The sequence below is a fragment of the Rhipicephalus microplus genome, chromosome 8 (assembly GCF_043290135.1).
Source record: "Rhipicephalus microplus isolate Deutch F79 chromosome 8, USDA_Rmic, whole genome shotgun sequence".
In the NCBI taxonomy this organism is placed as follows: domain Eukaryota; kingdom Metazoa; phylum Arthropoda; class Arachnida; order Ixodida; family Ixodidae; genus Rhipicephalus; species Rhipicephalus microplus.
The window spans coordinates 66,387,734-66,459,822 of NC_134707.1; the positions used below are offsets into that span (position 1 = coordinate 66,387,734).

Consider the following 72,089-nt stretch of genomic DNA (forward strand, 5'->3'; position numbering starts at 1 on the left):
AGAGTCAATTAGACAAGTCAATTTTAAAAGTCGAATTCCTACCAATAAGGATCCCAGGGTGTTGTGGGAGCTGCTATCGGTAAGACAGTAAAAAGCACCTATTTTTTAGAGCATGTAACTCATTGAACTGGACGAGAATGTGGAGAACTGTAAGGGGTTCTCCACATCTCTCACACACTGATGGATTACCGGCAGACAGAAGATATTCATGTGTAGAATATGTACGTCCTGTCATTAGCCTTTTGAGTGGTACTTCTGAGTGTCCTGATTGTGATAGTGGCAGCAGATGACATGGTTGTGGCTTAATAAAATCTAGTTTATTACTTGTGTGTCTATTCCACGTTTTTTTGCCAAAAACCTCTGAACTTTTGTTTTAGAAAAGGTTTCATGTGAAGTGCAGGAGTTGGTATTGATGCATTAGCGGCATCGTTGATGGCGGATGCAGCCAGCTGGTCTGTCTAAACGTTTCCCTGCATATATAGTCATGCAACCTGGCAATATTACAGTAATGGAACAAGTGAAGGAGATGCAATACTAAGGTCAATGAACGAGTAAGTTTTGTTGGCAAGGTAAAAATATGTTGACTCTTTCCTATTCAACAGACAAGCACCTGAGGAAAAGATGGACTTTTCAATAAGACAACCTCGTGCATCACATCGGCAGTCAACCGACAAACTGCTGTGCGCAATCAGGTCCCCTGGAACCAGATACGTTTCTGGTAGCTCATCTATTAAAGACAGGAATTTACGTTTTTCCAGGCGGTGTTGCGGTGGTATGTATAGAGAGCAAATGGTGACGAGCTTATTCAAGAGAACTGCTCGAAGAGCCACTGCCTCCAGGGATGTTAGCAGCGGTAAATGAGTACATGCTACTCCTCGAATAGCAATAATGGCAACACCGTCAGATGATGCTACAGCATCATCTCTGTCCATTCGAAGTATAGCAAATTGGTGTAGAAAGTTCATGGTTTTGTATCCTAAATGTACTTTTTGTACACACAGCACTGTTGGTGAATGTTCGTGTAATAGTTCCAGGATATCATCGAGATTTCTGAGCAGTCCTCTGATGTGTTATTGGGGAATTTGTGTCTCCTGGATGTGTGTAGAGTAGTGCTGTGTGTAATGGAAGGACTTAAGTCAGGGAGTCCTTGTTAGACCCCGTTACGGGAGTTTTCATACTTCTGGCCCACTTCAGTCAGCTGCGCCTACCCTTCGGCGTCTTGGACGCCGTTGAAATAGCCGCTACGTTCAATGCATCGGTAGAGGCGCTGGATGTCTGCTCGCGGGTTTCGCGCGCGGTTGTCTGTCTTTTCGGGCTTTCTGTTGCAATAGAAGGCCCTGGGGCAACAGGTCTCAACGGCTGCATGCCCTTTGGAGGTGGAGCTGCACTGGCTAATGCTTCCGCTAATGGGGTGGATGGTTCTGCCACCCGTCTACTGTGCGTGGTACGATTGGGTACGGCGAACCGCTGTGGCACTGCCTCCGTGCGTGCCACGTCCGCAAATGAAGGACCTTGAACAAAAGTCAAACACTCCGTGCCTTCCTATATAAAGTTTTTTGGGTTACTTTCAGTGTTACTATTTTTTTCTTTTTTTCATGCTGGATATGTGCGAGAGTAGACTTGGTGTTCCCTTTGCAGTTTGCACACTGGGGAGTTTCATTGCAGCTCTCTGCAAAGTGGTCATGCGAACTGTACTTAGCACAGGTTTTGCGGCAACGACAGCTGTGAGAGCCGTGAACGAAACGCTTGCACTTGATGCAGCACCGTGGGTTGGGAAAATACAGTCGGACATTCGACTTCAAGTAACACGTATCTACATATTCTGGAAGTGTGCTGGTACCAAGTGTAAGGAATAGGTGTTTTGTGTATTTTTTCTGTTATCGCGCCTGGTTTTGATTCGTTGTACGTTCACGACATTCTGTTCGTTCTAGCATTCGAGAATTTCACTCTCTGACAAGTCGAGAGTGTTTTGGTCAAATACCACTCCTCGCGAGCTGCTAAGAAAGTGGTGTGGGGTGACTGAAACAGGTGCATTTCCGATCAAAGAAAGTTTAGACAGTTTTGCAGATTGTGCTTTGTTGTAGACTTCGAGGAGAATATTTCTGCAAGCCATTCTTGTTGTCATTTAACCCCAGCCTAGTGTTTCGGTAAGACTTTATTTACTACAAAGGGTGAGATTTACCAAGAATTTATGTTGACTGTTTATCAGTGAATCACACGGAATTGTGGGAAAGTTTCTTGCGGCTTCATGAGAAAAATACTTTCAGTCGATTCGGTGCACCCCCTCTTTGAGTGAGGACGATCGTTAAGTAGGATAAAGGAGGTAGAAGCCATACAATAGGAGTTCGTTCGGCGGCCATGCCTGCCACCCGCCAACGAGCCCAACATGGGGACGCGACAGCTCTTGTGTTTATAGTAAGGCATGCCAATGTTAGCTGCACTTGGCTACTATAGCCATATAAATTGTACCCAAGAGAGGACACACACACAAGGTTAACCCTTCCCACCAGGAAACGTAGAAGTAAATGGAAGAAAGAAGAAGACAGGATTGATTTAAAGAGGAGAAAACACTGAAATATATAGAAGAAGAGAGAAATAGGAAAAGGTGACTGCCGACTTCAACTAGGTGGGTCAGCCCAGGGCTGCGTCAACGTGAAGCCAGTGCTAAAAAGGTGTGTTGCCTCTTCTGGATCTCTAAATGTCCAATCACCTAGTGTCGGCTCAACCCCCAAGATCCCGTTTTTCCCAGACATGGCAAAGCCACGCACGGCTAGGCTTGGGAGAGAGTCGAAACCCCCCCGTTAGCTCGGGTCCGTCTTGTCGCTACACACCAAATGCCTGCTTGCACTGACGCCCCTTCGGGTTGTGCTTTTCACTTAGCCGTGTTAGAAACCACTTAATGATTGAGGTCATATTCTACAATATCGGTGACGGAAAAATACCGGCCCACAGAACGCCTATTACACTGGAATGTTGGAAGACATGGCTTTATTACAATACTGTTTACTAGAGTAGCCCGTTTTTTCCGAAAGAAAATTTTGTACCTCGTACATCCTAAGTTGGGTCAATTTATTAACTTACCTAAATAATGGAATTGACAGTTTTTCATTTTGATTTTAAATGATAATGACTGAATATTTTCTCTTGTGATGTACCCAAATGCGTGTTTTCTTTGTTTGTAGAAGTAGCCAGCAAGAGGTATCTCAGATTTTCGAGCACGGAGCAGGCCGGAGTCGAACGTGTGTTTTATTAGCTAACGATGTATGAAAAAAATTATCTCGACGTTTACTACAAAACAAGTTCATTAAAGAACAGCTCTGGTGAGAGTTCTTTGTTAGCGGTGACTCAGCTTTCAGTTGAGTGTCCAAAAACGATTTGATTTCCCTATACTCTGTGCCACAGCTGTCTACTAAACTTCGCATCGTGTCACAGTCATCAACCCATAAATAACGAAAATAAATCACCTAGAGCTAAAGTGGTATCTGTAGTCATCTATGCAGTGGCAAATGGTGTACTCCTTCAAGAGTGATCTCATTTCATTCGGAAACCTATCGAAGAAACAGAGAGGTGTAATACTTCCACAGAAACTTGAAGTATTTCTCCTTGGAGAGAATATACGACATAAATGTGGATCAGTGACACACTCTCAGAATATGTCTGCTCATTAGCTGGAATGTTTGATTTGAAAGTAATGACATACGGAAAATAAAGGCAATATACAATTACACTGACATGCATCATTGCTTATTACCTTGGCTAGGAGTGCCACAAGCATCGTTCGTGTGCCTGGCAGGTGCCAAGATATATATAACTTCAGTAGGTAATCCAGGTTAAAAAGGAATGTCTTGAAATACTTTCAGTATTTTGAAATACTCTCGTAAACTATATTCAGTCTAACGTTGAAACGTATCCGTCGTGCATATTTTGCTAGAGAATTTTTTTCATTCGGTATGCTGATTTACAACATCTGCGCACTTAGCTCCAACACAAAATATTCTGTCTGTTTGGGAAAGGTATCTACCAGTATTTTTATACGCAATTATAAACCATTGCTGACTCCAAAGCGAAGGGAAGTCAAAGAAACACTAACACAGTGGCTGTGCTTCCAAGTGATATTAAGTGCATACGGATGTTAAATATCGGCATGCTTGTACTGAATGACGAATTCACCCAATCAGCTTTGTGCAAATCACATGCTGTAAACCTTCATACCAAGTTAAACACACATCTAGTAGCATACGCATAATGAGTGGATGTGACACGTTAGGCTTGAATATAATTTTTATTTTCTTGATATGACAGCTGCAACAAACAGCCACCACGTAGTGTTGACTTCACGAAGTCCACTTCCAATAATAATCACGACGCAAAAAGCAGGTGCAACACATCACCCTTCAGGGGACCTTCATTAGGGGTAGGTGAGCATGACGAAGATACAAGAATGGTATCTGCGTTTGCCATTTTAAAATATTTATTTCTAATGCTCACAAATTTTAGTTTGGAGCTTCTTGCCCCGCCGCGGTGGTCTAGTGGCTAAGGTACTCGGCTGCTGACCCGCAGCTCGCGGGTTCGATTCCCGGCTGCGGCGGCTGCATTTCCGATGGAGGCGGAAATGTTGTAGGCCCGTGTGCTCAGATTTGGGTGCACGTTAAAGAACCCCATGTGGTCGAAATTTCCGGAGCCCTCCACTACGGCGTCTCTCATAATCATATAGTGGTTTTGGGACGTTAAACCCCACAAATCAATCAATTAGTTTGGAGCTTCTTAGGGTCTAGGCAGGTCTGCTGCGCATTGTTCGTTAGTCGGTGGAGCTCACGCAAGGTGCCAACAATAGACCAAGGCGATGGCAATGACCCATAAGTGCATTACAGACCACACATTCTTTTTCTAATAAATGAGATTGATCTTGAAAAGCTTTCACCCCTGTAAGGTGAAGCGAGAACACCAGCAACAACTTGCTACTTGGAAGGCAGAGCACAATTTGGGGGTTCAATATATGCTTTAAAGAGCTAACAAGCCTGGAGTCGAGAGCTCAAGAAGCAGTGGTAAAACAGCAGTGCGGAATACACTGCACCCTACCCTAGACTTCTGGTCACGTGACGCTGCAATAGCACATTGTATATACTTTACTGGAGAAATGCTCAAAATACACCTAACCACTAAATATTTCATTCATAAAATGCAAGAAGGCATTTTATTCGTTGGAGATATCAGGAGTCATGAAAAAGCCGAGGAAGCAGGGCGTCAATAAACATATATAAGCATCCTGAAAGAAATCTGCAGTTGTCACCATAGTGCTAATGAAATATTCTAATAAAATATTCAAACTTTCCATAAAGAAGAATACAAGAAGGATGATGTACAGGGCCAAGCATTCTAAGGGCAGTAGGTGTCGCAGACCTATAAGCTATTACCCCATCGTGTAGGTGTGTGTTTATGAGACTTGTATACAAATTGATCAGGTACTTCACATAGTGCATCGCAACACATTTGGAACATTCATGGCTTTTATGCACTTGTTTTTACATTCTTGTGTGGTATGAAGTTTAGCTTGGCGTCTAAAATTAAGCCTAAGCATTTGTGTTCAGTAGTAACAAAAAGACGTTGCCCGTGCAGTTGGATATCGGTTTAGAATGGATGCCTCTCTTCCAGGAAAACAAAAGACACTTCTTTTTCTGTGCATGCAGTTGTAACCCGTTTTCCTCTGCCCGAATGGAGACTTTCTTCAAAGCAAGCTGAACCTGTCGCTCACAGATGGGCAGATTACAAGACCTAAATCCAAGCTGGACGTCATCGACGTAAGTGCAGTAAAACATATTGTGAGGAATGAACAGGTGCTAAGAATTTTATTTCAAAATAAAAAGTGGGCAGCTCAGTACACAACATTGCAGTACTTCTGTTTCCTGGGCAAATGCTTGCGAAAAAAGAATGCCCATTCGGACATGAACAGTCACCTTAACAAGAAACTTTCGATTATGGTAAACATTCTGTCTAGCACGCCAATGTGTGACTGGTCTGTTTTTATGCCAAAGCGCCGTGTTGTATCATAAGCCTTCTCAATATCGAGAAACATAGATAAAAAAGATAGGAAATGTTATTTGTGAACGAAAGCGTCTCTGATAAGTGCTTTGAAGTGAAGAATAGGGTGACTGTTGGTCTACCCTCTCTAAATTCGCAATAAAATGGGTCGAGCAAATTGTTCGCTTCAAGGAAATCTACAAGTTGGCAGTTTATCATTTTTGTCAAAACATTTGCACAAGGAGCTTGTAAATGCAATAGGCCTATAACACAAAACTGAGGAAAGATTGTCGCCCTCTTTAAAAATGAGAATAACCATAGCCTTTTTTCAGGAAGTAGTGATAGTGCCAGAAAACGAGGTAGCATTGTACAAGCAACGTAGGGTGCTGTGCGTTAAGATTGGGAGGTTTTTCAACTTTTCGTGCACGACACAAATAAAACCTTGGGCAGAATTACTGCAGGAATTTAGTGATGTTTGAAGCTTAGCTAAGCGGAAAGCTTGGTTGCATGCTTCGTGTTTTGTACATTTGTGTTCTAATCTCTGCTTCTTAATTCTTTTTTTATATCTCTTGGAAAGATTCAGCATAAGTGACGAGCTGGACACTTGTTCGAAGTGCTCGCTGAGGTAGTTTTCTTGATTTTCCCAGCTGTCACTTTGTGTGTTTACGAGAAGAAGTGAATGTACTTGTCTTCCTGCTATTTTCCTAACCATGTTCCAGGCTTTCACCTTCTGTGTATGTGAATTGATGCCTGATATAAACCAATGCCAACTTTTCCTTCTCGCCAGCCGGTGCGTCGTGCTGCCTTGATACTTCATGTTTTTAAATGTTTTAAGATTCATTGCTGTCAGAGAGTCTCCAAGCAGCCTCCATGCTTTAATTGGCTTAATACGTTAACTCCGACAATCACTGTTCTTACAAGGGACCTGCCACCTGGTGGACTGTTCAGTTTGTTGGATTCGCTTTGTTGCAGCATCAATAAAAAGTGCTGTCAAAAAGTTCCAGCTGCATACATACTTAATTGGCGTAAGGGCTACCAACTTAAGCGAGTGGCTTTTCTGAAATTTTATCAGTCCGCTATGTCTGTCTGACATCTTGGAAATTGTGGAAACAATTCTGTATTGGTGTACTTACAATGATTGAAAAGTGGTCATTTCCAAAAAGACTGCTGATCACTTTCAATTGAAGCAGGGGTACAAGAGATGGGGACACATTGCTAAGATCTATACATGAGTAGGTTTTTGTGGCGAGGCTCAAGTCTCTTGGTTCTTTCCTATTCAACACACACTCGCCCGAAGAAAAGGGGAACTGTTCGATTAGATGACCTCGTGCATCGCAGCGAGAGTCGTCCCATAGACAAATAGGTACGCTCAAGTCCCCAAGGGTCACATAAGCTTTTATTTGGTTCATCAATCAGTGACAGCAATTTGCATTTTTCCAGACAGTACTGTAGAGGTATGAAAAGAGAGTAGATAGTAACAAGTTTGTTTAAAAGACTGCTCAAACAGCCACTGCCTCAAGGTACGTTTGTAGCGGTAGTTTTGTAAATGCTACGCCCTGAGCATCTCTAATGACCACACCATGAGACGACTCTTCAGCGTCGTTGCGGTCCTCTCTGAATATTACACATTGGCGTAGAAATTAGGTATTCCTGGAATTTAGGTGTGTTTCTATTACACACGACACTTTTAGGGAATGTTTTTGTAAGAGTTCTTAGATATTGTCGAGGTTTCTGGAGAGATTTCTGGCGTTCCATTGTAATGATTGTGTATCCACTACGGTTGTATATAAGTGCTGTGCGTACTAAAATATTGTGTTAAGTCAGAAGACATTGTCAGGCTCCGTGATGATGGTTTATGACTTTCAGGCGTCCTCCAAAGAGCCGCACTTGTCTTTCGGCACCGATGACACCGGAGGACTCGCTTTTGTGCCTATTACCTTGGACGAGGTGCTTGATGTCCACTCGTGGCTCACGCGTGCGGGCATGGAAGTTTTATGGCTATATCTGTCGAGAGAGATCACACTGGAACTTCAGGTCCGGAAGCCTGCAAGCCTTTTGGTGGTGGAAGTACCTGTGCTACTTCCGCTGAGGGGTGATTGGTGTTTTCGCCGGTCCACTCTGTGTGGTACGTGCGGGTACCGCAGATTTGGGTGACACGGCTCCCTTTTGTGCCACCTCTGCAAATGAAGGATGCCGCAAAGGCAGACACCTTCCTAAATGAGTGTTTTTATTTACTTTGAGCATAAGTATTGCTTATTCGTGTTTTTACGTAGCACATGTGCGAAAGTAAGCGGGGTGTCCAACGTTGCAGTTTGCGCAGCAAGAGTTCCTTCTTCATAGTTGCCCTTGGCGTGTTCGCGCAAACTACCGTTTGCACAGGTTTGAAGGCCGGGGCAGCTCTGAGAGCTGTGGCCGAAACGCTGGCACCTAAACCAACATAAGGGGTTGGTGTTGTAGGGTCAGACTTTCAATTTCAAGTAGTCTATTTGGAAGTATTCTGGAAGTGTGCTTGTGCAGAAAGTAAGGACGCGGTGCTTTGTCGGTATTTATGTTGTGACGGCTGATCCTAATTATTTGAACATGCGTTACGTGTAGTTCGTTCCAGCCCTCAAGGAGATCACACTCTGTCAGGACGATTAGGTCTTGATAAGACAGTACGCCTCGGGAAATGATCAGGGAACGGTGCGGTGTAACAAATACAGGCGCGATCCCGAAAAAGGTGTGTTTTGAGAGACTATTGTACTGAACCTTGTTTTGTACTTCGGGAACAAGGTCGCCACTAGCTATTCGTGTAGCCTGATAAACGGTGCGAAGGGCAATGGTGAAGCATTTTGATAGGACAAGGAAGAGATTGTTCTTGCTTTCTTTTGCGTTTCACAGTGAATCACATAGGAAGTGCGGGAAGATTTGTTTGGGTTTAGGAAGATACTCAGAACACCTTCAGGGCACCCAATCTTAGACGGAGGTTTATCAGACAGTTAGAGAAGTAGAAAAAAGGCCCTAAATATATGTAAAATCGGCAACCATGCTAGCCGCTCACCACGGAGCCCAACATGAGGACGCCGCAACATAAATAAAAAGGCATCAGAGCGCCAGGTGTACAAAGACACTATGACTCTATATTATGTGAATAAGAGAGGGCACATACACAAGTTAACGCTTGCTGCCAGGAAGATGCAAGTAAACGAAAATGAGGAGATGACAGAAAAGATTGAAAAAGAGAAAAGTCTTAGATGTAGGAAGAGAGAGATAGGAAAAGTTGACTGCAGCTTATCCCCTGGGTGGATCAACCTATGAGTACTGTCTACGCGAAGCCAGAGCAAAAGGGTGTGTTGTCTCTGCCAGGAGGTCTTAAATATCCAATCACTCCGTGTCGGCTTAAGCCCCAGGACCCCTTTTCTCCGGAGACAGAAAAGCTACGCACAGCTAAGAGTGGCTGAGGTGCAAACTCCCGTTAGCTTGCATCCATGGTGTCGCTCCACACAAAACACCTGCTTGCACAGACCCCCCTGCAGGGTGAATGTACGTGTCGATTTCACATCAAATAGGTATACTGGTATGTCCGCTGTATTGTGTCCTATTCTCTTTGCGCGAGAAAGCTACGTAATACTCGATAGTGAACGCAGATATATATCAGACAAGTCATCATAAACATTCTGTATAATTTGACCATTCGCAAGAGTGAAAAATGGCTATCAAAACAGAAATATGCACTAACAGCTGGAACTATGTGGCTGCTTCTACAGGCCAATTGATATTTTTTGGAGTTAAGATGTGCATTCCTCTTTGAACTTTATGTTTTTGCCAATATGCCCCTGTTGACGCCCGGCAGCTAGCAAATAGTATCGAATAAAGACGCTGTTGTTATATGGAAAAGAATACTGCGTCTTTGTTAACTATTCGACACTTAAACATGAAGGTAATCAGGAAGTCCATTGGATAAATGGTGAATTTACTAGCAGCTGAACGGGTTCTGGTGTGGTGTAGTGATCAGAAGTTAGCGAGGTTAAAAATCAGGAAGTCGCGAGTTGCGCTCCTCTAGGTGCTTGTCTTATTGTTTTTTTTTATTTATTGCAACCATGCGTTCGATATCACTTCTTTTATATTAAAAATTTTATGGTGACTACGCGGCCAGTTTTATCTCTGAAAATTTGTTCTGCGGTGTGTACTCAGCACCTCCTGTTGTTATTCCGCACCAACGTCCCAGTTTCTAGCGTGATACTGGGCCTATAATCTGGCATTGCACTAGACCCTGGTAACTACTGGCATGGTATTTTGCAATAAGAATATGATAGAAAATTTTTAAAGCAATAATTATTCGCTTTGTTTTGTGTAGCCTTAGTTTTTGTGTAAAGGAGTGAGACACCTTCCGAAAAAGCTGCCAACAATTCAAGTCCATCAGAAAGTATGTGTGCCAAAACCTTGAATACATGCAAAGAAACGGACATAAATCAATGTCCCTTGCTTGGGCATTTAGATATTGTAATTTTTCTTTATTTTACGCGCTAGGTAACGTCCTCTTCTGTATTTTTTGGTGTTGATGATATATGGTGTTTTTTGGCGCAAGGGCCATTTGATGGCCAAAGAGCGCCAGTTCATGGGACAAAGAATGTGGAAAATGATTGTGATTAGCGGCTGTATAAGGGCCATAAAATTCCTCGCAATAATGCGGGTAAAAACATACAAGTAATAAAATCATGCACATGTCGTGAAAGGTGTGTGTGATGTGAATATGTGACATAAGTTAGTGACAATGAAAAACGATGGTGGGCGTGTATGGCATTAGCACAAGTACCTCACTCGTTCATACCCTTGCGTCCAAGGGCCGTGAGGCAAGTGCTTTCCTGTGTAGCCACCGAAGCAAAAACCTCTCTAGAGAGGTCGTGCTACGGTATGCCCGGGTATATGATATGAAGATTATGAATTTAATTTAAAAACGCTAATAATGATTTATGACTAAAAAACGGTTCCCTACCAACGAACATTGCAGGGTGTAAAGGTATATGTTGTCGGTAGGGTAATGGAAAGTGTTGTCTTCTTAGAGTGTCTAACTGTTTACATTGAATTAAAACGTGAAGAACTGTTAATGCCTCACCACATTTATCACACAATGGTGGATCACCACCGGATAAAAGATGTGTGTGTGTCGTGTAAGTGTGTCCTATCCTGAGTCTTCTTTGTATTACCTCTGTTAGACGTGATTTTGATACTGGCGGCCAATGACCAAGGTGTGGCTTAATAATGTGTAGTTTGTTTTGTGTGTGTGTGTATCCCACTTGCTCTGCCAGTATACCCTGAAGTTTCGTTTGAGAGACGGCATAAGATCAAGGGCCGGGATTGATATGGGTGTAGGGGCAGTGCTTTTGTGCAGGGATGCAGCGAGCTGATCCGCCCTCACGTTGCCTTGAATCTCACGGTGCCCTGGCACCCAGCAAGCACACAACAACATGTCGGTTGAGTGTGTAGAGTGTGCATAAAATAGAGTAAAGTGAAACGAGGACAGGGTTTTTTTTGTTTTTTAAGACTGTGCAGAGCCGTTACCACACTGAGGGAGTCTGTATAAATTACTGCTTTTTGTATTTGTGATTGTTTGATGTGTTTAGCTGCCACAAGTATCGCGTAAGCTTCCGCTGTGAAGATACTTGTGCCTGGATGTAGAGGGCCAGCATCCGAAAAGCAAGGGCCAACAGCAGCGTAGGACACAGAGGAGTTGGACTTAGAGGCATCTGTAAAAAACTCAGGACGTGTGTATTTGTGTTGAAATTCCAAGAAGTATGTTCGAATATGGGCAATAGGCGCATGTTTAAACTTCTAGGAAAGACACATCACAAACTATAGTCTGCCACTGCCACGGTGGCGGGTATGCTACAGGAGCCATTAAACTGTGTTCGAGTGACACTCCAGTGTCCTAAGCTAGACCCTTCAGGCGAACTGAGAAGGGCTGCCTCATTGAAGGCCTGTTTTGAAAAAGAATGGAGCTCGACAAGTCATTATTAGTAGAGTATGAGGGGTGCCTCTTGTCTGCTTTCACCTTAGGGACATATACAAAGGACATGTAGCTTCTTTGCAGATGAAGTGACCACTCATTTGACTGAATGTCTACAGGGCGTTGACTTTCTACAGGGCTGGTGCGAAAAGCACCCGTAGAAAGGCGGATGCCCGAATGGTGCACGGGATCCAGCATCTTCAAAGCACTTTGAGTCGAAGACTGATAAACAATGGCCCCATAATCTAAGGCTTCTATACAGGTTCTATACAGGCTTCTATACAGGCTTCTATAAGGCTTCTATACAGGTTCATGAGGCATTTCCTGTCACTTCCCCACGTAGTACGTGACAACACTTTTAAAACATTCATGGCTTTTAAAAATTTTGTTTTTAAATACTTTATTTGGGGTACGAGGGTCAACTTGTTGTCCAAGATTAAGCCTAAGAATTTATGCTCGGCTTTGAAGGACAGACGTTGCCCGTTCAGTCAAATATCAGGTTCCGAGTGCAAGCATCTCTTTCGAGAGAATAAGACACACGTGCTTTTTTGTGGGTTAAGTCGAAATCCGTTTTCATCTGCCCATTTGGAGACCTTATTTAACCAGCTGAACCTGCCGCTCACACATGGCCAAGTTGCATGACTTGAAGCCAAGCTGAACGTCGTCGACATATGTGCAATAGGACATATTGCGGTGAATGGACAATTGCAAAGAATTCATTTTAATAGTAAAAAGTGTGCAACTAAGCACACCACCTTGTGGCACGCCTGTTTCCTGGACAAATGTTTGGGAGAGCACACTGCCCAGACGGACACGGAATGTCCGGTTTGACAGGTAACTTTCGATTATATGAAACATTCTTCCGCGCACACCAAGGCGGGACATGTTTCCGAAACGCCATGTTGTATCATAAGCCTTTTCGATATCGAGGAACACAAAGAGAAAATATTGTTTATGGACGAAAGCATCTCTGATCTGTGCCTCGATACGAACAAGGTGGTCTGTGGTGGATCTACTTTCTCGAAACCCACACTGAAATGGGTCGAGCAAATTATTTGTTTCAAGAAAATGTACAAGTCGGCAGTTTATCATTTTTTCGAAGACTTTGCACAAGCAGCTCGTAAGTGCTATAGGCCTATAACTTGAGGGTAAAGAAGGGTCCTTGCCTTCTTTCAAAAGAAGAATAACAATAGCCTCTTTGAAGGAGGTAGGAATAGTGCTAGAAGACCAAATAGCGTTGTACAAACAAAGTAAGGTTTTTCGGGCTTCGTTTGGTAGGTTTTTTAACATTTCATACATCACACGGTCAGAACCTGCGGCAGAAGTGCTGCAGAAGTTTAGAGATGTTCGCAGCTCAGCTAGACTGAAAGCTTGGTTATATGCTTCGTATATAGTGGATTTGTGTTCGAGTTTCTGCTTTTCTATTCTTGTTCTGTATTTTTGGAAAGTGCCAGTATAGTGGGATGAGCCGGATACCCGTTCAAAGTGTGCACCGAGGAAGTTTGCCTGATCTTCCAAGGTATCACCCTGAGTGTTTACGAGTGGGAGTGAGTGTACTTTTCTTCCTGCTACCCTACGAACCATGTTCCAGACTTTGGCCTCTTGTGTATACGAATTTATCCCTAATGAAAACTTGTGCCAACTTTCTCTTCTGGCCTGCCGACGCGTTCTCCTGCCTCGAGATTTTATTTTCTTAAAGCTCTCAAGGTTTTCCGCTGTCGGCGAGTTCCGCAGCAACCTCCATGCCCTGTTCTGTTCCTTTCGCGCATTACGACACTCTGTGTTCCACCATGGGATGTGCGGTTTGCCGAGCATTCCAGATATTTGCGGTATGCACTTGGCTGCTGCGCCAGTTAGAAAAGCTGTGAAATACTGCACAGCTTCATCTATGTTTAACCTACATATGTCTGTCCAACTCAAATGTGTAGTGTTATGGAACTGTTCCCAGTCTGCTTTGTTTATCAGCCACTTGGGAACGTGTAGAGGACCTTCATATGTTGTTTGTGAACTCAACACTACAGGAAAATGGTCACTACTATATAGATTATTTATGATTTTCCATTTGAGTAGGGGTAGGAGTGAAGGTGATACGATGCTTAGGTCAATAGACGAGGAAGTTTTGTTGGCAACGTTATAGTATGTTGGCTCTTTCCTATTCAACAAACAGGCACCGGAAGAGAAGAGAAATTGTTCAATGAGACGACCTCGTGCATCACTGCGAGAATCGCCCCACAGTCCACTATGTGCATTTAGGTCTCCAAGAAGCAAATAAGGTTCTGGCAGTTCGTCTATTAAAGACTGAAATTCACGTCTTTCAAGACGGTGGTGGGGAGGTACATACAAAGAGCAGATGGTGACGAGTTTGTTTAAAAGTACCGCTTGAACATCCACCGCCTCAAGAGATTTCTGGAGTGGTGAATGTGTACACGCTACTCCTTGGTCAATAATAATGGCTACGCCACCGGATGACGCCACAGCATCATCTAGGTCCTTTCGGTATATGACGTAAGCACGTACAAAATTTGTATTGGAGGATTTTAGGTGTGTTTCCTGTACACACAGCACTTGAGGTGAGTGATTGTATAAAAGCTCTTGGACGTCGTCGAGGTTCTTAAGCAGTCCTCTGACGTTCCAATGTATAATTTGTGTGTCCATATTGGAAGTAAAGTAGTGCTGTGTGTACGTTAAGGGAGTGTCTTGTTTAAGCTGAAAGGTCGAGCCCAAGTACCAGGGCCATTGTCAGGCCCTGTTATGAGCTTTTTAGTTTTCTTGGTGCGCTCCAGAGAGCCACGCCGTTCTTTTGGCACCAGGGGTGCCGTTGTATCCATTGCCTCCTCGGAGGCACTGGATGCCCGCTCATGAGAGCTGGTTTTTCGAAGATTGGGCCTCGCCTGGCGAGGTGAGGCCTTGAGACCCGAGGACCCTGGAGTCTCTGGTCTCTGTTTAATAGTAGGCGGAGTAGACTCAACTACTGCCGCCTTGGGGGCAGGCGCCACAGCCAATGGCTCGCTCTGCGGAGGCCGAAGGAGTGGCGAGGGCTGGTGCGACACTGCCCCCTGGCGCGCCGCATCAGCATATGTGGGGCCATAAAATGGCGAGACTCTTTTTCTTGCTTCTTTAAATCTAATGTTTTCTTTTATCTTTAAAGTGATGATCTCTTTTTCTTTTTTCCAGAAAAACATGAACGTGAGTACGCGGCATGATTTCCGCCACAGTTCACACAGTGCGATGGTTCTTCGCAATTGTCAGAATTGTGGCCTGACACTCCACATTGTGCACAAGTTTGGTGACCACGACAGCTTTGTGAGCCGTGGCCATACTTCTGGCATTTAAAAGAACGACGCGGGTTAGGTATGTATGGTCTGATCGACGTCTTTGTGTACCCTGTTTGAATACTTTCTGGCAGATTACTGGAAGTGAACGTGAGTATCAGGTGTTTCGTTGGTGTTACCTTGTTGTCTCTTCGAATGGTGATCCTTTGTACATTGGTCACATTCTGACTCTTCCACCCCTCCAGAAGTTCCTCTTCAGTCAACCAGAGCAAATCAGCATCAGATACTACTCCACGGGTTGTATTCATCGATCTGTGTGGCGTTACAGTGATGGGAGTGTCACCAAAATTTTATAGATTGTGTAGCTTTTTAAACTGTTCTTTTTCTCGAACTTCAAGGAGGAGGTCTCCACTGGCCATTTCGGTAACTTTGTACCCGGCTCCAAGAGTTTCTGTGAGACATCTGGCTACTACAAAGGGGGATACAGTTCTGGCTTGCTTGCTGCTTATCTCACTATGTATAACATGAAAATGGGGGAAGTTTTCACTTGATCGGTTGAAAAAGCCTAAGTCTTCGGTGCGTACAAGCTTTAAGGCGGTATGATCACTTAATAAGGGAAATGCTCTATGCATGCCAGTTTAATTTTCTTCAGAAGTGTTGGCGGCCACCCACCACGGAGCCCAACGAGGGGACGCTACAAGTTTGTGGATGCTAAAACCTGCAGACGCCAGCCGTACAACGCAACTATAACCCAATGCGCCTAGACCAAGGTAGGCTATTTGCACAGGGTTAACCCTAGCCGCCAGGAAGTTTGGAAGTAAACGGAAGAGAGTAGAAGACAGGACAGATAAATAGTAACAGATAAAGACGAAGATGTAGGGAGAGAGAGATAGGAAAAGGCGACTGCCGATTTCCCCTGGGTGGGTCAGCCCAGGGGTGCCGTCTACGTGAAGCCGGGGCCAAAGAGGTGTGTTGCCTCTTCCGGGGGGCCTTAAAGGTCCAATCACCCAGCGTCAGCTCAACCCCCAGGATCCCCTTTTGCTAGGACACGGCAAAGCCACTCACGGCTAGGCGTGGGAGGGAGCCGAAACTCCCCCGTTAGCTCGGGTACGTGGTGTCGCTACACACCAAACGCCTACTTGCGCAGGCGCCCCTGCGGGGATGTTTTGGTGTTGTTGCAGTAGCAACCATATGATAACAGCACCTTTAATAGCGCAATAAAATGGTTCATTCCGGTTTTATTCATTTCTCATGCCACGAGTGGGAGGGTGGACGAGAAGGCGGACGACACTGGTCCGTATGCCAAATGCAATGCCAAAAGGTATAGGACCAGCAAGCAGTTACCGGCAGATAAGCGCGTCTGAGCTACTGCCTGAAGATCAGCGCCAGCAGGTCGCCACCAGCAAGCCAGCACCAGTCTCAGTTGAAAAACCCACCAGAGTGTTTTTTGTGTGTTCTGATGTTGTCTGGTGGAAACACCAGAACACGCTGGTGTGTTGTGGTGAATACACCAGCCTTGTGTGCTAGGTTTTGGTGGGAAAGTGAACCCATCGTGGTGTGTTCTGGTGTGATTGTGTTCTGTTGGGATGTGTTTTCGTAAAAACGCCAGCACATCGTGGTGTGTTCTGGTGTGAATGTGTTCTGCTGGGTTGTGAAGTGATGTGAAATTTGACCCAGTATGGTGTATGCTTGTGGTTATGCGGAGCAAGTGTTGTGTGTTGAGGTAGGATGTGTTCTCGTGGGAAAACGACACTAGTGGGGTGTATTTGGGTGTGACGTGTTCTAGTAGTGCTTGCGGCTTACTTGGATTAAGATATTTTTTCAACAAAATACACTCTGGCTTCTACTCTCATATTTTCCTCAGTCAGACTCACTAACCGAAAATTACTAAGTCAAACGCACTCACACTCGTGGCTCAGTATGAGTGAACTGATCAGTGAGTTTACTTATAACATAGCTCTTCCAACCATTGCGTCAATGCTCTTCAGCTTCTTCAGCATTTAGTGTTAGTATACACTCAACACACACGAGTCAAGAAACAAGTACAACGTATATGAAATCTTTTTTTGCCCAGCATCTGTAAGACAATCCCGTAAAAGAACTTATCAGGACTTGGAACTGCAGTACTGTATTTGCAAACACTGCATCTGGGATCCAACTAACATTGCTGGTTTATTCATTTGCTGCATGTGTACATTTTTTACATGTAACACGTAATACCTAAAGCAACCTACAGTGCTGCAAGAACATGAAGTGTTACTATCGTCTTGTGACGCGATATATACATCGTATATCGTTACATATCATACTACAATATAATATTGAAAGCAAAATGTTTTTAGGGAAGTGGTAGTAAAATAAATAAATTCACACTGAACTATACATTGTTTTAGGGTACTAATAAGTATGCCCTTATTGCACATCATAAAGATGATCTAAAGAATGATGATATCCCCAATGTCGTAACAGGTGCACAAATTAAATTTGGAAAGTCTTAGGCAAATGTGTTATGACTAGCTTGTAGCTCCCCATGTTGTCTTTGGTAGCAGATTCATCCATTCTACCATCTAATATATAAATAAATATATGTTTTTGTACATGTGTTTGTACTGTACTATCGATGACACAAAAGAGCAAGAGACAATTACATGAAGATATAGAGATCTAGTACATGCACTTACTTTCTTCGGAAAGCAGACAGTAGTTGATTAGGATAAAAAGGAGAAGAAAAAGCCACATTTGGATTTATGTACCACATCAGATTTCACCAATTGAAGACGCTGATGCACATTGAAAGGCTTAGTGGCTTCAGCATGTGGTATGCAGCCTCCTGAACGAACCCCTGCAACAATCTCCTAGCAATAAAGGTATCGGACTCCTCGACAATTTCAAGAGCGGAAATATACGACGCTCCTATGTACGTCAAAGTACCCTACTCGCGAGGTGACGTCCACACATTGTTGAGATCACTCATGCGCGAATGCGCTGCCACTTACTGGTTGCTACCAGATCACCGGAACAAGCGCCGGCGGGAAACAGACCCCAGTATGACTTTTCGTCTTCCAGATAAAATCAGCCGAAGACATGCTAACATACTGCACCGAATTCGCCTGGGCGTCGCCTTGACTCGTCACTACACTCACCTAATCGGCCGTGCGGACAGCCCAAATTGTGAACGCTGCCAAGTGCGCGAAACGATAGCTCACATATTTTGTGACTGTGCATTACACGTGGCACAAAGAGAAATGCTAACTGCAACGTTGGCAAGCATTGGACGAACACCATTAAGTGAAAGCCACATATTGTCAGCAATGAACGACGAAACAGTGTCAAAAACTGCTACAAAGGCTGTTCTAGACTTTATAAAAAGCACTGGACTAGAAACTAGACTGTAGGGTACTATACTAAGTGGCTACTGTACATACGCACCACCTCTTCTTGTCCCCATCATCACCCTTCATCCCTCTTTCTTTCCCCTTTCCCTTATCCCCTGTGTAGAGTAGCAGGCTAGAGCGAACTAGCTCAGGCCGACCTCTCTGCCTTCTAATAAATTCTCACTCACTCCTTCAACTGCTTGTAGATACTTTCAGATAGCAACATGAATGGCCGGATGTACTTTGGTGGAAGAATGCCATCGAGACATGGGACACTGTAATACAAAAGCCAGAATTTCCGTTAGGTTGTCTTGCAGAAGGCCCTTTCTAAAAGTGGCCTTGCCAGCCTTGTGAAAAAAAATTGATCAGCAAACCTTATGGAAGCGCTCTTAGAACTCCGCCATTTTCTGCCCAATGTAAAAGGCTCTGCCAGTGGAAGTCAGCCAGTTTCGTGATCAGCTGGGTTACGCCTTCAAGAACGCAATGAATGAAGTCTGGCAGTATATCCCAGACGAAATCTGACGATGTCTGCTCGGTCACAGATTTACCCTTTATGCCATTAAGTGCAGTTCCTCCTTGCGGGAAGCGCCACTGCCAACGGCACCACAATGTGGCACCATTAGACCATGGCCACTCCTGCAAGAAGTTCTACCTTCAAGACTAGTTCCTTTCTGAAAAAAAACGCCAAGAAGAGACATAGTATCCGTTCAACTGTTTTGTATTCAGCAGAATAGATTGTGCACGCAAGTTGACAACACGGCACACAATTATCACAGCAGAGTAAACAGCTTGCCGTCCGAATAACCATGTTATCTCCCCCGGACCTTGGAATTTGTAAACAAAGACCTTTCAAAAATTGTTATCAGGTGAACATTCATTGCTTAACCAAACTGATCATATCAGGATGCTGCTTCGGTAAAGAGACACAGTCCACTTGTTCAATAAAACCTGAATCGGCCATACTGAGCCTCTGATGGATTTGAAGACTGACGAGTCACCAGTGTTCAGGGGTAAAGCCAAGGCACTGCCATATATGGAGAACATAGCACATCTTGTAGAGCTCCCCTTTTGTTATATCTAGGCAAAATTATTCACTGCCAGACATGACTGGAAGACGCTGGACAATTCTCTGCGATGCACAAAGCAAATTGCATCAATATCTTGTTTCACTGTTTCTTTGTTGGAAATCATTTGAAGTGATTGAAACTGTACCTTGTATTTGTGGTTAGTTGCCGTATTGCATCATAGTGAGAGAATATGTATTGTGCCATAGCTCATAGTGCTTAGGCATGCAACATCAAGAATAAACACAAGAAGAAGGCTTAAAGTATTGTAAAAATCTCTGTCACGAGACCCCCATCATCAAAGTAGGTGGCACGGCATCAGCACAGTGACGGTATAACAGTTGCAGAGTAAAAAAAAGCCGTGTGTGCAGAGGAGAACTGCAGTTTTCCATCTAATATATCATAAGAGATACAATGCCAGTGAGTAATAGAATATGCATCAACCAATGATTTCATCTACGCGACCGCACGTTAGCATGCAATTATTTCTTGTATATCACTTCTGAGTGCAAAGATTTACAAACCAACTAAAACTGTGGACCAACATAGTACATGTGGCATTAGTGGCCAACATCTGAACTACACCACCAGTGCTCCATTACTGTAACTAAAGTTAGAGCACCCACACTTTGTCCACTAAAAATAAAAAGGAGCTATTTTTACACATATGGACATGATTTCTTCAACATTTGCCCTGTTGTAAGGTGCACCATCTTAACTTGCAAATACATCTTGTATATTACAAGAAATAGAACACCCCATTTAGACCCTTTCAAAGATATTTGGAATTTTGCAACAACAATTGCTCCTCCTCCATAGACAAGAACACATGGTGAAACCACGTTGCTTTCAAGCAACAGACACTGCCCTACATGTACTGGCAGATGCTCAATACTGTACAAGAAAGGCAAAAGATATTGGTCACGAATAACTTTCTGACATTATAATATTATGGTTGCCCCTGCGGAAAAGACACCCTGTGCCTGAAAAAATTCCCACTGTGGTTTTCCAAATGTCTAAAACATGTTTTCTCGGCACGCGTGTGTTTTGCACTGTTGCAATACGATGCCTCCGACACAAGCCTTGAAATATTATCTAATGGTTACACCTGCACCAACTGCTTCTGTTATTAGTGCTTGGACGTTTTCGGCCAAATTACACAAAGGTAGAGGAGCACCTAATACAAAAATCTGGCTCTGCTCAGTACTCTTTCCCGAAATTATAGCGTGCTGCCTTCTCAATAAGGTGGCAGATCTACAAGGCCTTTAAGTGACTCCATCACCCTGTGCATAATTATACGATCAGTTATCTGGCTATGCACACATTTTGCTTCGGAAACTAACTTAAAAACCTCTCCATTGCCTCCTTCAAAGGGAAATGTTGAAGTGGCCCAAGTTGGTCCAGTCAATCCTAACAGATATTGCCAAGTGAAAAAATTGATGGACATTAAAAGTCGTAGCAGCTGCACCACACAGTACGGAAACCTCCTGAACAAACCCCTGCAACAAACTCTGAGCAATAAAGGTCTCGGACTCCTCAACAGTTTTTTCAGCAGCATAAAAACACTTTCAGAAGGCAACATGAAATGCCTGATGTTCCTCGGCTGAAGAATTGCATCAAGGCATAGGACACTGTAATACAAAAGCCAGAATTTCTCTTCAGTTGCCTTCCAGGAGGCCCTTTCTGAAAGGGGCCTTGGCAGTGTGGTGAAAGAAATTGGTGGGCAAACCTTTTGATGCACTCATTGAGCTCCGCAATTCTGTTCCCAATGTAGCAGGCTTTGCCAGTGGAAGTCAGTCAAAGCTCCGTGATCTGCTGGGTGACTCCTTCAAGAACACAATACATGTAGCCTGGAAGTGAGCTTCACAAGAAATCCAACGACATCAGCTCGGCAAAAAGAGATGGCCTCTTTATGCCATCAATTGTGCAGTGCCTCCTTGCAGCCAGAGACATTGTTGACAGAACCACTTCATGGCACCCCTATATTATGTCCGCACCTTCGTATGGCTACTTGACAGCTGCTGAAGGATAAATGGTACCGCTTAGTTTGGTTCCACTTAGATGAATAACAATGAAGCCTTTTATACGAGACATTGATCCAACAGACACTTGCGTATAAGAGACACCAGTGGGCTAAAAGAAAATAGTTTTTGGTAAGATAATGCATAACTTAGTACCCTGCTTGTAAGAGAAACCTCACAAATTGAGCTTTTAGGCCGCAAGGTATCCAAGGCGTTCTTGGACCGTTTGCGACATCTATACATAGGGACAGCGGATATTTTCCCTAATATAGAGAAGACTCATTAAACGGAACTTCGGGAACAATATTTTTAATTCACCAGGAGCTCTATTACCTGAGCATTGAACAAGTGTGCGAAATAAAAGTATTAGACCAGTTATATCACAGTCAATTTCGTTTGAGAAGCAGTTATGTTCAATAGATGTTTGTCAACCGAGAATGCGCTATTTATAAATACCACCTTGATAACAGGCAGTGCTGAGCTCTAAGTGAACCATATAGAGCAATCTCAAAGCATCTGATGCCTACACACGCCATAGATCATTTGATCACTTATAGTTTATGCATATGCACTGTGGATAGTAGAAGCTCCCAATGGTAGCTGCTGCATTTTTTTTGCTAAATGCATGCAGACTCTCTTTCTCTCAATTCCAAGGTTGTGGCTGAGCAGAGATTAATATTAAGACTGCTACTTGCCAAAACTAAGCATTGTAGAAAAGTCTTTACCTTCAACAAGAGCTCCTTTCTGCAAGCACCAAGAACAGCTGTAGTACCCGTTAAACAGTTTTGAATTCAGCAAAAAAGCTTGTGCGGGCAAGGCAAATGGCAGAATGGACAACTTACTGCGCAAATGACCATGTTATCTTTCCCAGACCGTTAAACTTGTCAACAAAGGCCTTAAAGAAAAGGTGGGCAGGTGGACGTTCTTTGCTAAACCAAAGTCCTTCAATCAGAATGTTTTCCAATAAAGAGGCACAGGCAACTCATTCAGTTAGACCTGAATCAGCCACACTGAGCCTTTGATGGATTTCAAGACTGGCAAGCCATCGATGTTCAGAGTTAAATTCAAGTCGCTCCACCTCATCTCGAGCACCTGGTGCATCTTCTTGTACAGCGCACTATCGGTAATATCTTTTAATTGGTCCGAGGAGGTTGAGACGAGCTTATGCAAGTTGTTGCCATCAATGTTTCCCGTTGTTTTGAGAAGCTGAAGCATTTGTATCTTCAAGTCCATCAGGATAAAAAACTTCCTTTCTTCAACAGTGCAGAAAGTGGAAACACCTGGAAGCATATGTGACAGAGCTCTTCATTGGGGCCATGGGTTTCAGTCGGAAAATTGCACGTTGAGCACCACGTGTTGACCTGAACCATTTTAGATTTCTGTGAATCCGAGAGTTTTTGAAACCCATACTACCTTAGTGAGTAACCGTTAGTCTCACACTCTCCCTTAAAGGGCTAGCATTTAGTCCTCATATTTGCAACTTATAGAGCAACTGTTATTCCCTTCATTTACACCTTACTGGGCAGCCGTTAGTCCTCACAGTTGCACCTTGCAAGACTAATGGTTGGTTCACTCAAATACTCCAATCGGATGAACTTTTTGTCCCCAGTTCAAGCATTGTTTATTCCTTTATTTTCCGCCACGCCTACTACTTTTTTTGCCTGTTTTTCTGCGCAGTGAGCAACAAATTGCGCAGAGAAGAACTTGCGAAAAAGTAGTTAGCCACCTATTTGTGACTGCTTTCGAAGTCACCGCAACAACGAATGACAAAAGTGAGACATCGAAAGCTTTTATTTTTCTACATACACATAAAGTGTCTCCATTATTTTAAGCGAATTTATGGTGAAGTGTACAAGTCCTGTCTCGTTGTCAAATTTGGTTCACTCCTTGGGTAGCTCCTCCGACAGAAGCAATAGATGACAGGCATTGCAGACGCGAGCGCGCGCAGTCTGTTGTGTTCCCACGGCTGTAAGTACACTTAGATAGTAAAATAGACACACGTGACCGAAGATGAAGATGCACGCATTTGACAAGTACGTGCACGATAATATAAAAACAAGCATCAAAATATGACACACAAAGAACTTTACCTTCGCATGTCGCACAGTCCATCTGAAGGTGCTCTGACGAAAGAGATGGATATCAGGCATCACAGATTGCCAGCGCACATAGTCTTCAGCATGGTGTGTGCCGACGGCTGCACAATAAGTATGTAAAATATTAAGTCACGTGAAAGAGGATGGTTACAAATGCATATGAGAAATACATGCAAGGCGAAATGAAAAGATATGTGAGATATGACATGCTAATAATTTCACCGTGATGTCACACAACGTCAAAGACTCATTTCGATCCCCGTAGCGCAACAGCTAAGTAGCGGTGGCTGCAGCCACAACTCCGCGAGCCTGCGTGCCGCTAACAAGTTGCCGAGTCCTAAGCGAGCGACGTCGTTCAGATCGAGCAAGCGAACACGAGACAAAACACGGCGTAGCACGCGGATTGTCTGCCGCCAGAAAACTTCGAACAGGAAAGCGAGCTCACGCTTCGTCACCGCCACGAACAGCGCCGAGCTGGTTTGGAGCTAGCACCGAAGAAATCGACGGTAATGTGGCCCTTTTCCACGAACTCGAGCGAGTGCAGCGCGCAAACGCGAGTCCGCCGCCGCGGCCTACGGATGGCGCCGAGCTGCTTGCGACCGACTATAATGGCAACCGATATTCAGTGAGTTCCAACGCTAGCAAAAGCCCCGCAAGCCCGTGCGGGTGCACTTACAGCGGGCGACATACTACAACCAAGCTCTTTACGAGAACCCACAACGTGTTTTCGACGGCTGCCAACACAGCGACGAGGTCTCAGCCCAATGTCGTCAGCACGGAGCTCATCACGGCAGCGAAGAGAGGCGAGCACTCAATCAGCAAGCGTACGGGAGGCCGATAGCAATGGCGGCCAATTTACAGGCAGTCGCAAAGCACAGGCGCACTGCAGACTTTGAAGCTGACCTACGCGGTGCATTTTGTGCGTGCTAAATATAACACGACCGATCCCGTTGCCGGCACGCGCGATTCGTATCGTACACGCGACAAGTAGAGTAGAATAAAGAAGGATACCCTACTTGCCTTAGAATCCAGCGCTGTTTTCTGCCTTCAGTCGGACTGAATTATATATCCGATAGGCCTGTTGTCTTCTCGGCCGCCATAGTGGCCTCCCCAGCTGTTGGTGTCGTGTGTTAGTCGTGACTATATTGAAGCCAGAGATTTACAGCGCGGCGTGGTGACGTGTCGAGACTTGCTCCAGACTTCATGGGTGCAGCGAAACGTAACAGCAGCAGCCCACGCTCATCCAAGCGTACAGACAAGCACCACGTCGTAATTCTTAGAATCTACGCGGCCGTGGTCGAGCACTTCAAGCACGACGCAACACGCCACCCGTCGCCGGAAAAACACGGGGAAAGACTGAGCCAGCAGAGGAGGAGAAGAGAGGAGGAGGGCTTGGCACCTTTGCAATGCTTTTCGCGCTGCCTGCAATCCGCGGGTGGTTCATGCCTTTCACACGTGTGGTTTCGCGCGGCACGCTTCCCTTTGTGGTTGCTCCTCAACAGTCTATTCGTTCATCGCGCGCTCCTATTGGGCTCCGTCACGGCTTTTTAAGGTAAGTTTGCCTTAGAGTGTACCATCCAAGAAATTTCATAAGCGGCGGACACGTTTGAGCAATAACAACATGCAGAGGCAAAATAATTTGATTGATATGTGGGGTTTAACAACCCAAAACCACTATATGATTATGAAAGACGCCGTAGTGGAGGGCTCCGTAAATTTCGACCACCTGGGGTTCTTTAACGTGCACCTAAATCTGAGCACACGGGCCTACAACATTTCCGCCTCCATCGGAAATGCAGCCGCCGCAGCCGGGATTCGAACCCGCGCCCTGCTTGTCAGCAGCCGAATACCTTAGCCACTAGACCACCGCGGCGGGGCTGCAGAGGCAAAATATAACAGTACACAATGCGTAGTTCGAGCCCACAAGATAACGGTACTACACGGAGAAACACTGTGGGGCCGTTTTATGTAAGCAAGAAAATGCAGCGTGAGGGCCATACATACGTGACGGCCAGTGCCTACATAACATACGTGACGGCCAGTGCCCCATTTCAATAGGCCAATAACTTGAGCCACAAGCTTTTTTACTGACGGAATTTGCAGTCGGAGCAATGTACACATAATCGATCATGCAATCGAATCTTAACGTAAAACTAACAGTTACCACACAACACGGTTACCCCAAGTGCCAACTCCTTAATTATTTTAGTTGAGAAACTCCCCGTAAATCCTAAGTATAAAAATTGTGTTCACTATGGAGCAAAAAGTTAGATGGATTGATGGATGGACATGGCTGTACCCGTTGGATCGGGCGGTGGCTAGCGCCACCAAGCCATAATACTTATTGAACAAAAAACTAGGTTTTTGATTCAACCAAAAACTATTCAGTTTTTGTTACATCTGTTGTCAAAAAATGTTACTAACAAACGATAGCAAAAATGGTTGCGTTGCGTTAAGCAGCTTGCAAAATACGCACCCAGAGGTAATGCTGCAGAAAGTTTGTTTTCTCTTGCTGCTCCTAAATGACACTACGACTAGTTCCCTTCCTCCACTGCCTTCGCGCAGTTGGTACGGGTTTTGGCTAGAGTTTTATACAATAGTAAAAGAGTTTTAGGTTTAGAACACAGTTTTTTAACTGGTTTGCAAAAAACTTCTAGTTCGTTTTAAATTGGCACATAGAAATATGAACGTAAATTGAAGTAGATATATGTAGGTATATATAACCCCCTGTTTGGGTGGCAGCCCCCGCCACACAGCTGTAACTTGCTTTTTTGTTATTTTGTGGTTTTCAAAAACGTATGAACCTATAAATCAGTTCTTATACACCAATTGACTACTTGAGAAGCCATATTATTTATTGAAGTAGTGCCCAAACGACACAATAACACACGCATAAGCCCAAATACAGTCTAGAGCTTGTGTTTGGGTGCCCCGCCACGGTGGTCTAGTGGCTAAGGTACTCGGCTGCTGACCCGCAGGGCGCGGGCTGAAATCCCGGCGGCGGGGGCTGCATTTCCGATTTAGGCGGAAATGTTGTAGGCCCTTGTGCTCAGATTTGGGTGCACGTTAAAGAACCCCAGGTGATCTAAATTTCCGGAGCCCTCCACTACGGCGTCTCTCATAATCATATAGTGGTTTTGGGACGTTAAACCCTACATATCAATCAATCAAGCTTGTGTTTGGGTGATTTTAAATGGACCGTGATTGTGTCATTTGTGCGATTTTAACAAATAAAATTAAATTGGTGATGCTGAAGACACCCACCATTTCTTTATTATGCTATGCAGCTATCTGCCGCCAACTTTCTAGCCTTTTCTTGGTGCAGATTTTTTTACACGCGCGGTTACATGCAGATTGCATGCGAACACTGTAGATAGTATATATGCTTTTTTGTTAACAATGTATCTGTATACACCAGGTTATAATTAAAATACGATACTGCACATGATGAAATTGATGCATGTTCGGTGAATATCGATGACATGTGCTTGATATTTTGCAAAGACCTATTACGATACTGCACACGGTGAAATCGATGCATGATCAGTGAATATCGATGACATGTGCTTGGTATTTCGCTATGACCCATTACAATACTGCACACGATGTAATCGACGCATGATCGGTGAATATCGATGCCATGTGCTTGATATTTCGCAATGACCCAATACGATACTGCACATGATAAAATTTATGAATGATTCGTGAATATCGATGACATGTGCTTGATATTTCGCAATGACTTAATACGGTACTGCTTATGATGCATGATCGGTGAATATCGATAACTTGTGCTTGATATTTCGCAACGACTTAACACGATGAAATTGATGCATGATCTGGGAATATCGAAGACATGTGCTTGATAATTCGCAATGATTTGATACAATGCTGAACACAATGAAATTGATGCATGATCGAGGAGTATTCATGATATGTGTTTGATATTTTGCAACGGATTCATACGATACTGCTTATTATGCATGATCGGTGAATATCGATGACATGTGCTTAAATTTTCGCAAGGACTTATTACGATACTGCACACGACGAAATTGATGCATGATTAGTGAATATCGATGACATGTTCTTAATATTTCGCAACGACCTCATACGATACTGAACACGATGAAATTGATGCGTGATCGGTGAATATTGATGATATGTGCTTGATATTTCACAAAGAATTCGATGGATTTCTGAGCTAATGAGTGCCACGTGTATAACGCAGTCAGATGTGTGGTTTGAGGTGCTATACTTTTGCCATCGGCTGTAAACTCGTTACATTTTGTGGATGTATGTACTCACACACATGCAAACGCAATCAAGTTTTGATGGTGCTCTAGTTGTACTGCAAGGTATACTTCAAACTGAGAGTTACCAGCCCTGGCCACTTACACAGATTGACGATGTGCATAATTCTTCTCTTTGTATATGAATAGGTAATGCACAAACGCGGATATACTATGTGTTAATAATAAAATACCGTACTGTACATGATGAAATTTGCTCTATATCGGTGAATATTGATTACATGTGCTTGATATTTCGCAAAGACTTCGAGGAATTTCTGAGCTAATTATTATTTACCCAATGCACAGTTTATTAGCGCATTCAGAATTAGCGGTGGTTTGAGCTGATATCTTTGCCATCAGCCTGAAACTTGATCGATACATTCTGTGTACGTGTGTACGCGCACATGAAACCCCGTGCATGCGAATATTCTTAGAAAAAAAATACGACTCCCGGCCAGCACCAAAAAAATTATCTGGCTATGCGTTACAGAAATGTAAACACGTGTAAACAACTGCAATTAGGGGCTCATCATCACTGACAGACGAAATGCTTTCATTTTGTGGGTACGATTGCTGTGTTAATGCTGAAATACTTTCAAGCCCATCACCTAAATACATACTACCTATGTTATGGGCTCATGGCTGAGAAGTAAAACTAGTGCCTACCCTGTCCGCATGACGGGACACTGCACAATTGTGAAGTACTCAATGTAGTATTGCAGAGCGAGAAAAATTCACAACTGCACGCATCCGCAATTTCTTATTTAACTAGTTTAGAAAACTACATTGCTCTCACTGCACGAGCTATCTATCGGCAATGTGCATGTTTCCTTCCCGATTCCACAACATGTATTCCCTTCACTTCAAGGTCAACACTACACGGCAAGCGCCGCATCTGACGGCAGAATCGGACCCTTCTCCTGAAGCATCGCTATTAAACTCGAGCGCCGCAACACAAACAGAGCGACGTCAATTCAGTGATCTCGACGTTCAGTTATATACATATGCTTGTCAGCTTTCAAGAGTCTTTATACATGGGTTCAAATCTTTCTATATGCATGAGTGACTTGTTTTGTTCGGACTTGACCATATACATTGGTTGTACCGGCTTGGACACTCGCAAAAAACGATGCAAACCTTACTTGATTGAAATTGTTTTTGGCATTCGAGGCCAGCTAGGTCATCTGGCGATAATCACAGACGCGAAGCGCGAGTTAGCAGCGAAAAACAAATACCAGAGAAAGCGAGCAGCGCGAAGCAGCCGCGAGTTTCCCACTCGCAGCGAAGAAATGCGTCTCTTTTTTTTTGTTGATGATAGTACTAACAGCGCCATCTCGCCTCGCTGACTGGCAGTTTAGTACGCCGCCGTTACATATTTGCATGTTATTTTGATACAACAGCCCGAAGGTGAAGTTACCGTTCTCTAAATTGGTAGGTGTTCTGTGGTCAGGTCATGTACGGAACTTCGATCCGAAAGTCGTCAACAAGTTCACGCCTGTGGACACCTATTTTGTGTACTGGGACGGTGAAGACTCTACTAGAGGAAGCTTCTATGACGCCGACCTTCTGCATGTGACTGGTGGACTGCCATGCTCTTATAAACCGCATGCCTTGCTTATTTGTGGTCTTCAAATCAGGATACGCAGACCTATGCTTACATTTCTAAGCGGCCCATTTTATTTCTCATATGACTGCTCAATGTCGACGTGCAAGGTTGACCTTGCAGGTACGCGCAGTTTGATAAAAAAGGACACGATGCTTATTAAAGCTTCTCAGTACCATCTTGAATCTCTACAATGTCGCCCTGGTATCTGTTCTTCTAAACAAGGTTTGTGATTTACGCCATCGCGCCGTTTGCTAAAGCACAACCCTGTCAACGGGAAGTACATCGATTCTTGGTTCGCTCAAATGTCGTCTGCTTTTGCATTCCGCGTCAATGACGATGATGAGATTGTTTATTTCTATTGAGAAAACAATTATGCAGCATTATAAAATATATTTCATTAACAGAATTATTACGGACTCTTGTAATAATAATTAGTCGTAATAAAACACGTATATAAAGAAAATACCTAGTCTGTACCTAGTATAACTGTCAGTTCAAGCGCACGCTTAAACAAAAAGGAAAAGAGCACAAGCGCTTTCTCGCAACTAAACTGTTTATTAGAAAGGAAAGAATATATATACAGGCCACCACACGCATGCGTTCTTTTTTGATTGCCTGTATATATATTCTTGTCTTTTTAATAAAATGTTTAGTTGCGAGAAAGCGCTTGTCCTCTCTTCCTTTTTGTTTATTTTTGCTCTTGAACTGACAGTTATACCATGCATATCTAACGGGCCCTACTTCTGATTCTGCACCTATTGCCATCTCTCGCCGCTATAGCAACTTTCCCAATAAATAACATGGCCACTGCGGACGTAAGCGTATTATGGCTAGCGTGGTGAGCTTTTCTAGATATGTGCTGAGTTTCTGAACGCTGCACAGATGAACCCCTGTTTATCACACCTACAGTAATAGATTGTAAGAATGCGTACAGGAAGAATGCCATTTGGTAGCCGATGCGCTTTTGCTGTAGCCGCTTCACAGTTGCGTTAGTACTACCTACGCTCGACTCGCTACCTACCGTCTGGTGTTATGCTTGAAGAAAGAAGCAGAGAATCGATAGAAATGAATGTGATATTTCTTCGTGCGTGGCCGGAAGGACCTCATGTCACCGATGGAGTAGATCAAAAACGTTAAGTAGCACGCGAAGAGATTTGTTTTGGCAGCCTGTCGGCTGCTCGGGTGGCGCCCGGTCCTCGGAATAGCGTCCTTGACTGAACTCGACAGCTGCTTGTCTGCATACCGCGGACACTGGCGTAAAAAACTGTAAATTTTACAGATTTCGAATTTAGAAAACGTGATTGTGAAGTTACATTTTGCGTTCGTATGCGCACATGCAAGCCCGTGCACGAACACGCATAAAGAAAAATTGGATCCCCGCACAAAAAAAAGATTTCTGTGTAAGCCTAACAACTGTATACACGGGTAAACAGCTTCACGGCAAACACCGCAATAGTGAAGCCTTGTTCCATTCAGCTGTACTAAATAATTTTTATTAAAGTGGGATATCGTTCAGGAATACTATTTGCGTTGTGACGTTCCGTTGTTCGCGTTGACTTCCTATGAACTTTGACAAGCTAGCGTAGTGATTAGATTATACTTAATAAAATAAAATGTTCTCGAACAAATGTGCAGCCGTAAGTTTACCACTTGGGATATCTCAATCTTATTATTGGTGCGCCTTATTTACTGTATGTGGTCTTGCACTTTTGCAAGACTGACATTAGTTTTGCTGTCTTTACTGAAATCATTTTACTGAAATGTTTGGTCTGGCCTGTCAGAACAGCCCTAACTGAAAATTATGCTGATAGAAAAAAACTGAATTTCCAAAGTCTCTGTGGCCATTTTGGCCAAAACAGCATAGTTCTCAATGCCTCTCAGGACACATTTTTATAGTGTCGCGCAGGTGCAGCAAGTCTTATTGTAAAGCGACTTCTTAATTTTGTGGAATCCTTAATTCTATATTCAGAATCCGAGGAAGAAATGAACAGCTACCTAAGTTCATGGCGTGTGCATCACACCAAGAAAAACAAAAAAGGCCCACAGACTTCAACCACACAGGTAAGGACAATTTTGTTTGTTTTTAAAACGTATTAGGTACATACGGCTTCCTGTCTTGCTGCTGGTTAGAGCGATTGAAAGAATGAAATATGTGTTAATCTGCCTCATAGCGAAAATCTTTACTGGGCTAGTCATAATTATTGCGTGCGAAAAACTTTCTTGCTCAGCTTGTCGTAGGTTGTCGTACAATAAATTATTAAATTGGAAAGTAGGCACACCATAAAGCAGTACTTGGAATCTTGGCATATTCACACGAAACCTGGAAACATAAACCCTCCCACTTGTGCATGTGCACGGCAATCGAGGCCAACGAAACATGCAACACTTTCACAAAAGTAGTTGCAGGAACTACAGTGGAAAGGGAGGCAATGAGTGAAGCAAAAATGCTAGCTTTGGAGCGAGCCGGCCAGACAGAATTCTCTAGAAGAGACTGAATAAGTCTCGAAACGTAAAGACAGCTTTGAGAACTGAAAAACAAACTTGGCTAGACAGTTTTTATCTAAGGATTTCGTCCAGTCAGATTTCTGCTGATTGTTTACCTTTAAATGTTTATTACATGCTGGAATGTTAAGACTTTAGGTAGTTTCTATTTCAGAGCATTTGAAGAGAAGGAGGGGTACCGGGGTATGCTGTGTCTGGTCGTGAAAAACTTATGTCAAGTGAATGCGAATACGAGCTGGATGGCTGGTCAGTGTACCATATCAGTGCTGATGTTTCATGTACTGTGTTGGGTGCTACGAGTTATTGTTTCTGTGATTGTGAAACTAAGCTTTTTATCGTGTATAGTAATTGGTGTCACGCGCGAAACAGAAGGAGCCATATTATCAGTCACAAATACGCCACATCTGAGCATGCGCGACACCAATTATGTGCGTGCCCTGCAGTTTCCACCGTTTCTTGACTCTGCAGCCGTGATGGCGGCTTTGGCCGTCAAATCGCTGTCAACATTACGAAATCTAAGTAAAACAACAAAAAAGAAAAATTGTCGCTTCGTAATACCATTTCACAGTGACAACGGTTTTAATTCGTCTTTCTTTCTTGTTTTTTGTTTTGTTGAAAAATCGCTCTGAGCGCTTTTGATGGCCAGAGCAGTTGTTGCATTCGCGATCATAATCAGTGATCAGTATTGCGAGGCAGGCACACCACTGGCGCCGCGCGTGCACAGATGTGGTCTATTGGCGACCGCAGGTGTCACCCATGCTGTTTGCAACACGACGCTCCGTTGTTATAGACAGCCGAGTTGAGCATTGTACAAACATCGGATAATTGAAACTTGGACGCTGTATTCCGCCTACATACTATTTTATTTCGGAATACTCCTGCTAGGTGGCAGCAGTGACTAGAAAGTACAAAACACAAGAAGCCTACGTGATTGATATCGTCGAACGCACTGCTTCAAACATGGAGGCGTGAGTTGCCAATACTACAGTTGACGTTCAAAGCATGAAACTTCCAAGTTATTCTCTCGCTGAAGGGCAATCACTTGTGAATACGCCCCTTACTGGTAGACCGGCTGCGTACTCATTGAACTTTTCCAGACAACTGGTTGGAACTTTCTTGAAATCTTTGGCCCACAGTTCGTAACCTGGAATAGAATGCAAGGTATAAATCAGTGCCACAGAATACGACAAACATGTTCCTAAGCTGAAAATTAATGCCTCAACACAACGTAAAACGATGCATAGTTATGAAACATAAAAAAAGTATTCTTCGGTGTGGTGTTTTTTTTGTAACCTACAAGATATTCATACTTCTTCAGCATACACAGTGATAAAAACTTAAGTATGTTCATCGATTCATCTCAGAATAATTTGCGCACATTCTGAAACAGAGTAATAAATACTTCAAAGTAAACGAAGGCCTGATATGCTAAATGACGCTTCTAATCTTACAAAACACGCCTGGAAATAACCAGGTACGCACATGACGCAATGTGTGCAATGTGTTCTCGCTGCATTGTACAATTATTTCGATTGTTGTCCGTAGCTTTGGCTGGTAGCACTATATCCAAAGGCTATCTTGCCTGCTGGGTCTCAGTAACCCTATTGAGGCTGTGTTCAAGCCCCAGTTTTGGGGTCACCCATATTTTCTTGAGTTTCATATGCCACCAAATTTGAGAAGCAGGTACAATAAGCGTTTTCCGTTAAATACATAGCGATAGGCGTGTTATCGGTACGAACATTCCCGCGTTACAGTTTAGGATAAAACTTTGAGGAAAACTTTTTATATGCACGCATAAATGTTGCCGACTTTAACAATCAATAGCGGGTGGAATACATTCATTTTTTTCTAATAAATATGTTTTTCTCTATGTTTGCAAACAAAATATTAGTATTTCAATTTTCAATGACCCTGTGGTGATAAACGAATGGCATACTGCAGTTTTAGTGGACCAGGGTAGAAGTTTATTCAGCCAACGAAGCTTCTTCATATATATATATATATATATATATATATATATATATATATATATATATATATATATATATATATATATATATATATTTAAGGTGTACTTACAGCGATGCCTGAGACAGCGCCCAAAAAGAGAATGAAAAACAACATTTCGAGTGAACTTTCTGGCATTGCTTATCTTACATTTTCTTGGCTAAGCTATCAGTTTCAGCTGTAGAAACATTTGTGTCGTTGTCATCAATGATATGGGTTTATGAATAAAGGTTGAACGAAGCTTCGTGTGAGAAAAAAGAGTTATATAAACTATTTTTATGTGCACTTCTTTTATATGGCGTCTACAACACGTGCACGAAATTACAAGAAAGAATATCATTTATCTATTTTCGTCTCAAATAAGAAACTCGTGAACTGTGCTCTACGTTAAGCAAAGAGAAAAACAAATAACAGGCAGCTCATTCAGTTATCTAGTAATTAAATTCTTGAAACACTCAAAGTGAATACTTCAGGAAAAATGCATGATACCTTCGCGAGAGCGCTGTGTTACAATTTCTGGTTGGAATGAAAGTCATTAAAATTACGTACCTCCCTCAGTTCCGTCTGCACCAAGAGCGTAAACCACGTAGCAATTATCGTCAGAGTATGCGAGGACGTCTGTGAAAACTTGTCCATCTACGAGCGAACATAAAAATTATGCATAGTGCAAGACTGCAGTGTGTGTGAAAGTGTTGAGGATTAGATGCATTTAAACATTGGGAAAGTGTCTTATCGCACCTACTTATTTTATGGGATTACGGTGGCTCCAGCCTTCAACCTTGAAACTATGCATCTGTTTTTTTTTTTTTGCAGTTGAACCACAGAAGTTGGGGATCACCGCTTCATTTGATTAGCTTTTTCTTTTGTGAAACCCTTGAAGTGTTGAGCAACATCACTTTAAAACATTACGATGAGTTTGCGAGGCTCTGAATGCTGTATTTTGTGGTTAAGTAGCACGAGATAGAATTATGAGCCAAAAACTAAACAATGATATAAACAACAAGGCTAAAGGTGTCCAATAAGTGGAAATGTGACTCTAGCTGGTAATGTGTGAAAAGTCTCATTGCTTCCAACATACAGATGTGAGTTCTATACTTGGTGACAATGTGTGCAGTTCGTGTAATCTTGAGTGATTGTCAAACATGAAAAGACATTTGAAAAAAAGAAAAAATACAACACCATTCAGCTTACCCCAGGGAACTGACTTAAAGCCGAACGATTCACTTGATTATATGACGCGTTCACAAGCAAATCACACGCTAGATGCGTCAAGAAGCGAGAAACCAGGGAAAATGCGCTACACTATTTGAAACTCAACACAACAAGATGAAAACCAATACAGACTGCTACGATAATAAACAAGACGAATTTATATAGCGTTTCTTTGTTGGGGAAATATTTATTTTTGACTTAGTGCACTAGCAGGGAATTTCTGTTACTTTCGGTGGTATTTTTGAGGGCAAAAGTCAGACAAACCTCAGTAAGTTGCAGCAATTATAAGAGAAATTGTTTGTGCTCTTCTGCTCTAATAAAACAGCGTGTAAATAAATTATTTTGGCATAATAAATTTAGCTTGCTGTTCTTTTACATGGGTGTTTTTACAGCGGTTTTTTTCTGCGAATATCAGCAGCAGTGCCTTCAGAGCCCTATTGATCCTAAAAGCACTCGTGATTTCATTTTGTGGTTGAGTGACGCACCTCTTTGAGTCTATCAATCCCTTCAATAAACATTTACTTCACTACATAAATTTCACTGGTCACCTCCTTTTCACATATCATGAAAAAAGAGCAAGTACACATTATTTCAGAGGAAGTCACAGTGTTCTTACAGCTAGTGCTGGCATAAAAATTCCGCCCACACAAAACGCACGCCTAAGATCTTGCTGCTTTATCTAGTCAACGGTAAGTGTTTAAAGAGCCACTCACCAGGTTTGACAAGTTTGAGCTGACACGCGCAATGCGTAGATGAGGCGTTCATGATAACGTCTGCCAAAATTTGCAATGCTACGCGCCGCGGAAATGGGTCAAAATTCAAAACGAACGCTGCTCCTCTTTCCCTCTGCCGGCGCACGATTAGAGAATGAGGGCATGACGTGGACGTGTGAATGGCCCTACGTACACACCAATGCAGTGACGTTGGTCATCTACGTAGATGACTCTGCTCTGACGTTGTCAGCAGTATACCACGTGACATGGCAAAAATTATTTAACACATTATGTGTAGCTTATGTATTTGTTACCTCAAGAGAATAATAAAACTTGAGATAGAGAATGAGACGACTAAAAACTGTGCGCGTTTTTCTTTCATTATTTCCCGTGAAACGCTACGGGATGCGGAGCTAAGGTGCCAGCGTTTCGAATGCGTTCGTGTCCCCGTGGTCAGAGCATTAAGCAGACGACCGCCGTGGAACGCTCTTACGCGTTCGTGCACTCATTGTGCTCATTTACTCTACCACGTCTAAGCCAGCGTTTCCAAATCATCCCGCAGAAACAGGCAGAAGACGACAAAATAATGCTGGTCAACAAAGCAACGTTGCTCACGTGCTTGGGGGATGCACTTGTTTGGGCACATCTTGCGCACGCAACCTCTTGTTCAGATGCCGGAAAGCGTGGGAAAGAGCTTTGTCTTGCAAAGGCTACGCGGAGGAGCGGCAACGGTTTCGAGCTCGTTTCGTGCCGCTTCAAAAAAAAACCTGTTTTCTCCACTCGTGATGAACCAATTCGAAAATTTTTGTGGGAAAATGTTCCTCATCAGACACCTAACAACTTTACTGTCTAACTGAAATTCGGTATGGGGACTGGTAAGTGGCCCTTAATTTTTCGGATTTACGCTTTGTGCATCCAAAATAACATAAACTGATACAGAAGACATAACAGCGAAACTTACCTTTCGTCACGTATGTGATTGCGTTTTCTTTACTGTAGCCGTACATTTTAACAGCAGTTGCCTTTTCTTGAGAACTTTGGCTGGAAGTTTTGTTGAAAAAGTGTGCAGGTGTATCTGCAGGCTCACGTTCATGCAACAATATTTAGAAGACACAATATCCTGAAACGCTCTTCTTACGAAGATAGTGTAATAAACCATATCATTAAAGCCGACCAGGTTATCATTGGATAATTTGCTAACGAAAACGAGAAATAAAATTAGGTCTGCGTTGTCACAGAAACGTAAATATAGACAATACGGCCCGCTTTTGTATAGTGGTGAACACGCTGCGTATATAATAGTATAGTAGGGTTGCGAGATATTTAACCGAGTATTTTTCTTGCTTTTCTAAAATTCACCGCCATTGGGTGTCCCCATCTCCGAATGCTGTTATATTATAAGTGGTGCCGTTTTACATAACGTGGCCCTTTGATCACCATAATCCCAGGATAATACACGGAGCCGTCGCGTGGAAACTGGTCAAGACATGTTCTTAAGAAAACAATATATGCATTCTAAGAATTTAGACATAGGTTAAAAATGCACCAACAAGTCATGTTGAGATTCAAAGTTTTTATCCTGTAAATCCATCTTTTCGTACTGGAATAGATGGATTACGAAAGGGTCTTTCTTATGTTTGATGCATTTGCATTACATGAATGGACACTTTGCATTAGGATATCACAGCTTGTGCTCGCATCCTAACTGAGAATGCCCGAGACGCAAGATTTTCAACATGTTTAGCTTGTTCGATGTTTCTACTATGGACCCAGTAGTTTACGCTCGGAACGAATACCATATAGGTTTAACTGATGCACACTCAGTGAAGCATAGAAGTGCAAAAATCTGTCAGTTGTGATTAAGCGTCAAGGTTCTTTGTGTTGTAGCTTTCTACAAACGAATGGAATTCTGGATGTATTATCCTATTCCTCTCTGTAAATATTTTCACAGCAGTCATTAGGCGTAACCATTTCTAATTAAAGCCCCGCAAAACCACAAGATATATCTATATTGTGCTTCACGATTTTCAGTACAGCTCAAGAGTACAATCAGGCACTGAAATTTGGAATCATAAGGTAATGAGTTTTCTTCCACACACCTTTTTTCTTCGCCCGACTTTATTTAACAAATTTTAACAGAAGCGGTATTATTGTATTCGACTATATAATAAGCATTACCATCAGCGCCTATAAATATTTCACTTGAGTTATGCTTTTAGCCTGCTTAACCCTCTGGGATGAGATTAGGAAAGGCTGAAGCACAGATTCTCTCTGGCTCTTCTAAATACACGGTGATAATTTTCTAGAATAGGTTGAAAAACAAAACCCTACTAGTAGTCCGTAGGACACATACTATTGTATGTGTGCTCTCTCTGTGTCATCATCGCGGCCCTAAAGCCAGTTACAATAATTTGCTGCTCACGTAGACAGCCGACTTTACTCTGAGAAGTAGCTTATCACTGTTCAAGAATGTGTAGGCCAAAACTAACGCCGCATTGATTGATTGATATGTGGGGTTTAACGTCCCAAAACCACCATATGATTATGAGAGACTCCGTAGTGGAGGGCTCCGGAAATTTCGACCACCTGGGGTTCTTTAACGTGCACCCAAATCTGAGCACACGGGCCTACAACATTTCCACCTAAATCGGAAATGCAGCCGCCGCTGCCGGGATTCGAACCCGCGACCTGCGGGTCAGCAGCCGAGTACCTTAGCCACTAGACCACCGCGGCGGGGCAAGGCTAACGCGCATAAACTACCATTGTATCATCGCACCAATTGTAAAACCGCTTTTAAACTGGCACCACCGTCTTTCATTATATATTCTTTTTCTACTATATCAGTACAGTTTAGAGCAGAATGTAGTAATTTAAAAGCTCAATCCCAAAAAAAAATTCTCGGGAGAATGATACTGACTGCAAAATGTTTTGAGTATAAATACAGCAGTAAAACTACTTAGGTACTATGTGGTACTTTTTTTGCTTGAATTTAGGAGTTTTGGTTAAAAATATCAAAGAAGAAGGACTATATGATCAATGACAACGTGCAAGAATCAAAGCACCTACTATCTTAATCATAAAAAACGTTAACAAAGGGATGGGTGGCAATCCACATTGTTTGGGCCGCCTAGCGTCAGTCGGCTAGCCCGATGGCCCGCATCAACTTTAATACGCTTTCCTTTCTAAGATTATTTGTGCCTTCATTTTTGGTCATCATTGAGTTAAATTCTTGCTCTGATTGGCTGTTGGCAGGATTGACATGTGGTAGGCGATGCTGCCTATATATGATGTTCCCTCTTTCCAATTATTTCTGGTGCTTGACGTATCTTTCTCTATACAAAGTAATTTGGGCATAACAGCAATACTTACGTTAGGTTTTGTATGTGATTGCGCTTTATTGTAAAGTGTGGCATTGAGCTGTTTTAGTAACTGATTACTAAACTTCTCAGCGCGAAAAAATTTAGAAAATGAGCACAAGAGACTTCGACGAGCGCCTGATCTTTTGCGTAACTTGTTTGAATTTGTGGGCGTAGAAGTTCACTAATTATTTATTCTCACCAGGTGTATCCTATAGGCATCCAGAAGGCAATTCTAGCGCTACGGTGATGCCGGAAGCAAACAAAGATTGGCGAAGTGCAAAATGAATTCATATTTCAGTTCAACATGCAGCCTCTACAATATCGAACGTCTTGAGGCTACGCAGATCAACAGCCACACTCGCCTCTGCTCGCATTTCATTTTATAGTGTCAGTATTAGTGGCGCACTAACTCTTTTTGCGGGGGGGGGCTAGCCTACCTCACTCGTAAGGTGGGATGCACACACAGACAGACACATACACACGAATATATATATATATAAATATATATATATATATATATATATATATATATATATATATATATATATATATATATATATATATATATATGACGCTATGAAGAATGGGTGACGTGGCCTGGCTCATACTCCATGTTTATTCTATTGTCACTTGTTCTTCATCTACTTCTCCTAACCCTGTCTACGTTCTGACGTCACAAGTTTCCCCCCTCGCCGAAGGAAGTCGCGTTAGACGAACAGAAATTAAAAACTGAACGTGCATGGCCTAAAAGTGAACACTGTCAAAAAAGGGAAGAGTTCCAAGTCCCACGAAATTTCTGTAAACACACTTTAGCTTCACAGGAGAGTGCAGCAGTCCGGTAAGTGCTGAAGTTCTGGTGGGCGAGGCTGACTGTTACGTACTGGAAAACACAAGTACACCTTGAACGTAGAAACTGCACATGATGAAACTGATTGTATACTTGCAAAGAATGAACGTGGTGTGAATGCTTTGGAGAACCAGCAGCTGGATTTGTATAAGCGTCGCGCTCTCTGCCTTGATTGGTACACATGCAGTGCCACTCGTCTGTTTGTTTGCCAAGACTGATGCCATGATTTCCGTGTCTTTCCATAATACAGGGTGTGGTTTTGTGCCTTCTTCGTCGCTCTGTGTCCTGTTGTTTGAACAGCTTTGATTGAAGACTGAATCTTGATCTCTTTTGGAGAAAACTTGCGCGATGTTCCTTCTTGCGAAAATGCCTTGAATTAGAAGACTTGTTTGTCTTATGCAAGAAATATTTAGTTGACGTCGCTTCACTTGACCCGCTTATAGGCGCCTTTGTTTAATCCTCGAGTGTTCTTCCAAAGATTTTTCCGTTCGTAGTCGTCCTTGCTGGTGTAGCCCATAGAGATTCTGTTGTTCTTGGGCTTGTTTTTGCTGGCATTGATGGTGTACATGAGGAAGGAGCTGAGGTGGCAGCTTTTTTGGACCATGGCACTGAATTTCTCGGCGAATCGAGGTGGTGTCCAATAGGCAGATGGTAGTCAGTGGACTCTTTTGTTGCATTTAGGGTATTGAAGGTTGTGCGCTCGAATTAACTGGAGACTCTTGGGAGGGTCTTGTGACGCTGTTCCTAATGGACGCTTCTGGCTCTCGGCAACGTGTGCGATTCGATGCTTCCGAGTCACCTGTGTTCTCAAGATTCCCAGGTGTCCATGGACTCAATGGTGACACCGCAGCAGGCGTAGTTTGGTCAAATTTCAGTCGGAAATGTTTGTCTTTCTGTGTAACTAACGAGTTAAGCTGTTCTGATGCATGCATCTGCTCTGCACAGAAGGGACAGATCCTGGCTGAGTATCTTCAGGGTTCCTCACCTCTATATCAACCGCAGTAAGCATGTGAGATGCGAGGTGAGCGCTGTGAGCAACTGAAGAGCCAAGCGACGGAAAAGTTGGAGGTGGTCGAAGTGCGCGAGACGGAAAGCACTGTGCACAGGGTGGCTCCTTAATGTGAGTGCTACGGTGCAGTGATGACGTAAAGGTTGTTTTTTGATCGCGCAGTTGCAAAACGCTGTGCAGTGAAGGGTACACTTTTCCTGCAAACAGACGTGGCTGCCTTTCATTGAGAGTGCGCTGTAATTGCTCTTGTTTCAAGGCCGAATTATTTTAGCTGTCCCAATGCGTGAGCAGTGCTTTTGACTGCGGCGACCGAGTGCGATTGTCTGTGGATGGTCGGTTATAAGCGAATCTTCATCGTAGTCATCATTGTATTTTTTAAACCAAACGATCAGTTCTTTTTTGATATTTTCGCATGACTCGTCGTTTTGAAATATGTGGATGAGGTAAAGTTTAAATGCCTCGCCGGTGACGTAGTCACTGAAGTTCGTAACCATTTCCCGTTCCAACCAAGATGTGGCGGTAGCGTGGAGCTCGAACAGGTCGAACCAGTCCTGTACAGGTCCATCGTCAGCTGCTCCGGTGTACTTGGGGTTGGGAAAGTCGGTCGATGGTTCTGCCATGATGCCGGTTACTGCTTGCGCCTGAGATCACCTCTTCTGTGGTCGACATTCACTTGAGGGGCACTGCCGGTGGCTTAGTGAATGATTTGTGGCTGATGAGCGGCGGCGAGGTCCTAATCCTGTCGACTAGTGTGACGCTAAGATGAAAGGTTGGCGTGGCCTGGCTCATGCCTCATGTTTATTCTATTCTCAATTCTTCCTCATCTACTTCTCTCCTTACTATCTCTGCCTGTTTACGTCACACACACAAACACACACACACACACGCACACACACATATATATATATATGTGTGTGTATTTATATATAATTATATATATATATATATATATATATATCAGGGAAGATAAATTTAATCACGCGCTCGTACATTGATATGAATTTGCGCCCACAAATAACTACCTGAACATCGAAAACGATCGTTTAGCTCATCGGCTCACAACAGCTTCGACCTAGCAGCGGTAATGATCTATCCTTCAAAAAATAGTTTTACGGAAGCAGCAAATACTTTGTACTTTAACTGGTACATAAAAAGTTTGTTCGTTCCAATTCATAACTGCTTCAACATGTCACACCATAAAAAAGCATAAAGAGGTGACGCAATATCATAGGGCCTCTTCTCAGCGCTTGCCTACAGCACTAGACACCAAAGCGCTGAATAGGTGACCCACACCACAAAGCGCCTACAAGAAACTTTACCCGAGCGGAAATTTCGGCAAAATTTTACTGTGTTGTAACATTGCTTCGTAACACTTCCAATGTAGCGTAAGAACATAAGTGAGTGATTACTACTGGGACGGAAAAAAATTGCCTTAATTGCTGGTTTCCTCAGCGTGCAGCCGAGAATAAGGTGGTTCAGCACTCCCCCCCCCCCCCCTGTCACTGTCCAAAGGGAGGTGGATCAATCCCCTCAAAAATTCAAATTTTCTTTTTGGTGGGTAGGGGGGGGGGGAAGCTTGCGTTTCCTTTGTGGCCAGGACTGATGCGCCGATGATAAGTATATACTTCTGCACTCAAATCACTCTCCAATCCTCTATTTCCTAACATTGCTGCTACCTGTTCCGCATTATACGTGTTTGCGGAAACGCATTACTAGTAATGCCGTTGTCGGTAACGCATTACTCTTTTAGGTATTTTATTAACACACTGATTAAAATTTCGAAACTGTAACTGGTAACGTACTGCCTGCCGTTAAGATTTTTCGGAAACACGACGTGCCAGGTTACTCGTTACTCTTTCAATGCGAAAATGGCACATTCCCAGAAGTTGCCCCAACAAATTGTTTTGTTGCAGCGTCGGACCGCTGTCGCCTACCTGACATCGACAAATAAAGCGTGGACGGAGTGTAGTTTGAGAAATTTGGGGGGTGTGGAAAGGTATCTTTAGCAGGCACCGATTTCAAGCGCGGACATAGAACGGTATAGAGCACTGTGGCTCGTTTTGGAAAGGCTGGCTATCCTAAGATGTTGCTGATTGCTGTCGCCGAAAGCACCTACAGAGCTCATAGCCACGTACAACGGGCTGCAAATTACAACGTACAGGAAAGCAAGGGCAGATGCGAAACAGTTGATATCATTTCTAACAAGCATCTGCTTTCTCAGTGCACACAGGTTGAAAAGATCGGCCGACGCGTTGGTGTGCATGCGGTTTTTTCGGCCCCTCACAAGTTGGCCTAGTTTTCACAGAGGAACAGTTCGTTCACGAGACATGAAGTTGGATGCCAGGTAAGGCATCGTCACCGATTTTTGGAATTTGTGTGAAGGGGGGGCGTAGTCTACAGAGCTTCTCTGTCGTGTTGAGCCTGCCACATCGACCAGAAAGGCAGGTGTTTCCATGGCTCTGTTTCGAAAGCACAACAATAATGTTCGGAAAAAGACCGACGGATTTCTGGCTATTCCTTGTTATAGCTGCGGCTGCCACCCTGTGCTCGACAGCTCCACAAATTTCTACCGGCACAGAGCCGATAGCCTGCTTTTGTAGCCCCGCCCAACAATCTAGGAAGGAAGCGATCCTTCTCTCCATGAAACTTGGTTTCATAGACGTTTTTCTGCTGCGGAAGCGTAGATAGCTGACGAAGCGCTTTTGCGCCCCAATCTGTCTCATCACACGAAAGTTGCCGATGGTATGCCAAACCTTCTTGCCAACTGCATGATGAGCATGTAATTTGTTGGCGTGTTCAATTTAGCCCTTGAAGCAATGGCAGACTGCGTTCTCGTTAACGTTTATAGTTAAAAAGCTCCCGAGCGAGCGAGGCTGATCTATAACACTTTTACATAAACGCTTCCAATTTTCGCGGTAAGTAAACCGGATAAATGAACGAGAAATGCTTGTGCACAAATATATTCCCACACGAATAGGCCGTTAAAACAATTCTTTACGTCTACAAACTTTGCGCATTTATTTTGCCCATAGAAGCAGCTGAAAGAATATCCGTAAATTCGTTGAAAGTCCAGTGGTGCGTCCTTAGCGGAGAGCGTTTATCCTTACGAGAATAGTTAACCCGGCTAGTTTGTGGGAATATATAATGAGGTGTTGATAATTGAACCTCATATTGTGCATTACTTGATGTTGAGACAAAGCGCTTTACTATGTGCTACAGTTTGAAGATATCGCATGTAACTATAGAGGCAGCAAACTATGAACTTCATGATATTCATTAGGTTCAGTGAAATTGGACAAACAAATCCAGTTAAATCAACATTTCGGGTAATATCGCCGTTTTGCTAAGAAGCATTGTGTGAAAAATAACTGTGAGATTTAAAATATACTTACTGAAAGTTCCTGCAGCAAAAAGAAAATGATTGATATTTATTATTGCTGAGTACCAGCAGAGGTAACGTTTGTTACTTTTTTTCTGTAACTGTCACGGTTACGCGTTACAGTTTTTTGTTGGTAACGTAGGCGGTAACGCGTTTCTTTTATATTGGTTTAACGAGTAACGTATTTGGTTACTTCAATTGGTCACGAAAACGACACTCTGACTGCACTTTCATACAGCCTATAGAGTTCCCCTCTTTAAATGAGTCAGTAACGTAAATATATCAAAACAATAAATATTCCTAGGAACGATTCTTAGGATTCCTATGATTGTCTTCTTGTGACATGGGTGGAAACCAGTGGGCCCTTTAGCATCGAATGCTTTCTAGGGGAGTTTGTTGGATTTATCGATGCAGTGCTATAGATCTATTTGTAAAATATTGCCTCCATGACATGGTGTCTCCTTATGTCACGTAAACGTGGACACAGCCACAATACGTGCCATTATTCATCGATCGACTGTACTCTGGGCAGTCGGGAGAATTGAGAGTATGAGAGATTACTTAGGCAAAGGACCGAACCGACTACGTTCGCATTAGGCAAAGAATTGTACTAAAGTGCTTATTTGGGCCGGTTGGTACATGGTCAACGAAGTGAAAAAACAGCGCGTAACACAGGACACAGGACAGAGAAGAGACGGAGACTCGTCCGTCTCTTCTCTGTCCTGTGTCCTGTGTTACGCGCTGTTTTTTCACTTCGTAGGCAAAGAATGTTTTCAAGGTTTTCAGTCACATCTTGGAGTAGACTGTGTATTGATCTCTCGTCCAAGCGGCAAAGAAAAATGATATTGAAACCGGTCAACGTGTCATTTTCCGACTCCTAAACCTTTTCTCCCGTGCACAGGCGTGTGGCCCTGTCGGCTGAATTTATGGATGTTTTTGAAGGCTTCGATGGCTGTTTTACTTCGATATTGTCGGCCCCGCCACAGTGATTTAGAGGCCAAAGTACTTGTCTGCTGACCCGCAGGCCGTGGGTTCTAACCTGGCTGTATCGGCGGCAGTTTCGAAGGAGGCGAAGATGCTGTAGGCCCATATGCTCACACTTTGGTGCTCGTAAAAAAAACCCACGTGGTGGATATTTTCGGAGCTTTTCACTACGGAGTCTCTCATAATCATATGGTGGTTTCGGGACATTAATCTCCCCGTATCTTCGATATTTTTACACAATTTCTTATTTCACCTTTCGTTTTCTCTCGGTTTTCACCCACAAAGTCTTACGAATGCTCAGACTATACAGCGCTCAATTCTTCAAGAAGGTTCGTGATCTCTGTATATTATTCTATTAAGATTGCTTGTAAGGACGAACACTGGATAATATTTTAGCACCTTGCTAATGCAAGTGATGTGCCTGGAGTTTTCACCGGCATATGTAAAAGCAGTGGCGCGCTTCGCCGCTTGTCAGTTTATTGATGGCTAACGCTCTGTTCGCCTTTATTAGTGCCAGTGTACGGCTTTCATCTAACTTCCCACTTACCACCCAAAAGTATGGCCAAATAAACAGTTTCATCAAAACTTTGACGTTGCTATATTCGTCTGCGTGACGACCACATGACAATATTGTGTTGATTTTTTGCATATCAAATAAGCAAGAAAGGTGTACTTACTAAATTGCATCAGCATCATTCATAAACATGAAAATTGCGTCAACGCTCTTCTCATTCTCATTGAAGGTGTCAAATCCAGCATACAGACATCTGAAGTTATTTCCCCACACTGGGTCAATCTTATAGGTTGCTTTTACCATGTCGTAAATATTGCCAACACTATTTTTGAGATGCTGAAATGGAATTTACGTAATTATTCTGGAGCTTAGACTGAAAATTTACTCTTTCCAGCAAGTTACTTGATAATTAGTTATGCAGCCTTATAAAGGTTTAATTTACAGAGTCTGCCTACATCTCCTCCATTGGTGTCACAAGATAAGAATATAGAATGCGAATTTAGACTGAAATTCGCGTGGCCACCGTCCTAGACAATGGCGGCCAAAGAGTCGAGCGCAAGTGCATACTGCAACAGTCCAATGCCTTATGACCTCCGTCTGGTATTACAAGCTTTGGCTTCACATAATTATAAGAGCATGTATATTCTATTTCAAAATAATCAGTTCTCAGAAATAGTATAAATATCGATGGGCGTCAGAGGCTAATGCAATGACGGAAGAGACAGAGAAGAAGGTGACATAGTTGAAAATGTTTCATTAGACAAATGCAAGAGGATGCTTTTTTTAGGTTTTTGTGCACAACCATGTTGCGAATATCATGCGTATGAAATACGTCTGTTCTGTTGCCGGAAGTTTTGTTCTCGGAAGTACAAGACGACGTCACTGTGTACGCCTCCTGTCATGATTCGTATGCTGTCTAGAGCATGGATTTCCCGAATCAGACTAGGAAGCACTACTCAGACGTATTGTTCAAAAAAAAAAAAACTCTAGCAGCAGACGCCTTGCCGTAAGACGTCACTTTAGGCGAAGGCGTACTGACGCTAGTGGTCCGCGTAAATTCTTACAGAAGCGTAGATTTTAGTGGAACATCAATTTGGCCAATCAGATGTGTTGTTAAATTAGGTTTATATTTTTGTGTTAGCGTAAAACATCCGAAAAGTTAAAATAAAATGTATGCATATAGAAGTAGTAATTGTTACGGGTATTAAAAGATACTTCGCTCCGGCTTTTCACCGGAAGGTATGCAAATAAAAGAAAAATCACAAGCCTATTATTACGCCATAAGTGCATAAAATATGTTCCTCTGCATTTATTACTCTTGTAAACAATTGATACTAAATATTCAACTCAAATCCCCAAGTTGAATTCGATGAAAGAGCAAGCGTTGGCCAACGAAAGAAGTTCAATCCTTGTGGAAGTCGGAAATAGACGGGCCTTGCCTACACCTTAACCAACTCAAGTAATAAGTCTACTGATGATCGTTTGTAAACTTTATGCGAGCACAAAAAAAGACGCTGTGTGGATATTTGGTGCTGTCTTGAGTTGTATTGTGTCTTGAAAATGTAAACTACATTCACTGGCTTTTAAGCTCATATGAAAGAAAAATATCATTCTCCTATATTTCTTCATGCAAAAATATCGCAACCAGGGCGAGTCATATTACCTTCAATGCATCTTGGTGTGCTCCATTTGCCGCTTCATCCACCCAAACTGGCTTATTGCCCTTAACGTAGCTTAGAACTGCAACGAAGGCAAGAGTGAGTACAAGAAGCTTCATGTTGAATTCCTTCGAGCTTCAGTCGGTGGATGGAGTGCTTGAGGGCTAAAGTCCTTCGTATTTATACACGGCGCTATAGAGGATTAACAATGAGGAAACATGAGGACATTTTCGCGTCAATTGATTACAGACAAGGAACTATTTCTAGCCTTGTTCAACGGGTGAATGTTTCGTATGTCATTACATATGGCATGAGAAGCTTGCTTTAGGTATTATTTGTTATTCTTTTTTACCAGCTCCCACCCGGACAATTCATGTTTTTAACGCTCTTCCTTATGAAAATAGTTCTTGGAGAACACGCCATGCGATATATCTCTATGTGGCAGACATATGACGAAACATCAGAACTGAGCCTGCGTGTGTATTGGACTTTGATGAAGCGGTTCTTTAATTTCAACAACTTCTCAATGTTATTGACAGCATAAAGAAATTCGTCAGGCCAAAATCAGTGCAAATTATTCCGTAAAAATTAACCCTTTACACTGAAGTAATAGAGAGCATCCTGTTTTCATAACGTTCTACTTTCAAGTTTATAAGGGTCATCGCGCGCACAAAGCAAAAAAAAAAGGATTTTCGAATGAAGCAGCTTATCATTTTGCTCCAGCAACATTGCTTTGAGAAAAAACTTTGCATAGGGCAAAACGCTAATCGTCTGTATTAACACCATTTAGATACACACCATGCAGAAGCTAATTAGCTAAAAAAATTTGCGCATACTTATGAAGTTATTCTTGAGAATCGCGTGAAAAACTGGGCAGCGCCCATTACATGTGCGGTAGGGGCAATGATTGCGCAATACGTCATCAGTCTATTAATAAGCCTCACTACACTCACTGCAGGACAAGTGCCTCTCCCATGTCCCGCGAGTCAACTCGGTCCTGGGTATGCAACACATAGTACCCACACATGCGATAATATCTTCTGACCACCTAAGTTTCTGTCTTCCTTTCACCTTCTGTGGGAATCCAGTCCATAATTGACCAGTGGTTTTCCGGCCAATGTGCCACGTGCCTGGGCCATGTACATTTCTTTTAAAATTTAAATATGATATCCTCAACCCCAGTTCCCTCACCCAGTCTGCTTTCATCTTGTCTCATGAGGTTACAAAAATAATGTTCCTGTTCGTAGCTGACTGTGTCGACCTGAGTGGGAGCTGACCCCTCCTTGTAAATCTGCAAATTTTTGCTCTGCAGTCAAGGATCGGCAAGATGCAGCTGGTATACACTTACATCTAGAGGAGCACTGGCAGTCTACCAGTCATGGTGATAGAATGCTTAACAAATGTGCTGCAACCCATTCTTATTCTTCTAGGTACTTCTATGTCCTTCTTCGGCTGCAATGTTACTACCTGTCTTTTGTAGATGTACACTTTTACATCTTCAAGTGCACTTCTACGTGTCTGAAAGCGCTATTCTCTTCCGAGGATAATATATATAACTTTCGCTTTCTTCGAAGTAACAGAATGCAGGAACAGCGCAACCTAGAAGTAGTAACTTCGTAACTACGGAAGCGAAAAAAAACAAGGGCAGCAAAGGTCCTTGTTTTTCGCTTACGTAGTTACGAAGTAACTAGTTCTAGGTTGCGCTGTTCCTGCATTCAGTTATGTCCTACCAACTTGCCACCGCTTCCACGATTATTATCTTCAAATTAATTTTAGAACCTGGCTTTTTGCTCTCCTTGTTTAATTTTGTGATCATAAATTGTTAATCGTCGAATGAGTTACTCAGCAATGCAATGTCACCGGTGAGGCGCCGGTTACTAAGGTACTCTCCATTACCTCCATCCCCTAGCTCTTGCCTTTTTAATGTCTATGAGAACCTCCTTTATCCACGCGGTAAATGCTCTCGGGCAAGCCGTGTCTTCTCGTCTTACACAATTCTTTACCTGTACGATGTCGCTTTTGATATGGAGCACTATGGTGGCAACTCATTGTCTGTAGATCTTTAAAAGATGTTTTTATGTGTTTAATCGACACCCTGATTCCTCTGTGTCTGCATGACAGCTGATATCTCTACCGAATAAAATGCTTTCTCGTAAACTATGTATGATACGTTTAGTGGTGGGGTGTATTCTGAGCATTCCTCCCCAACAGTATACACAATGTTCCTTGCAGCTTCGCGCGTCCTGAAGTTTGGGGCGGGGGCCGTTTTTTGCACGTTGCTGTTTTACCTCTGCTTCCTGAGCTCTCGCTTCAGAGCTTGCTTGCTGTATACGTGAACATTGACTACCGTATGCCACGCCCTGCCTTCGGAGTAGCGTATGTTGTTAGCGTTGCCGCTTCGCCTTTCAGTAGTGAGAGCTCTTTTAAGATCGCTTTCATTCATGCCAAAAAAGTGCTTGGTCTGTAAAGCTTTTATTCCTCAGCGTCATTGCCGTTTCTTGGAATGGGCACTTTGCATGAGCTTCGCCGCATAACGGAGAAGACACAGTGCACCAGACTAAATCGTAAGGTGCTCTGTACATAAGAATAGCGAATACTAAATATCACGCGGCCGCCATATTTGTACCTTTGCCAATGTCACTTATTTCCACTAAGGCTTCCTCACTGGTTGTCTTCGATTCATATTCTTTATTTTTTATTCTTAGGACACCACGCAGTGCCCGAAGGCACTATAGCAGGGGTATACATCAATAAGCGAATTACATATTTGTGGGGACAACAATACAACTGTGTTCATAACTGAATAACCAAAATACACATTTGTTCGCACACACATTACCATTCTGTTCCTAAATAAATGTACCATCGTTCAGGTTACAGTGCAAGTTTAGAGCACTGAACAAAATACATCTTCACTCCCATTATGAAGTTGCTTTTCAGTTAGCGTATTTTTATTTTTATTTTTGAAAATGAGTTTACATACATGTTGCTTTTATCTCTGTATTTCAGGATTTTACAACTATGATCAAAGCATTTTAAAATAGCATGACGTTTGTGTAGGTAAAACTTTTCGGTAATTCTATTTTATTATAGTAAATCCTATAAAGAAACTTTCATCTCCGTTCATTGTTGGTTCAGGAGAACACTCCCATTCCAGATCAGCTTTGATTGCACTGCAGCTCTGCCACTTTCCATACTGTCCCAAGACAAACCTGGGTACACGATTTTGTATTTACTCTTGAGCAGCAATTAGGGTTACTTCGGTGGGGTGCCACACGACACAACCATATTGCAAGCTAGGTCTGATGCAAGTGTGTGCGCGAGACGTTTTAAATTGGCATGCCATCATCACAAGTTTCCTTGAATCAGATTTATACCTTGCCAGCTTTGGCTAGGAGAGTGTAAACCCGCGGCCCCTCTGAACATTTAGAATGTTGAAGCACACCTAGGTACTTGCATGTATCATCTTGTGTTATCTGCAAAGTGTTCAGGTGGTGACACGACGGAAATGGTCTGATCCTTTTTGTAAGTGAATTGTATACACAATTTGTTATGTTCAAAATATTTTTCCAACCGATACGCCAAGTAAAAATGAGTGATAACTACTGCTGAAGTCATCATGCATCTCTGTGATTTGAAATTTTCAGCACACTAACCATTCGTCAGCAAACAACCGTATAGAAGATGAAATTCTTGCTGAGATAGCATCGACATAAATTAACAGTAATAGCAGACCCTGAACAGAGCCCTGTGGTGCCCCTGAAGTAAAATCCGCGCTTTCAGAGTATTTCCCCTTCATTACTAGGGTTTGTCTTCTTTGAGAAATGTAGCATCGCATCCAATAAAGAACAGCCTTATCAATGTGTGTGGTGGTAAGTTGAAACAGTAAGATTGAACAGTAAGAGTGAAAAACACCCTGTTCACCTTTTCTACACAATCCACATCCGATATCACATAGTGATAAAATTCCACCAATTGTGTTGTGCAAGAGAGCCCTCTTTAAAATTCACGCTGTTTGTCGATGAGTACCTTGTGCATGTTTAAACGATTTATTATTTGTTGATATAAAATGTGTTCAAGTTTTTTATATTAGTATTTGTAAGCGATATTGGTCTATAGTACCAATGTTGTTTTTGAACAATATTCATTTATTGGCACCACATGCACAATCTTCCATTCATGTGGTAAGATACTTGTCACTAGAGACCTTTCAAAAATTACATACAGGTACACAAAAACTGGCATCGCACTATGCCTGAAAATACGCTAAAAAATTTCATCTGGACCACAATATTTACCTTAATAAACGTCCTTCAATAAATTTTCAATTCAATTAACACTAAACTTGGCAAGAAGCATAGCCGAATTGTTCCTAATAGTTGCACGCTAGTTACTCTGGTTTTTAGGTAAAAGTGCTGTGTGGAATTGTTGCCTCGGTATGCAGCTCTGTCTCCATCATCAGTAACAAAGCACCTATTTAATTTTTGATTATCAGATGACGAAAATACCGACGACAAGAAAAAAGTCATCCACGGTACGTCGCCTCTAGCACTCGAACACAGCCTACAACAGATGTGACCGGCAGAGTGAGTGGCCTATGACTACCAGCTCTAGTGGATGTGTGGCGGTAATCACTCCGTCTTTTGTTTATACCAAGAAAATGAGTTTTTTTATCTGATGAAAGTGTGTGCGCTCTCTAAATGCATGAATGTCTCGTCCATATGGCGCGCCTTCACCGTTGCTGGCTTTTCAAAATTTGACTTTCAATAACAATGCAGCACAAGCGGTATTGTTCCCTGCTTCACGAAAACGCAGGTTTCTTTTCGCTTTCTTTTCGCTTTCTTTTATAGATTAGTGGAACAGTGTTTTATAGAGCACGTAAGAAAACACAGCATCGTGAACGCAAATGCTGTGGTGGTGCGTTTCAAACCAAATTCCTGTAGGAAGCAAGATGGTGCATTCAAAAGAAAGCAGTGGGCGTGTTTCACTGCGTGCAATCGGCGCTACGTATTTCCTAACATGGCGCCCGTCTTGATTATGTATGCTGAAGAATGGCTGATGTTTGCGACTGTTTTGTTATTTTAACCTTGTGCCTTTCACTTAATGGTGATGTCTGGTGCTTTATGGCGCAAGGGATGATTGATGGCCAAAGAGCGCCATTTTAGCGACTAGAAATGTGAACACTGATATCGTGCGTGACTCTATAGGGGCCTTAAAATTCTTAGCACTACCACGGGTAAAACGTAAGTACTAAAATGATGACAGTGGCGTGCAAAATGTGCAGTGAAAGTGGATGTCAGAAGATCATAATAAAACCATGGCGGAGATGTAATTACCAAGTGGTGGCCTCGGTACTGAGGTCCTGCTAAGGATCACCTTGAATTATGCTGTGAAAAAAAACGTATATCTTCCGAAATATAAACAAAAAGTCAAATCAACAAGTCAATTTTACAAGCCGAATTGTTACCAATAAGTATCCCAGGGTGCAGCACAGAGCTGCTGGCAGTAGGACAGTAAAAAACACTTATTTCTTAGAGCATCTAACTGACGGTACTGGACGAGAATGTGAAGAAGTGTAAGTGGTTCTCCACATCTCTCACACAATGATGGATCACCGTCAGACAGAAGATACGAATTTTTAGAGTACGTAAGTCCTGTCCTTAGCCTTGTGAGTGTTACTTCTGTGTGACGTGATTTTGATAGTGGCAGCCAATGACATGCTTGTGGCGTAATAAAATGTAGTAGTTGTGTGTCTATGCCATGTTTTTTTATCCAATAACCACTGAGCTTTTGTTTAAAAAAAGTTTCATGTCAAGTGGATGGATTGGTATAGATGCATTAGCGGCATCATTGATGGCGGATGCAGCCAGCTGGTCTGCCTAAACATTTCCCTGCATCTCACGGTTCCAGGTACCCTGCAGACTACAACATGCTGTTTGGATGAGTAGGCTCTGCATAGCAATGAATAAAGGAACGCAAGAACAAGGTTTTTGTGTTTCTTGGGTGTTTGAAAGCTTTCACCATACTGAGATAGTCCGTGTAAGTTACCGCTTTTTGTAGTTAAATATGTGCATTGTGTTTAACAGCCTGATGGATAGAAATCGCTTCGCCAGTGAAAATGATTGTATCAGGGTGGAGAACGCCGGCTTCCGAAAAGTATGGGCCAACGGCTGCGTACGAAACGCGTATTGGACTTTGAGGCATCTGTAAGGAACTCAGAATCTGTGTACTTTTGTTGTAGTTCTAAGAAGTACGTGCGCATATGTGCGTTAGGTGCCTGCTTTGGAATCTCTAAAGAAGGATACATGACAATCTACCAATTGCCACTGCCAATGTGACAGGCATGCTGCGGGAGCCATCAGACGATATTCGAGGGACACACCGGATTCCTTAGAAAGGCTCCTAACATGAAGTGAATATGGTTGGCACAAAGATGGCCGGTTTACAAACAGAACAGAAGTAGACATGCCATCAATTGCGAAATGTCAAGGATGATCCTTGTCTGTCTTCACTTTGAAATAATTTAAAAAGACATGTAGCATCGCTGTAGGTGGAGAAACCATTCGTTTGATTCCACGTGAAGGCTTTTAAAGGGGCTGGTACGAAAGGCACCCATAGAGAGGTGAATGCCTAGGTGGTGAGTGGTGTCAAGCACATTTAGGGCGGTAGGTGTCGCCGACTGATAGGTTATTGCTCGATAATCCAACGAGTGCGTACGAGAATACTATACAAGTTCATGAGACACTTTTTGTCACTTCCCCATTTAGTGCGTGACAACACTTTTAGAGCTTCCATGGCTCTGATGCACTTGATTTTTTAGATACCTATTGTGCGGTCTGAAGGTTAAATTATTGTACAAGATTAGGCCTAAGATTTTATGCTCGGTTCTTACAGACACACGTTGACCGTTCAGTTGAGTGTCAGGTCCTGAGTGCATACCTCTCTTTCGGGAGAACAAGACGCACGTGCTTTTTTGTGGGTTCAGTCGGAATCTGTTTTCCTCTGTCCATTTGGAGACCTCGTTTAAATCTAGCTTAACCTGCCGCTCACATAATGCCAAGTTGCATGACTTGAAGCCAAGCTTAACGTTGTCGGCATATGTACAATAGAACGTATTGCGGGGGAGGGAAGGGTACAAGAAATTCATTTTGATAATAAAATGTATACAGCTAAGTACACCACCTTGAAGTACTTCCATTTCTTGAACGAAAGTTTGGGAGAGAACGCTGCCCACACGGACATGAAATTTATGATTCGAGAAGTAACTCTCGATTATGCAAAATATTCTACCGCACACACCCAGGTGAGACAAGACTCTTATTATGCCAAAACGCCATGTTGTGTCGTAGGCCTGGATATCAAGAAACACAGAGAGGAAGTATTGTTTGTGGACGGAAGCATCTTAGATCTCCGTCTCGATACGCACCAGATGGTCGGTGGTGGATCTACCCTCTTGAAACCCACACAGCAATCGGTCGAGCCAATTGTGTGTTTCAAGAAAATGTGAAAGCCGGTGGTTTATCATTGTTTCAAAAAGTTTACAACGGCAGCTTGTCAGTGCAATGGGTTTATACCTTGATTCTAAAGCAGAGTCCTTGCTCTTTTTCAAAATGGGAATAATTATAACCTCTTTCCAGGAAGCAGGGATGGTGCCAGAAAGCAGATAACATTACATAGTGAGAGTAATGTTTTTTGCATCTTGAGTGGCAGGTTTTTCATCATTTTATACACGACACGGCCGTAGCCTGGGGCAGAATTACTGCAAGAGTTTAGTAATGTTTTTGGCTCAGCTAACTTGAAAGTTTGATTGTATGCATCGGATTTTTTGTACACTTATGTTCTAGTTTCTGCTTTTCCATCCATGTTTTATATCTTTGGAAAGCTTCAGTATAGTTTGATGAGCTAGACACCTGCTCGTATTGGGCAACGAGGATGTTCGCCTGATCTTCCACGCTGTCACGCTGTGTGTTCACGAGTGCGAGTGAATGTACTTTTCTGTCTGCTACCTTACAAACCATGTTTCAGACTTTAGCCTCTTGTGTTTACGAATCGATCCCTGATAAGTACTTGTTTATTTATTTATTTATTGTACCCTCAGGGCATACAGCATTACAAAGGGGAGTGGGTTTAGAAGACAAAAAATACAATTGAAACGTGAAAGACAAATCACATTCAGTACATACGTACAGCACTCGAGAACAACGTGTAAATGACAACGCTTACACAATATCTAACAAGAATCAAACAAGGAAGCATCGCGACAAAAAAAAAAGAATCACACAAGGAAGCACCGCGACCAAAAAAAAATTACAACATGGCACAACGTATCTGCGATACACAAGTGAACAGCAGCAAACAAAACCAGGAAAAAATGCGTTTAGCACATCAATGCATAATATTTTCGAGTGCCGCCCGAGAGCGTTCATGATTAGTAATCGTGACTAGTGACGCAGGCAGGTTGTTCCAATCATAGCATGTTTTTGGTAAAAAAGAATGGGAGTATGTTACGGTGTTTTGACGCGGAATATGAACCTTGTAATGATGGTCGAGGCGTTCAGATAGGAAAAAAGGAGGGTTTAGCCAACGTGATTTAGGTATGGGGTTATGGTGATACGCTTTATGCAGCACACAAAGGCGAGCTAGTTTCCGACGAGTAGCAAGAGTAGCAAGGTCAAGGCTGGATTTCATGTTAGTAACACTGGAAGTGCGGCGATAGTTAGAAAGTATGAACCTTGCGGAGCGGTTTTGCACAGCTTCAATTTTATTAGATAGTGTTACATAGCCAGGGTCCCTAACTGAGGAAGCATATTCAAGCCTAGGGCGTACGTAGGTTATATATAGCTGCTTTTTTAAGGAAGACGGGGACAGCGAGAAATTTCTTTTCAAGTAGCCTAGCATGTGGTTTGCATTAGATGTTACATATTCAATTTGGCGCGCCCAGGATAGTTTATTGGTTATGTGCACACCGAGATATTTGTAAGATTCAACTGGCTCTAGTAAGGTATCTTTAAGAAAGTAATCAGGGCTAGGTAGTTTGTTACGCGAAATTCTCATTGATTTACATTTAGAAACGTTAAGATCCATGTGCCAGAGGTTACACTAGGAAATAATGTTTTTAAGGTCGGATTGTAGACAGGCAATATCAGTATCGTTAGTAATTTTACGGTAAAGCACACAGTCATCAGCAAAGAGGCAAACTGGAGAACAAATGTTGGAAGGCAGGTCGTTAATGTATATTAGAAAAAGTAAAGGCCCCAGCACAGAACCCTGAGGTACTCCTGAATGTACCGCCACCTCGGGAGAGTCAGTTTCGTTAATGGATACAAACTGCGTGCGGTTAGCAAGAAAGATTCGGATAAACTGTAGTACTTGTGGATCAATTTTCAAATGGCTGAGTTTATGTAATAGTAGCTGGTGATTTACTTTATTGTTCAGTCACAAAACCTGAATCAAGATATACATGCAGATCGTTAGTAAACGTGACTAGTTGTGTTTCACACCAAAATTATTTTCGGAAACCGTGCTGCGAGTAATGGAAGAACTTATTTGATTCTAAATGCTTAACAAGGTTGGAAAAAATTATGTGCTCAATAATTTTGCAAGGAACTGAAGTAAGTGTGATGGGTCGGTAATTAGAGGAGTTATGTGCGTCGCCTGATTTGTGAAGGGGTACCAACCGGCCTGTTTTCCAATCTTTAGGCAAGTAACCGTCATCGAAACATTTAGTGTAAAGGCAATATAATATAATCGACATATACTCTTTAGTATTCTTCAGAAATTTTGAATTAATACCGTCAGGGCCACATGAAGACAGTTTCAGGTTGCTGATGACGCCAGAAATTCCAGTTGGATCGAAAACTATAGGGTCCATTGGAAAGAATTTACACACTGAAGATCTGGAAAATTATCTACAACCGGGTTACAAAAACACCTGGCGAAGCTATTATTTAACAGCGATGCGCACAGATGGCTAGAAACTGGTACACCGCGATTATCAAACAGGCTTATTGTGGTGTCGTTTTTAGGCTTCATTATGCTCCAGAAACGCTTAGGATTTGTCTTTAACAATAGCGGTAGAGTTGACTGAAAAAAGGTACGTTTTGCAGTTTGAAGAGCCTTGGTGTAAGATGCGGCTGCTAAATTGTAGGCTGACCAGCGTTGCGGCCCACTAGATTTCTTGGCAGTACGATAGAGCCTGGCTTTCTTGTTAGACAATCGTTTCAAATAACGGGTAAACCAGGGAGCATTAGTATTACTATAAACGCGCCGCAACGGTATATGTTTGTTGATTAATTGATAGACCTGTTGTTTGAAGGAATTCTATATGTAATCAACGCTTAGTTCTCTATAACGTGGCAGTAAGCTATCAAGAAAAATACAAAGCCCCGTAATAATAGCTTCGAAGTTGGCTCTATTGTAGTCCCTGATGCTTTTTATGCGCTTCTGTTTTCTTGTAGCAGGAAGTGAAAGAGGGAACTGCAATACGTCATGGTCGCTAAAGCCGGGGTTGTGTGTTATTGACGAAACAATATCTGGGGAAGATGACAGGACGAGATCAAGCAAAGACGATGATTTCGGTGTTACACGGGTTGGCTGATCGACAAGCTGGGATAAAATAAAAAGGGAGCAAACGTCGAGAAACGATGATGCATCAGTAGATACAGGTTCGACTAAAGGAGTGGAGTGCAGCCATTGAATATTGGGATAATTAAAGTCACCAACCAAATCAATTTCTACTCCGGGATATCGTACCACAATTTGATTCAAACTATCATGAAGACCTTCACAAAAACCGGTAGCAAAGGATGGAGACCGATAAGCAGCGCCAAGAATAATCTTCTTATAATTGAACGTTAAGCAGCACCAGATAATTTCAAGGTCTGTAGTTACAGAGACAGCAAAAGATTTTAGCTGGTCACTGATTGCGATTAGTACACCACCACCTGTCCTGTCACTGCGATCACGTCGATATACCACAAAATTTTTGTCACACTGAAATAACTCATCCACCGATATTTTGCTCGTGAGCCAAGTCTCCATCAGTACGACGATATCGGCTTCAGAATCATTGATTATTGCGTTAAGTCTATCCTTCTTTTGATATAGGCTACGGATGTTAGTATACAGAACAGAAACATTGCGCGTACGGCCACTACCCCTCACACTATCCTAGCTACCGTTGGGCTGACTATACACACGTCCCGAACGCGTCGACCTCGGTGATGTAGAGCCAGGCGGAACATCCGGAGAGGCAACCGCAGGAAGGGAGAAAACAACTGCACTAACTTCAAGAACAGAATCTGCATCTGCACAGTACCGGTAGTGTTTCCCGTCTGCAATAAGCTTGTTGTGGCGCAGTTTGTACGAAGTTTTTAAGCCTTTGCCGAAGTCAAGCAGCTTTTTAAGTGCAATGCGCGTAGAAAGAGAGAAATCTTCTCTTATGTTAAAATCTGTGTTAGTTAGCAAGGATCTTTTTGCATGAATCAGTTCTTTAGTTTTGAAAGAAGAAAATTTAACTACAATGGGACGGTTTTTGTCAACTGAATACTGGCCTATCCGATGCGCACGCGCAATGTCGGTTGCAGGAATTTGCAGCTGTAGTATCTCAGAAGAAAACGAGATAATCTGGCCTTCAGATTCTTGCCAGCTTTCTTTAGGACTGTTTTTAATTCCGAAAAACAGCAAGTCATCTCGCCTCGATCGATCTTCTGCCTCATCAAGCTTTGCGCGTAAAGCTATGTTCACACTACGGTCGTAAGGCGTCGATTTTTCATAATACGCGTAAGCGGAAGCACAACAATCGTATGCGTCTAGTTCAGACTGTGAACGTAAAGGTACCAACGTTCGCAACGAACGCATAAATCGTGGGTGAGAGTGTTAAAGGCTAGGCAACTTTTACGACTGCGATACTACGACCGTTACGACACAGCCAATGACCGATCAGCTTTCGGTTTTCAACAACCGGTCACGAGACCTGACGGGACCTCCGTCCTCCCGGCTGCAGCAGCATCGCGGAAGCGATGGCGATAGCTGCCGGCGCGAGAAGCGCTACTTCGCCATTCCGCGGTGACGATTGAGTTGGCTTTGTTTGCTCGCAACGTGCGTAAAAAGTTGTTCCGCGCTGCCTGCCGTACTGTCTTCATTTGGTGTGGTTTAGTCGTTGGACATTTCTGAGAAGTGAAAAGTGCCGTCTGGGAAGTGAAAAGTGCCATCTGCGTGTATTCAATCGCCGTCTTTGGGTGATTGAATACACGACTATAAGCTCATTTTGAGCGTGAATTTCTTCCAACTCGGCCAGCGCTCGCGTGTTGATGGGAGCCATATTGGACCGCTAGTGACGTCGATTCTACAGCGACAAATATGATTGGCCTATCGTAAAAGTCGTAATGTACGTACCTGTAAATGTGAACAAAGGTATCGGCATAACTGCGGTAACGCTTTTTATAGCCGTTGCGTTCGATACGCCGAACGAGCTGTTACGCACGTTACGACCGTAGTGTGAACATAGCTTAACGTGGTTATTTCTTCACGCAGACGGCACCTTGGAACATCAGCTCCAGCCTGATCTAGCTGGCAGAGCTCAAGACTGGCAGCCTGCTTTTCAACGGCTTCTAGGCGGGTGCTGATATTCGCAACAGTAGATACCATCGATTCATGGCCACGTTTTAGTTCGCCAATCGCCTTTACCATGCTGGATTGATTAGACTCAATCCTTATACAGCGCTCGTTGGTTTCCTTAACTAATTTCAGTAATTCGTCATGCATCTCAGGATTTTGCTGGATGTCCCCGCATATCACCAAAAACAATGCACAAAAAGGTTCAAGAACGGCTCCTGGGCATGGAACCACGACAATAAAACGGTTGTCAGACTTGTAGGATTTACAGGTCAGAAAGGAAGGATGACTGACCTGTGCAACAAACAAGAGGCGTAAGAACATCGACCACTTTTCTCTGCTGACCCGCCGACGCATTTTCCTGCCTTAAGATTTCATTTTCTCAAAGCTGTCAAGAGTTTCAGCTGTCGGTGAGTTCCGAAGCAACCTCTATGCCTTGTTCTGCTCCTTTCGCGCATTACGACGCTCAGTGTTCCACCATGGGACGCATCGCTTGCCGGGCAGACCAGATGTTTCCGGAATGCAATTGGCTGCTGCATCAACAAGCAAAGCTGTGAAGTAGTGCACAGCTTCAAATATGCTTAATGCACAGATATCTGTCCTAAATGAGAAATGTTGTAAAACTGTTCCCAGTCGGCTTTGTATGTCAGCCATTTGAGAAGTAGTGAAGTACATTCATATGAAGTTGGTGAACTTAAGAAGACAAGAAAATGGTTACTTGTGCAGGGATTATTTATATTTTTCATAGGAGTAATGGTACAAGTGAAGGAGATGCAATATTAAGGTCAATGCAACAGTAAAATATAGTGGCAAGGTTAAAATATGTTGCCTTTTTCCTATTCAACTGACAAGCACCTGATGAAAAGAGGAACTGTTCGATGAGATGACATCGTGCATCACATCGGCAGTAAACCCACAAACTGCTGTGCGCATTTAGGTCCCCTAACTAGATAAGGTTCTGGTAGCTCATCTGTTAATGACAGAAATTTATGTTTTTTCAGGCGGTGTAGCGGGGGTGTGTATAAAGAGCAGATAGTGTCGAGCTTATTCAATTAAACTGCTCGAAGAGCCAATGCCTCTACAGATGTTAGTAGCGGTCCATGAGTACATGCTACTCCTCGAATAACAATAATGGCTACACCAACAGTTCAAGCTATGGCATCACTGTTCTTTCGCAGTATAACGATTTGACGTAGAAAGTTCATGTTTTTGGATCTTAAATGTGCTTCTTGTACACACAGCACTGTTGGTGAATGTTCTTGTAAAAGTTCTTGGATATCTTCGAGGTTTCTGAAAGTCCTCTGGTATTTTATTGTAGAGTTTTTGTTTCCATGGTGTTTGTAAAGTTTTGCTGTGTGTAATGAAAGGACTTTTACTTTAAGTCAGGGAGTTCATGCCAGGTCCTGTTACGGGAGTTTTCAATTTTCTGGCGTTCTTCAAAGAGCTGTGCCTAGCCTTCGGCGTCTTGGACGCCGTTGGACTAGCCGCTACGTACATTGCCTCGGTAGAGGTACTAGATGTTCGCTCGCGGGTTTCATGCGCAGTTGTCTGTCTTTTCAGAATTTCTGTAGCAAAAAAGCACCTGGGGCAACAGGTCCCAATGACTGCTTGCCCTGTGGTGGTGGAGCAGCTGGCTGCTGCTTCCACTAATGGGGCGGATGGCACTACGCCTGTCAATTCTGTGTGGTTCGAGCGGGTGCCGCGAACCGTTGTGGCACAGCCCCCGTGCCTGCCAGGTCCGCGAATGAAGGACTCTGCACAAAAGTGAAACGCTCCTGCCTCCTTAAAAATGTTTTTTGGTTACTTTCAGTGTTACTATTTCTTTTTCTTTCTTCCATGCTGGAAATGTGCGAGAGTAGGCTGCGTGTGCACCCTCGCAGTTTGCACACGGGGAGTTTCCTTGCAGCTGTCTGCAGAGTGATCATGCGAACGGTACTTAGCACAGGTTTTGAGGCCACAGCATCTGAGAGCCGTGATCAAAACGCTGGCACTTGAAGCAGCGCCGGGGGTTGGGAATATACAGTCGGACATTCGACTTAAAATAAACTATTTCTACATATTCTGGAAACGTTCTGGTACCAAATGTAAGGACTAGGTTTTCTGTGGGAATTTCTTTATTATCGCGCCTGATTTTTATTTCCTGTAGGTTCGCGACATGCTGTTCACTCTAGCTCTCGGGAAGTTCACTTTCTGACAAGTCGAGCAAGTCATAGTAAGATACCACTCCTCGCGAGCTGTTAAGAAAGCGGTGTGGGGCGACTGAAAATGGTGCATTTCCGATCGAAAGACGTCCACAAAGTTTTTCAGATTGCGCTTTCTTGTAGACTTCGAAGAGAATATCTCGCTAGCCATTGTTGTAGACTTTTAAGCCCAGCCTAATGTTTCGGTAGGGCTTTTACCTACTACAAATGGTGAGATTTATCTAGCATTCTTGTTGATTGTTTCACAGTGAATCACATGGAATCGTGGGAAAGTTGCTTGCGGCTTCATGAAAAATATACATTCAGTCGATTCGATGCGCCCCCTATTTGAGTGAGGACGATCGTTAAGTAGGGGAAAGGAGGTAGAAGCCATACAATGGAGTTCTTTCGGCAGCCATGCCTGCCACCCACCAACGAGCCCAACATGAGCACGCGACAGCTCTTGTGTTTATAGTAAGGCATGCCAACGTTAGCTGCACACGGCTACGTTAGCCGTTTATAATGTACCCTAGAGAGGACACACACACAAGGTTCATCTTTGCCCCCAAGAAACGTAGAAGTAAATGAAAAAAAGAAGAACACAGGATAGATTGAAAGAGGAAAAAGACTGAGATATAGAAAGGAAAGGAGAGATAGGAAAAGGTGTCTGCCGATTTCCACTGGGTCTGTCAGCCCAGGGGTGCCGTCTACGTGAAGCCAAGGAAAAAGAGGTGTGTTGCCTCAAACGGAAGCCTTAATGGTCTAATTAAGGATCCCGTTTTTCCCGGTCATGACAATGCCACGCATGGCTAGGCGTGGGAAGAAGCCGAAACCCCCCCTCCATTAGCTCGAGGCCGTGTTGTCGCTACACACCAAACGCCTACTTGCGCAGACGCCCCTGCGGGTTGTGCTTTTCACTTAGCCGCGCCAGAAACCAGTTATCAATTGAGGTAGTGTTCTACAATGTCGGCGACGGAAAAATATCGGCTCGCAGAACGCCGACTATATTGGAATGTTGGAAGACATTGCTTTACTACAATGCTGTATGCTGGAGTAGCCCGTTTTTTTTTTTTGCTGAAAGAACATTTTGTACCTCCGGCATCCTAAGTTTGGTAAATTTATTAACTTACCTAAATATTAGAATTGCCAGTTTTTTCTATATAACTTAAACTATTACGAATTGAAATTTTTGTTTGTGATCTGCTTATATGCGTATTTTCTTTGTTTGTAGAAGTAGCCAACTAGAAGCATAGAGTTTTGAGCACGGAGCAGGCCGGGGTTGAACATGTGTTTTATTAACTAACGATGCACGGAAAAATTTAATCTTGACTTTTACTACAAGACAAGGTCATTCAAGAACAGCTATGGTGAGAGTTCTTTGTTAGGGATGACTCAGCTTTCAGTTGAGTGTCCATAAAACGATATGATTCCCCTATAGTCTGTGCCGCAGCTGGCTGCTCATCTTCACATCGTGTCACAGTCATCAACCCATAAATACCAAAAATAAATCGCCTAAAGCTGAAGTGGTATCTGTAGTCGTCTATGCAGTAACAGATGGTCTACTCCTTCAAAAGTGATCTCATTTCATTCGGAAACCTTTCGTATAACCAGAGAGGTGTAATTCTTCCACAGAAACTTGAAGTATTTCTCCTTGGAGAGAATATAGGGCATAAATATGGATCAGTGACACACTCTCTGAATACGTCTGCCCATCCGCTGGAATGTTTGATTTCAAAGTATTGATATATCAAAAAATAAAGGCAATATACAATTCCACTGACATGCGTCATTGCTTATTACCTTGGCTAGGAGTGCCCACAAGCTTAGTTCATGTGCACGGCATGCGCCAAGAGATGTATTACTTAAGTAGATATATGAGACTAAAATGGATGTCGTTAGAAATACTCTAGTCAATTATATTTCAGTCCAATGTTGAAACGTACTATTTGCGCATATTCTGTGCGAGAATATTTTCATGTGGTATGCTGATTTTCATCATCTCCGCACATAGCACCAACACAAAATATCATAGGTTTTTTAGCCCGACGTATCTACCAGTATTTTTCTTGTATACGCAATAATGAACCATTACTGACTCCAAAGCGAACGGATGTGTAACAAACAGCAACACAGTGGCTGTGCTTCGAAGTGATATAAAGTGCCACACGGATTTAAATAACGGCACGCTTCCACTGAATGACGAAATCACCCAATCAGGTTTGTGCAAATCACACGCTGTAAACCTTCATATCAAGTTGAACAAACATCTAGCAGAATACGCGTAACGGGTGGATGTGACAAGTTAGGCAATAATATATTTTCATTTTTTTTAATATGACAGGTACAACAAGGATTCACCATGTAGAGTTGACTTCACAAAGTCCTCTTTCAATAATGCTCACGACGCAAAAAGCAGGTGCAACACATCACCTTTCGGGGAGCTTCGTTAGGGGTAGGTGAGCATGACAAAGATACAAGAATGGTATCTGCATTTGTCATTTTAATATATTTCTTTCTAACGCTCGCCAATTTCAGTTTGGAGCCTCTTAGGATCTAGGCAGGGCTGCTGCGCATAGTTCGTTAGTCGGCGGCGCTCACGCAAGGTGCCAACAATAGACCAAGGCGATGACGATGACCAATAAGTGCTTTACAGACCATGCACTCTCTTTGTATTGATTGGAAACGATCTTGAAAGACGTTTCACTCCTGTAAGGTGAAGCGGCAATGCCAGCAACAACGTGCTGATCCGAAGGCAGTGCACGACTTTGGGCTGTCAATGTATGCTTTAGAGAGCTAACAAGCCCGGAAGCGAGAGCTCAAGAAGCAGTGGTTAAACAGCAGCGCGTAATACACTGCCCCCCACCCTACCCTTCAGGTCACGTGAAGCAGCAATAGCACATTGTCTATACTTTACTGGAGAAATGGTCAAAATACACCCAACCACTAAATATTTCATTCATAAAATAAGAGAAGGCATTTTGTTCCTTGGAGACATCAGGAGTCACGAAAAAACCGACGAATCAGGGGGTCCAATAAAATATATAAGCATCCTGGAAGAAATATAGATATAATCAGTTCTCACCATAGTGCTTCTTAATGAAATATTCAAATTTTCCATAAAAAAGGATGCAAGAAGGATGATGTACAGGGTCAAGCATTGTAAGGGCAGTAGGTGTCATAGACTGACAAGCTATTACCCCAAAGTCTAGGTGTGTATTTATGAGACTTGTATACAAATTGATCAGACACTTCTTGTCACTTCTTCACATAGTGCGTCACAACACATTTAGAACATTCATGGCTTTTATGCACTGTTTCTAGACACTTGTGTGGTATCAAGTTTAGCTTGGCGTCCAAGATTAGGCCTAAGCACTTGTGTTAAATAGTAACAAAAAGACGTTTCCCGTGCAGTCGAATATCGGTTTTGGAATGAATGCCTCTCTTCCAGGAGAACAAAAGACACTTCCTTTTCTTGCATTCAGTTGTAACCCATTTTCCTCTGCCCAAATGGAGACTTTCTTCAAACCAAGCTGAACATGTCGCTCACAGATGGCCACATTAAAAGACCTAAATTCAAGCTGGACGTCATCGACGTATGTGCAGTAAAACATATTGTGAGGAATGGAGACGTGCTAAGAATTCTATTTCAAAAAAAAGTGTGCAGCTTAGTACACAACATTGCAGTACTCCTGTTTCCTTCCAAATGCTTGCGAAAAAACAATGCCCACTCGAACACGAACTATTCGCTTTGACAAGTAACTTTCGATTATGGTAAACTTTCTGCCTGGCACGCCAATGTGGACAGGTCTGTTTTTATACCAAAGCGCCGTGTTGTATCATAAGCCTTTTCAATATCGAGGAACATAGACAGAAAAGATAGAAAATGTTGTTTGTGGACGAAAGCCTCTCTGATCGGTACTTTGATGTGAACAAGAAGGCAGGTGGTTGATCTACCCTCACTAAATCTGCAATAAAGTGGGTCGACCAAATTATTCGCTTTAGAGAAATATACAAGTTGGCAGTTTATAATTTTATTGAAACATTTGCACAAGGAGCTTGTAAATGCAATTGGCCTATAACACAAAACTGAGGAAAGATTGTTGCCCTTTTTAAAATGTGAATACCTATAGCCTTTTTCCAGGAAGTACTGATAGCGCCAGAAAACAAGGTAACATTGTACAAGCAAAGTAGGGTGACGTGCGTTAATATTGGTAGGTTTTTCAACTTTTCGTACACCACAAGATCAGAACATTGGGCGGAATGACTTCAGGAATTTAGTGATGTTTGAAGCTCAGCTAAGCAGAAAGCTTGGTTGTATGCTTCGTGATTTGTATATTTGTGTTCTAATATCTGCTTCCTAATTCTTTTTTTGTATCTCTTGGAAAGATTCACTATAGTGTGACGAGCTGGACACTTGTTCGAAGTGCACGCTGAGGTAGTTTGCTTGATCTTCGCAGCTGTCACTTTGTGTGTTTACGAGAAAAAGGTAATGTACCTGTGTTCCTGCTATTTTCTTAACCATGTTCCAGGCTTTTACCTTCTGCGTGTGTGAATGGATGCCTGATATATCAAATGCCAACTTTACCTTCTGGCCAGTCGGCGCGTCGTGCTGCCTTGATACTTTGTGTTTTTAAATGTTTTAGGTTTCTTTTCTGTCGGAGAGTATCCAAGCAGCCTCCATGCTTTATTTTGCCTAATACGTTCATTCCGACAATCACTGTTCTTGCTAAGGACGTGCCACCTGGTGGACTGTTCAGTTTGTTGAATTCGCTTTGTTGCAGCATCAATAAACAGTGCTGTCAGAAAGTTACAGCTGCATGTATACTTAATTGGCATAAGGGCGACCAACTTAGGCAAGTGGCTTTTCTGAAATTTTCTCAGTCCGCTATGTCTGTCTCACATCTTGGAACATGCGGAGGACATTTCTCTATTGGTGTACTTAAAATGATCGAAAAGTGGTCATTTCCGAAAAGTAAGCTGGTGATCACTTTCAATTGAAGCAGGGGTACAAGATATGGGGACTTATTGCTAAGATCTATGCATGAGTACGTTTTTGTGGCGAGGCTCAAGTATGTTGGCTCTTCCCTATTCAATACACACTCGCCCGAAGAAAAGGGGAACTGTTCGATTAGACGATCTTGTGCATCGCAGCGAGAGCCGTCCCATAGACCGTTATGTACACTCAAGTCCCCAAGAATCACTTAAGCTTCTAATGGTTCATCTATCAGTGACAGGAATTCACTGTGACAGGAATTCACAGTGACAGGAATTCACAGTGACAGGAATTATCAGTGACAAGAATTCACAGTGACAGGAACAGCCACTTCCTCAAGGTAAGTTTGTAGTGGTAGTTTTGTAAATGATACGCCTTGATCATCTATAATGACCACACCACGAGACGACTCTTCAGCATCATTGCGGTCCTTTCTGAATATTACACATTGACGTAGAAAGTAGGTGTTCCTGAAATTAGGTGCGTCTCTTGTACACACAACACTTTTGGGGAATGTTTTTGTAAGAGTTCTTAGATATCGTCGAGGTTTCTAAGCAGTTCTTTGGCGTTCCATTGCAATATTTGTGTATCCACTATGAGTGTAAATAAGTGCTGTGCGTACTAAAAAGTACTGTGTTAAGTCAGGAGACATTGTCAGGCTCCGTGATGATGGTTTATGACTTTCTGGCGTGCTCCAAAGAGCTGCACTTGTCTTTTGGCACCGAAGATACCGGAGGACTCGCTTTTGTGCCTATCACCTCGGACGAGGTGCTCGATGTCCACTCGCGGCTCACGCGTGTGAGCATGGAATTTTTATGGCTATATCTGTCGAGAGAAAATGCCATAGAACTTCAGGTCTGGAAGCCTGCAAGCCTTTTGGTGGTGGAAGTACCTGTGCTACTTCCGCTGAGGGGTGATTGGTGCCGTCGCCAGTCCACTCTGTGTGGTACGTGCGGGTGCCCCAGATTTGGGTGGCACTGCTCCCTTTCGTGCCACCTCTGCAAATGAAGGATCCCACAAAGGCAGACACCTTCCTAAATTAGATGTTTTTATTTACTTTGAGCGTAAGTATTTCTTATTCGTGTTTTCACGTAGCACATGTGCGAGAGTAAGTGGTGTGTCCAACGTTGCAGTTTGCGCAGTAACAGTTCCTTCTTCATAGTTGTCCTTAGCGTGTTCACGCAAACTACTGTTTGCACAGGTTTTACGGCCAGGGCAGCTCTGAGAGCTGTGGCCGAAACGCTGGCACCTAAAACAACATAAGGGGTTGGTGATGTAGGGTCAGATTTTCAATTTCAAGTAGCCTATTTGGATGTGTTCTGAAAGTGTGCTTGTGCAGAACATAAGGACGCGGTGCTTTGTCGGTATTTTTGTTGTCACGGCTGATCTTAATTACCTGAACATGCGTTACGTGTTGTTCGTTCCAGCCATCAAAGAGATCACACTCTGTCAGAACGATTAGGTCTTGATCAGACAGTACGCTTCGGGAGAGAGAGAAAGAAAGGAAAAAAAACAAGACAGGGAGGTTAACGAGATGCTAGTATCCGGTATGCTACCCTACACTGGGGTTTAGGGATATAGGGGGTTGAAAGAGAAAGAGAGAGTTAAAAAATAAATGAGAAAAAAACACCAACACACAGGCACACACAAAATCAGTCCACACAGAGGCGTTCCGACAGGCCAGTAGTTCGTAAGAAGCCCAGTAGCGCTTGCATGGCTTTCTTCTGTGACGATGTCGCCTCGGGAAATGATCAGGGAACGGTGCGGTGTAACAGATACAGGTGCGATTCCGAAAGAGGTGCGTTTTGAGAGATTTCTCTACTGAAGCTTGTTTTGTACTTCAACAACAAGGTCGCCACTATATATTCCTGTTGCCTGATAACCGGTACCAAGGCTATTGGTGAGGCATTTAGATAGGACAAAGGAAGAGAGTGCTCATGCGTTCTTTTGCGTTTCACAGTGAATCACAAGGAAGTGCGGGAAGATTTGTTTGGGTTTAGGAAGATATTCAGGACACCTTCAGGGCACCCCAGCTAGACGAAGGTTGATCAGACAGTTAGAGAAGTAGATAAGAGGCCATAAATATATGTAAATTTGGCAGCCATGCCAGCCGCCCACCACGGAGCCCAACATGAGGACGCCGCAGCATAAATAAAAAGGCAGGAAAGCGCGAGCTGTACAACGACACTATAACCTAATATTATGTGAATAAGAGAGGGCACATACACAATGGAAACGCTTGCTGCCTAGAAGATGCAAGTGAGCCAAAATGAGGAGATGACATCAAAATTGAAAAAGAGAAAAGTCGAAGATCTAGGAAGACAGAGATAGGAAAAGTTGACTGCTGCTTTCCCCTGGGTGGATAAACCTATGGGCACTATCTACGCGAAGCCAGAGCAAAAAGGTTTGTTGTCTCTGCCGGGAGGTCTTAAAGGTCCAATCACTCCGTGTCGGCTAAAGCCCCTGGACCCCTTTTCTCCAGACACAGAAAAGCCACGCACGGCTAGGAGTCGCAGAGGTCTAAACCCCCGTTAGCTTGCGTTCATGGTGTCGATCCACACAAAACGCCTGCTTGCACAGACCCTCCTGCAGGGTAGTTGTACGTGTCAACTTAACATCAAATAGGTAGACTGGTTCGTCCGCTGTATTGTGTCTTATCCTCTTTGCACGAGCACGCTACGTAATACTCAATCGTGTACTATATATAAGACAAGTCATCATAAACATTCTGTATAATTTCATCATTCGCAAGAGTGAGAAGTGGCTGTCAAAACAGAAATATGCACTAACAGCTGGCACTCTGTGGCTACTTCTACAGGCCATTTGATATTTTTTGGAGTCAAGATGTGCAATCCTCATTGAACTTTATGATTTGCCAATATGTGCATGTTGGTGCCCGGCAGCCAGTAAATAGTATCGAATAAAGACGCAGTTGTTAATTGTAAAGGAATACTGCGTCTTTGTTACCTATTTGACATTTAAACATGAAGTTAAGCAGGAAGTCCATTGAATAAATGGTGATTTTACTAGCAGCTAACGGGTTCTGGTGTGGTGTAGTAATCAGGAGTTAGGGAGGATAAGAATCAGGAGGTAGCGAGTTGCGGTCCTCTAGGTGGTTGTCATATTGCTTTTTTTATTTATTGCATCCGTGCGTTCTATATCACTATTTTTATATTAAAAATTTTATGGTGCTACGCGCCCAGTTTTAACGCTGTAAACGTGTTCTGCGCTGTGTACTCAGTACCTCCTATTGTTATTCTGCTCCAACGTCCGAGTTTCCAGCGCGATACTGGGCCTATATTCTGGAATTGCACTGAACCTTGGTAACTACTGGCACGGGGTTTTGCAATAACAATATGATAGAAAAAAATAGAAGCAATATTGATTCGCTTTGTTTTGTGTAGCCTTATTTTATGTGTAAAAGAGTGAGACACCTACCGAAGAACAACAATTTGAGTTCATCAGAAAGTTTGTGTGCCAAAACCTTGGATACATGCAAAAGAACGGACATAAATCAATGTGCCTTTCTTGCGCACTGAGATATTGTAATTTTTCTTTATTTTACGCGTTAGGTAACGTTTTCTTCTCTAATTTTCGGTGTTGTTGTTATAGTAGCAACCATATCATAACAGCACCTCCAATATCGCAATGAAATGATTCATCGCAGATTTATTCATTTCTATGCCGCGAGTGGGAGGGTGGACGAAAAGGTGGATTACACTGGTCTGTATGCCGATTGCAACGCAAACAGGCATAGCACCAGCAGGCAGTTACCAGCAGATAAGTGCCTCTCAGCTACTGCCTGAAGACCAGCGCCAGCAGGCACCAACCAGCAAGCCGGCACCAGTCGCAGTTGTCAAACCCACCAGAGCGTTTTTGGTGTGTTCTAATGTTGTGCGGTGGAAGCAGCAGAACACGTTGGTGTGTTCTGGTGAATACTTCAACCTGGTGTCCTAGGTTTTGGCGGGAAAGTAAACCCGTCGTGGTGTGTTCTGGTGTGAATGTGTTCTGCTGGGTTGTGTACTGATGTGAAATTTGACCAAGTATGGTGTATACTTGTGGGTATGCGGAGTAAGTATGGTGTGTTGAGATAGGATGTGTTCTGGTGGGAAAACGACACAGGTGTGTTGTATTCTGGTGTGATGTGTTCTGGTAAAGCTTGCGGCTTACTCGGACTAAGATTTTTTTTCAACAAATTGGACTCTGACTTCGACTCTCATATTTTCCTGAGCCAGACTCACTAACCGAAAATTACTGAGTCCAATGCACTGACACTCGTGGCTCAGCCTGAGTGAACTGATTAGTGAGTTTACTTATAACATAGCACTTCCAACCATGGTGTCAATGCTCTTTAGCTTCTTCGGTATTTTGTGTTAGTATACACT

The 72,089-nt window shown here is 43.0% G+C and overlaps 2 protein-coding genes across 3 annotated transcripts; one reads left to right on the plus strand and one right to left on the minus strand.

Moving 5' to 3' along the window:
• Positions 1–24,057: 24,057 nt before the first annotated feature.
• Positions 24,058–53,903, plus strand: LOC142769119 (uncharacterized). Of its 2 annotated transcripts, XM_075872057.1 has the most exons (4): positions 24,071–25,383; positions 31,702–31,793; positions 52,412–52,502; positions 53,827–53,903. In XM_075872057.1, the coding sequence occupies exons 1-3, from the start codon at positions 25,238–25,240 to the stop codon at positions 52,492–52,494; spliced, it is 321 nt and encodes a 106-aa protein (XP_075728172.1). In that variant the 5' UTR covers positions 24,071–25,237; the 3' UTR covers positions 52,495–52,502; positions 53,827–53,903. The 2 variants fall into 2 exon arrangements, with proteins under 2 accessions (XP_075728173.1, XP_075728172.1); XM_075872058.1 differs by lacking the exons at positions 52,412–52,502; positions 53,827–53,903 and adding an exon at positions 35,055–35,793 and having other exon boundaries at positions 24,058–25,383.
• On the minus strand, positions 33,060–48,082 carry LOC142769118 (female-specific histamine-binding protein 1-like). The gene is made up of 5 exons (XM_075872056.1): positions 47,922–48,082; positions 46,422–46,594; positions 37,128–37,207; positions 34,791–34,877; positions 33,060–33,378 (listed from the first exon to the last, which is right to left on the minus strand). The coding sequence occupies exons 1-5, from the start codon at positions 48,033–48,035 to the stop codon at positions 33,251–33,253; spliced, it is 582 nt and encodes a 193-aa protein (XP_075728171.1). The 5' UTR covers positions 48,036–48,082; the 3' UTR covers positions 33,060–33,250.
• Positions 53,904–72,089: the final 18,186 nt, after the last annotated feature.

Coding starts and splice junctions, on each gene's coding strand:
- LOC142769119 (XM_075872057.1), top strand. CDS start 25,238: ATGCTTTTCGCGCTGCCTGCAATCCGCGGGTGGTTCATGCCTTTCACA. Junction 25,384..31,701: donor CTCCGTCACGGCTTTTTAAG/GTAAGTTTGCCT, acceptor TTCTATATTCAG/AATCCGAGGAAGAAATGAAC. Junction 31,794..52,411: donor CACAGACTTCAACCACACAG/GTAAGGACAATT, acceptor TTTGATTATCAG/ATGACGAAAATACCGACGAC.
- LOC142769118 (XM_075872056.1), bottom strand. CDS start 48,035: ATGAAGCTTCTTGTACTCACTCTTGCCTTCGTTGCAGTTCTAAGCTAC. Junction 46,595..47,921: donor CACACCAAGATGCATTGAAG/GTAATATGACTC, acceptor ATTCCATTTCAG/CATCTCAAAAATAGTGTTGG. Junction 37,208..46,421: donor AATGATGCTGATGCAATTTA/GTAAGTACACCT, acceptor CAAAACTTCCAG/CCAAAGTTCTCAAGAAAAGG.